Below are 72089 nucleotides of genomic sequence, written 5' to 3'. Positions count from 1 at the left end.
TGGCCCTGCCATTTAATCGTTGTGTAGCTCTAACCAAGTTATTTAATTTCTCGAAGACTCACCTATAAAATGGTAATAATTATTAGCACCTACCTAATAGAGCTACTGTTAGTAAAGTGAGATAATGTTTAGAATGATAAAGCACTTAGGATAATGGCTGGCGCGGAACCAGCGCTCACTACTGGAACAGCCTAGGCAAAGGAAGAGGGAGGAGACAGAAGAAGGACTGCCAGAAAATAACGATTAAATTGGTCAGATTTGTGCAAAACTTGGTGGAAAAGAACATTGAGAAAATACTGGAGAAAATTCAGACTAGATTGTGGGGCCCCCCCTGAGTGCCAAAATAACAAGTTTTCCTCAGTGGCTTTCTATTTTTACTTGCAATTCAGAATCCTGTCTTGAAACGTAACCTTATCTCAGGATATAAGAACGATAAGGTAGAGCTGCTCTGGTTGGAGCAGATGGGAACAATCCAGAGTGCCACCTGCTCGGCATCCCCACTGTCCCCATCCTCCCCACCATCCCTCCCACATCCCCCCATCCCCAACAGCCCTTGGAAGGGAACTCAGGTTGGACGGTGTCTTCTGACAACAGGAAGTGTGGAAGTGTGCTCAGGGAGATGTAAGATGAACACTTGCCTGGCAGCAGCAGGCAAAACGCAGTGGAGGACAGAGACACGAATGACCACTCAGCGTCCTGTTGTTGTCAGGCGACAAGAGTTTGCAATGGAATAGAGTGGTGGCAGTGAGAACAGAAAGGGACATGTGCCAAAGACATTACCAAGGACAACTTCACAGGTCTTTGTGAGACGTCTGGGCGGGGGAGGATGAGGGATCGAGGATGAAGCCTGCTTCTGGCGGTGGGCCTGGGCCGTCCTTGGTGGAATCCTTATCGCCGCCCTTCCACTTCCAATGAAATCTTGTTAAATTCTATTACATGGTAATAACGGCTAAGGCCCTTACTTAAGATTTCACAAAATTCTGGGTATTTAAATAAATTCGGAATAGCAGTACCTAAATCTATTCCCTGGGATGATAACGAAAGCTAGTTAGCGGGGGGTGGAGTGGGGAGTGAGGTTCTTGCTCAGATAAAACACTGAGTCGAATTAAGTTAAAAACAGTCTTTACCTAGACTTCTGATTCTTTAAGACACCGCTGTGCATTTGGAACTCTTAAGAGAGAGATGGAATAAGCAGTTTTCCCTAAACTTATTTAAATAAAAACCTCTTTTTAAGAAATATTTTTATGGAATTAATGTGTCTTGGAGCACACCGTGCTGCTGTGTGGAAGCCAACAAAGAGCCCCCACGGAGTCTCGTTGCAATCCTCGCTCACTCATCGGGTATCCGCCGTGTCCAGACTTCTGCCCTCAGCGAGCTCAGTCCAGTGAGAGAGGCTTGCACGTAGCCCACATGACACGCCCACAATATTTCCAAAATGCAAGATGTGTTTTGCAAAGAGCAAGTGACTCATGTGGCAACAAACAAGAATGCTGGTTTGGTAATTAGAGTGGCAGGTGACAAGGCTAGAAAGGCAGGCAATAGTCACTATTAGTATTGTCACTAGCTACCATCTATTGAATACGTGCTATTTGCTAAGCATCACGTGAAGTCTCTGACGTGCATTGCATCAGTTAATCCTCCCTACAGTCCCGGAAGACAGGTACATCCTCACAGTATCGTCTACATTTTACAGATGAGAAAATGGAGGCCTAGGGAGCTTGTATGACTCACCCAAGGTCTCGTGCTATCTAAGCGGCAAAGCCTGAACACAACGCCAACCATCAGAGCCCGGGGGCTGTGTGCTTGACCGTGTGACACATGGCGTCCTCACCCTGGTGAGCTGTTTTAAGGAGTTTGGACTCCACTGTGGAGGCCTGAGAGAGCCATAGAAGGTTCTACATGTCTTCTTCTCTTTTGACAAATCTCTGAAAACGCTTAGGGTCAGACCCAAAACACAAGAAAACGGCACTTGCTAGACTACCAGACCACCTCTCCCTGAGGGATGCTCAGGATCCACAGCCTCCCAGCAGCCTGGGGATTTTCCAGTGAAAGGCTCTCATGTGTCCTCAGGTTACATCCTGCTGGGTTATCTTCTTCCATAGCTGTTCCTTAGCACTGCATTGCTGCACCACGAAAATCTTGCTTTACGACGCCTTCTTCAGAGAATCCACAGGTCTACAGCCGGCCTGTCGAGCGGGTTTAGAGGGGTAACTTTCAAAGTCATGCATTCTATGGTAAGTGTATTTTAAACCATGCAGCATCACATTAAAAAGAAATGGCAGTCATTCTGCCCTGGAAACTGTTCCCTAGCATGACATTACTTTAATTCACTGGCTCCTTGTAATCAAGATCTAATAAACAGCACCTTTAAATAAGTCCTACACACAGCCTACATTGTCACAATCAATTGAACTACTTAAAAAAGAAAACCTCTGAGGCTATGCGGAGGCATTCCCGTGCTTCCCTGTTTTATGGCCCAACCTCAGACACGACGTGTAAAAAGGTCAAGACAGCGTGCAGGCCTTTGCGTTAAACAGCAGAACACTAATTAGCTTTCGTGACAATGGGGTTCTGTTAGTGTGTTCTAATATTTTGATGCTTAGTTTTGTTTGAAAACTCTAGCCATAGGACACAAAAGCGCTTCTATCTTCCGGTTTTTCTCAAGTCTTGATTTCTCAACTCCATCATCTGTTTGAAAGAAACACATGTGTTTTCTATTTCTGTATTTTCATTAAAAGTCTGTCCTAAAATCTAACTTCAAAACAGTTCCTTTAAAAGAAGTCAAAAGATAATTTAATGCAGAACCCAATATTTAATGTGGAACCTAATATTTCTCTGTTAGTTTCAACTGTTTTTTCAAATCTCAAATGTAAGTTGTGTTAGAACATACTGTCAATGAGTTTTAGTATTTATGCACATTAACTACCCAGAGCAAGTGCACTATGTTAGGAAATGTTAAACGTTACCTGCTGAGTATCAAAATTTAGAAAAATGGATTTCCACATTCCTGTGTTCTGTTTTAAATTAATAGCAGAAATAGTAAAGCTCAAAATTATTATTTTTATTATTTTTTCCATCATTAGGCTTGTCTCTACATTCTTGCTCTTTTTCTGGAATACAGGTAAATTCCTAATACATTGTCCAGGATAAAGAACTGCAATAAAGAAAATGACACTCTTTGAGACTTTACTAACAGATTGATGTCTCTTCAAAACGCCAGTTACTGTAAGTAATTATAGGGTCGTGCAGGATGACTTTCTGTGAAAGAAATAACAATCTGAATGAATTTTCCTCAGCCAACTTAGGAATTGCCAGTTCCTCGTACAGACTTATGCCACTTTTTGGGATCATTTACTGCTTTTTAAAAATACGTGTGAGGTCGTAAGCTTACACTGGTCCTCATCTTTTCAAGAGGCTCTGGGCTAACGCTTTAATAATACCTTCTGACGCTCTTCTCCTGTGGGATTAAAAGCAATCAAATCTATAGGTGGGGAAAAAAACCCCACATTCTTCTTTGTTCCCCCAGATGACTTGGCTGTGGTCTCAGAAGCTGAACTTTCATTAAAAGAAAATAAAGTTTCTAGCCCTTCATCTTGTAAAGGTAGTGTCTTTATACCGTAAATCAATACACTGCTGTTTGGTTTGCTCTCCGGCCAGACAGATCAAAACAATCCAGCATCAAAGGAAGTGGGAGCGTCCCCTCCAAGCCATTTGTCTTAATGGAGTGCCCACTTCAAAACAGACTTCTTACTGCTTCCACGAGGCCAATTTAATTCTTATCAAGCCAAACCCAAGAAACAAATCCAATTATAAAGCCAATTCTTCATAACCAAGATGCGATGGGTGCACTGTAGCCTGCTTACGGTGTCTGAGCACCGTACTCAACACGTGGATGCCTGCCTGCCTTTCACTCTGTGAGAGAGGTGTTGTTTCTAATCTGCATTTTACAGAGGAGAAGCTTGCGACTCAGAGAGGTTAAGTAAGTTGCTGAAGGTCACATAGCTCGCTGAGTGGAGCAGCCGGGACTTTAACCTAAATCTCTCCAAGCCCAGATCTTAGTCTCTTAACCACAATATTACGTCGTCTAGCAAAAGCAATCACCTGATTCTGCTGTCATTTATATTCTGTACTCTCTCTGAACGTTTCCAAGAATTTGCTTCACAATGATTCTTATTGGAACAGATGAAATGGTATTCTCCGGCCCACATCTTTCCTGCACCCAAAGAAATGACACTTGAATCTCGAAGCGTCTTTGCCTCAAGGAATAGGGGAAAAGCATGCAAACTGTGGAATCAAAGTAGCTGAGTAATTTGGGCAAGTTACTTAACCTCTCTGAGCCTTACTTTCTCATCTGTAAAATGGTGGTAATAACAGCTCCCCTCCGGGATTGCTGTTAGGATTAGAGCTAACAATTCATCGAACACCAGCTCCAGGCCAGGCAGGGTGCAAGAGCTTCACTTCTATTGTCTCTTTCCATCCTCAGTGGTCTTCTGTGCATTTACTTGTCGTGACACATATTCATCCTTTCATTCACAAAAAAATAAGCATCTGCTGGCTGCTAAGGGTACAACACTACTCTTGAGAAGCATGGTCGCTGCCATCTTGGTTGGCAATCACTAACAATGGTGACGACAGAACCTTGAGCCTTCTGCTTTTATTAGGTTTTTGATGGAGGTGGGGAGCGTCAGTTTACAAATAAAGTTGAGGACTCTCTACTTGGCCCGGCTGCCTTTAAAATTCGTGACACAGACTAGGGTTGTGTTGTGAGACTACTGCACTTGAGCTACGCTTGTCGCCTGAGGTCCTTTGCATACAACAGGCAACGCTTCTGGATAACCGTCTTCCCTGTTAGTCAGGTCAGAGCGGATTCTCTACCACCCTCCGCAGCCCCCACACCCCCGAGTCTGGGCACTGTGTACTCTCTGCCTGAAGTTCATTCTACTCCTCCGCCTCAATTTTCCAGACCTACCTGTTGTTATTCATTCATTCATTCCACAAATATTTATTCAGTGCCTACTGTGTGCCAGGACCTGTTCCGGATGCTTAGGAATCAGCCCCAAAAAATCAGACAAAAAAAATCCTAACACCATGGAGCTTACCGTCTGGGGTAGTAATGAATCAGTCGTTACCCCGTAGCACAGGTGGAGCGTCCTGAGTGCGGCCTGAGGGTGGACATGGTCAAAGGCTACAAGGTTTCAGAGAGCACGCTAACAATATGGTGGCCCATGTGAAATTCCACCTGTGCAGTGAGGCCATGCACAGACCCCTGGGTTCTGAATAACAACCTAGTGAAATGGGTAAACAGAGCTGAGTTTCCCAACTTTGGGCTAAGTTAAGGATAGGGGGAAAATAGAACCAGAGACTCTTCCCTGAGTGTGCTTTTCCTCCTCCGAGGAGCCTTCCTGTCTTGCCAGCTTAGGGATCTAGCCGGTTTACCTTTGATCCTGTTTCACCATCGCCTGCTGCTCAGTGGTCATCTGCACTCCCTCCACTGTGAAGGGGGTCAGGAGAGGCGCTTGCTTAAATAGACCTGACTCGGAAAATCTGGACTGGTTTCTGGAAAAATCCAGATGAGAACACAAATAAACTGTATTTTCATCGTGTGGCAGTAAATTATTTTTCAAGAAAGTAGCTACCAGAGCATCGCGACACCCAATATGTCTTGATTCCTAACTCAATATTTTTAATTACTTGCTTTTATTGGTCAGACACAATGTAGAGTCAAGTTTCAAGTAATACCTTTTATTGGCCTAATGGTGGGCTATTGACAGATGAGCTGTGGGGATGGAGAAAACTCCCTCCAGGTCAGTAAGGGATTGACGCCGAGGAAAGGATTTCTGTAGGCAGAGGAGCCTCTCTGTCAATATTGTACAGTGTGTCCGATAGAGGGTATTACTCAAAACAGGCCGGGTGTTTTGCTTTGACATAAAAAAATTGAGTCTTGAGAGCTAAAGATGTCATTATGGAGGATGAATCCTGTGTTGGCCAGTCATTCGACCTTTCCAAGCCTCATTTCCTCATCTGAGAAATAAAGATAATAATGTCTGTCCTGTCCACTTCGAGGGTTATTGTATCTCATTAGCTATTGTTTGTGAAAACATTTTTATAACTGGAAAGTATGATAAAATATGTGATATTGTTATTGATCATTAATATGCCCAAAATATTAAAGGCAGCAAGCCTCAATTAATAGATATCAAAGAGGTGCTAAAGCTGCAAATGACAATGTCGGGAGTCTTTTAATTCCCATTTCAACCTTCGTGATTTAAGTGTTGATTCAAGTCAACACCACACTTCTGCCTCCCTACTCTGAGCCAGGCTCTACCACTGCATCGTTGTCCATCGGCATTTTCATTCAGGGGTAGAAACTGTTTATAAATAATACAAATAAGAGAAGACATCATACGTGGGGAAAGACAGCCCCTGTCCCACAGCACCCACGTGGAACCGGTCAGTGTAGCACCATGAGACTCCTTTCTTTCCTCCTTTCCCTGGTTGTCAGGAGGAACAATTCCAGATTGTTAGTGAATCCCCAATAATCTGAACAAGAGCCAAGTTATGGTTGCCCAATGCCGTTCACAAAGTCCCAGCAAAAGCTCTGTCTTCTGTCTCAGAAAGAGCTGCTGGATTCTAAGCAGACTCTTCTTCCACCTTAGGATACTCAGGGTGACAGTCCCTTGACCTCCCTCATGATCAGACCCAAATAAACAAACCAGTGCTTTCAAAGACGCCCAGGCTTGTCTATGCAGGCTCCATACATACTTCCCACTGGGAGGACCACCCTCAGTTACACGGGAGATTTGCCCTTGTAATGGCTGCTGTTTAGACCAGTTTAGCGTATTGGCCCAAATCTTACTTTTCTCCAAAGTAACAGAGGTTACACCAGCTTACATTTTTGCTAAAAGCTGCTCTTTTTAACATAACTCATACATAGGTGCATTCAGGACCAGGTACGTACTTCCTAAGAGTCTTTTCTCCTGCATGAGGCAGTAAGTAGCAAGAGTAATATTTCCAGCAAACCTCACAGCATAAAATAGAGATTTTTGAGAGTTCAGTTTGAGATCTATGTCTACAGGGCACCGTTTGTACTGAATCACCTGAGGCAATTCAACAAAAGTGGATTCTTTCTGCTAAACGTATCAACAGATGCAAATACATTGGTGTCATGTTAAACTAACCCTAATTCAGATAACTTAGCTCATTTCTTCAACAACTCATTCAACAGCTGTTTGCTGAACACCTCCTCTGTCCTGGGCATGGGCCGTGGTCTGCAGGGGAGGCAGGCTCGGCAGCAAATGGGATAGGAAGGGAAGGGAGGGCAAGGGAGGAGGCTATGGGAGGGGATCCAGAAAGGCTTCTAAGTCGAAGCTTGAGCAGACTGTGAGCACCAGCAGGAGTCAGCCAGAAAAAGAGAGAGCTTGTGGGGAGGGGAATCCAGAAGGAACAGCATATACCAAGGCCCGGTGAAAACGGAAGCAAACCTCATGGTCATTTACGGCACGAGGCCCCTTCAGGTCCTCCGTGTGCTCGTTTCCGAGCTGCCCAGGCTGACGCGGAGGCCCAGCGAGGTCGGCTGCGGAGCTCGGGCACAGGTCTCTGCTGAGGGTCCCTGAGAGAGCCTCAGGGCTTCTGGAGCCTCAGCAAAGCCTTCCCTGTGGGGAGGAGGGGAGGCCCAGCCTCTTCTCACGAGGCGGAAGCAAAGGCATTCTCTGGAAAGATTTGGCCTCCAGGAAACAGCGTCCTGGAAGGACGGGGGAATCTTTCTAAAGTTGAATCAATATTCTTCAGCCTTACGATCATACTCCATCTGAAATGTATCCTCACGTGAGAAATCACGCCTTTCTCCTCACACAGAAGAGGCGGCTTCCTTCTTCCTTCCTGCCGTCACCTCAGGCTGTTGGTCAAGGGACTTCCATTCCCAAACAGCAATGTGTCCAAATGACGGAGGACACGACGGAAGGTGAAGGCGAGACCCGGCACAGACGCTTGAACTTGGCTGTGACAGAGGGAAGAGCCTCCGAACCGGGACACCAGGACTTCGATAATTCCACACCCAAAACTCAAGCGTGCTGTTTTACATTCAGCCCGTTCATACCCTCTGGCTACTGTTTTGTTTAAGACACCTAAAAAAGGGAAGGAATGACTAGAAGCAACAGTTTTCCTTTCCTGTTCTCAGTTTACCCAGTGGTTGGACCGAGATAGGATTTTGCTATAAAAATTCCAAATGCAACCTTGATTATAGAGACATGAGCACAGCATTAAGGACGATATCTTCGGTCAGCTAGATGAGCTGAAACATGCAGATGCGGTGTCAACACTTTGTTCTCAGTCTGAGGTCTCACCGTGAATCCAGGCTACATGTAAGCGGCCAGACATGAGTACGTCAATGTCAGCTGCATGACTGCTAAAGTGCCCCCCGTTTTCTAGTAACCCAGGAAATCAATATTTCCAAGATTGTGTCCGAGAGAGGTGTAACTTCATACACCGTTATTCTTATTTCGTAAAACTAATAGGTTTACTCATTTGGTTTTGTTAAACAATTCCGCTTTCATAAGAAAAATTATAAGAACATGACCTACGAAAAGCCACAGACCCTGAAGACCAGTCATCAACAATCAAAAGAAAAAGAAAAGAAGCAGTTCAGTGCTGAATATACTCTTTCTCCTTTAGAAGAAATGTCACAGAGCTGTTTTTTGTGTTTGAGAGGAATGGCGCTGTGATGACTCGTCCCCTCGCATAATCGCGGGCTCTGTTCCGCCCTGGCACCCTGCACAGTGCACCCCCCAGACACACAAGACCAAACCAGGCTCCTCAAGGCTCCCTTTGGGATTTCTTCTGCTTAGCTACAGAGAAGCTCGCCACCCTGTTCTCACGAACTCTTCCTTCATTCCCTGAATCGTTACTGAACTCCTGCGGGGTGCCAGGCGAGGCGCTGGACCCCGGGTCAGGAAGGTGTGAGGATGGGCTGGCCCCTGCCCTGACACAGCCCAGTAGTCGGAGATGCAGGCAAGGGAAAGGACAATTATGGAGACACATGGGGACGGGTGGGGACATACTGAGGTGCACGGGCGCTCTAAGCAGGGACACCTATTCTGATCTGAAGAAGCTTTCCTGGAGGACCGGCCGTCTCAGCCGAGTGCGAGCCAAGGGACAGAGTGGAGATGTGGGTGCAAAGCCAAGAAAAATCATGGCAAGGGGTGGGTTTGGACGGGTTTCAACAAGGACCTAAAAGAAAAGAAGACAAGATTGAAAAGAATCAAGCTGACCTTTGAAGTCAAATATTTACAACTTGTCTCTAGGAGCCTTTCCAGATATATACAGTAAGAAACAGTAGGAAACAAACGGGATTTGGAATCAGAAAACTGTGCAAGTCGGAGGCTCCAATTCTTCCAAGCTGCGTTGCCCAAGATCAATTACTTAAACTCTCCGGGGTGGGGCTGTTTTTCCTCATCTGAAAAATGGGAATAATAATGGACCAGCTCTGCATTCTCATAGAGTTGTTAGGCTCAAATGAAAGAGTGGATGTGAAATACTTTTTAAATTGTAAAGCATTGCGCAAATGTTAGTTATTATTATTAAAACAAAAGTGGAAGTGGGCTAGTAGAATTAATAGGATTGAGCTACAAGTAAAAAAACAGAGATTATGAATAGAAAGTGAAAGATGGTTCCCTCTCTTGCTAGGGTAATGGCCAAAATTAATTTCCCAAAGCCTGGGAAATTTGCCAGAAATCTATGAAGGAGGTGCAAATTCCTATTTTAAAAAGAGGAAGAAATTTAATGCGTGATAAAAAGCAGTGCTCAGACGGAGGGAAGCTCTGCTCCCTATTTAAGGTGCCAGGAAGGGAAGCAACAGGGTAAAATACAAGATCAAAGAAGTTCTTAAGAGCCCTAACGAGCATCTAGGTGTTTCCAGCAGCTACAGCACTTATCTGAGTGCGTAGGTTAAAGAAGGAAAGCATAAGCATACTGGAGGAGAGACAAGGGGAAAAAACTCAGGTGAAGTGAAATATCTGTGCAAAAATCATACAACAGAAATCTGTGCAGGGGGGCCCACCCAGTGGCATAGTCGTTAGATTCTCATTCTCTGCTTCAGCGACCTGGAGTTCACAGGTTCAGATCCCAGGCACGGACCTACACCCTGTTCATCAGGCCATGCTGTGGTGGCATCCCAAATACAAAATAGAGGAAGACTGGCACAGATGGTAGGTCAGCAACAATATTCCTCATAAAAAAATTAATTAATTAATTAATTAAGAAATCTGTGCAGGGAGAGTGGGTGAGGGAAGAGGAAAGAAAAGCTCCAGCCCATTACAAGCAGTACACGCCCTGAGCATGTTCTCCCTGCAGGCGCCGTGCGTGCGTGGGGCCCCTTCTCTCAGAGCTCACTGTGCACCTGTGGACCTCTGAGAGCGTTTTAGAAGCATGCAGAACAGAGAGCGACATTGGGCTTAAGGCCTGAGAACAGGTGGTCCAGGTGGTGCTGAAAGAGCAAAGATATTAGCGTTGTTTATAGAGCTGCTCGAAGTAAAAAAGAAAATACTCCCAGCTCCCAGCACGAGCTGCAGGATCACAGGTGAAGAGGGTGGTGCCCTCCTGGGTGCGAGGCTTACACCGGGAGCCCTCTTGGCCACAAACATTGCCTGCTGGCACTTCCTGTGCAGCTTCAACTGGAATAAACGAGAGGAAGGAGACATGGAAAGGTGCTAATTAGGACAGAATTCAGAGGACACAGGGAGAACACCGGGAGCCATGGCTTCCCAACTTAGGACCATGTCGTGTCATCATCAGTCTTTTCATCGCAACAACAAACAATAATAATTTCAAGATGCCGGACACTCTGTGGGATGTTTTATATACATTATGCCATTTATGGCTCTTCTGTAAGAGATACATTATTATTCCCATGTTATAGATGGGGAACCTGTGGTTCAGAGAGGTGAAGCAACTCATTCAAGGTCACCCAGCTTGTAAATGACTGTGTGACTCTAAAGATCATGACCTTTCCATAGGGACGAGAAGCAGAGTGCGTGGACTCTGGTGGACTTCAGAGAAGTCATCAAACAGACCAGTAGAGAAAGGTGGAATGGATATTTCTCTGGGTTAAACAAAAGTTTTGAGAGGAATAAGCCATAAGCTTTCTTGAAGACCACACATAGACGCAATTTGCCAAAAGGCTGATAAATGCCTGTGGAGATGCTAAAGCAGGTGTTCAGCATTCCCCCCTGTCCACGTCAGAGGTCAGGGCACAGACGCTTGCTCTGCCCACAGGGAAGAGGCACCCAGGCCTGGGATGACACCGCATTTGTCCAAGGCTCCAGAGGCCGCAGAGCTGGTGGAAAACATGGTCCAAGCAGAGCTGGGACATTGACTGTGCTGGACATTGAGCCTAAGGGTGAGGGGAAAAAAATGACCATGTAATAATGCTAATAATAATGGTCATTTATTGAGACTGAGGGCCAGGTGCTGGGCCAAGTGCCTCACATGGAACAAGAAGCTGATCTGAATGTGCAGCCAAGGACCGTGTCTGTGAACTGTGAGGGCACACCGCGTCCCCCTCACGCCAAGTTTCATCCCGGAGTCACAGGCTTAAAGGCTGGGAGCCATTGCCCATTGAGTGGATGGGCAGGGAAAAGACTACGAAGCTAGCAAGTTGGCCAGCTCTCCTTATGGTATTGTGTGCTTCACCATCCCCGGAATAAAACGATTTATTCCTAAGTGGAATAAAAATATTAAAAAGGATGATGATACGAAAGCTACAAGTAGGCAACATCATTTCAGCAAAGGCAGGATACTATAAATGTTAAGTTCTACTTATCTTTCAAGGCTCAGTTCAAATGTCACATCTTCTCTGCCATCTGTTGGATTCAGAAGGACCACAGGTTCTAATCTTGGCTCTGCCACTGTGCTGTATGTCTTTGGGCAAATTACTTAACCAGTCTGAGGTTCCGTTTCTTCATTCATCTAGTCATTTGACAAATATAATCAGTGTCTGATATGTGCCAGGCAGTGTTCTAAGCACTGAGGATAAATGAGTGGGTTGGGGGGGAAGAAGTAGACCAAGGGCCTGTTCTCAAGGAGTTTACCTCCTAACAGGGGGTGAGGGACAATGACGAATATGTAAGGTTTGTGGTGACTGTGCTATGAAGAACAAGGAAGCAGGGCAAGGGGACAGAGCCACATGGGTGCTATTTTATTTGTGATTGTCAGGGTAAGTTTACAGATGAGTCGAAGTTTGAGCAGAGACCTGAAGGAAGTGAGAGAGCAGAGGGAACAGCCGGCACGAAGGCCCTGACGTGGGAGAGTAGGTCGCGTGTGAGGACCAAGGAGGTCAGCATGGCGGGGACGGAGGGCAGCGCGAGATGAGGGCAGAGGGGGAACGGGGCCAAAATTACCTGGGGCCTTCTTAGCCATGCTCAGCTTTCGGCTAACTGGTGGAGTTGTTGCCATGATTAAATGAGATACTGAAAAAAGAGTGCCCTGTACATGTGATGTGCTCAATAATTGGTAGCTATTATTGTCATTCCCTTCCCAACAATGTCAAGGGTGAGTACGAAAGGGCACTGCGACTCTACCCTCTCTCAGAAACAATTCCCAGAGTGACAAATGGAAGAAAACCCTAGACCTAAGCGATATTTCCTGCTCTCGTTTTCCAGCTCCCCGTCCCCCTGGGGCTCTCCTCCCAGTCCTGCCGAGTTAGGACACTGCTCTCATACCCAGGACGAGAGATATGACAAAGGACGTGTAACAGTCCAGCCTGGGACCCAAGTGGAAGCACCCAGGATTTTAATGATAACTTCTCAATTGTGGCCACAGTAAACGATTATTTGGAATCCTTTTTTGGTCACTGAAAATTCTACTGGTGTTTTTGCTTTTCCTTCCGTATAAGGACGTGTTCTTTCAGAAGACCACTTCTCAGAGGCTCCAGAACAGAGACTGTTTGAGCACTGAAAATGATGAGCTAACTGCTAACTTTTCAGCTAATTCTTTTTCATATGTTCATTATTCAAAAATAATACACGAAACGCACAGAATACAGCGGGCAGAGTTAGAGAAAAGATTTTTTTATATATCGTTTCTGGGAGATTTGCAGTTACACTTCATGACTCAGAGCATGGTAGGCACAGAATTTAGAATAACTCCGTTTATCTGTGCAAACTTTCCGCAGCCTGTTGCAACGCCCTGGTCCAACTCTCATACACGGGTGTTGGGTAGAATATACTGAATAAAAAGTGAACAAAGGCTTAATTTTTCTCCTGCCTACAAAGATCTCCAAATCTTTACTATGCTGCACAGCTGCCCAGAATAGACAACAGTGGGGCCATTGTCCATGATTCCAACTGAGGAGGAGTGAAAATACCATTAACCCTTAAAAACAGAATTATCTTATTCTTTTGATTTCACTGCACACTATAATGTGTTTGTGGCCATATTTGGATCATATCCGGTTGGAACACAGGAATAATAGATATCATTCAGATAATAATTAGCCATGTACTTGCAATAGCGGGATGTGAAGTCAAAGGAAAACACTAAAAATGTTGTTTTTTTGGACCATGACAAAGAGCTTTTTAAATGAGTTTGAGCATTTTTTGTGGCTGACTCACGTCTGGAGGCCTCGCAACGGTCACCAATGCTTCAACTTTTGTACTTTTAATTTCTATCTTTGACAATTTTAAATGCTAAATAACACAAGGCTTCTCATTGCCTGCGAGTACATATAGTTTCCCTTTGTTCCTCTGTTTTCTGTTTGTAAGCAGACGCTACCATTTTAGATCATATGTTTGAGCCATTGTTGCTGATTAAAGGGAATTATGACATGTCTTGGGACAATGAACCTTACAATTTCACCACTGATATTTTTAAATTATAAAATCACTCCTATAAATTCTATCCGACATTTTAATTTTTTCACTTGACCTAGATTATGCGCTATTTATTTCACATTTGGTAAATTAAAGTTCCAGTGACAGGAAAATGAATAACTAAATTATGATACTATGATTATTTATTTACAGAAAAAAGACAGGAAGGAAATGTACCAAGATGCTATCAGTGGTTATTTTGGGGGAGGCAGAAGTATAGATGATTAATTTCTTCTTTGTGCTTTCATTTATTTTCCAAATTTTCCTCAGGTATTGTTTCTATAACCTTACAAAGTTTTTAAAAATTTTAAATTGTGAAAAACAAAAACAAATTCAAAACATTTAGTAGATCATTAATACATTAAAATCACCTGAAATGTGTGCTTCTATCAAGAGAGCGTACTTAGTTTCAAACCTTCTTTTCTCAAAGGAATACACAAACTTTGATTTTATAACGTAACACAAAGTTCCCCTGAAACAGGTACTTTGGGCAGTTTTGTACCGGAATTTTATTTCCCGTGTATTGAGAAAGGAGAACTGGGAAATTCATATGTAGCTTCGGCTTCCCCACCTCAGTTAAGATGTCTTGAAACATCCACCCATTCTTCACTGTTCATGCTCCATCCGGACACCTAAGTCAGAGGAGGGAAAAGAAGTACGTTGGGCCATTTTGTGGCAAAATCCCTCCGCATGATTGATACCGGCTGCACAAAATCAATCTGCAGGGTTGCGTTTTGGCATTTTAAGCACGGACCCTTCCCTCCTCCTCTCTGACTCTGCAGAGATAAATTCCTAGGTCTAGAGCTTTGCTGATTTTTAAGAGGAATTACTCAAGCTCCTCTCTCTTGGTCTAACTGCTCCTTCTGTCCTCGTGGCCGAGATGCCACCCCTGGCTGTTTGGGAGAGCCAAGAGGCCACTGAACGACATTCCTGCACAGCTGCCCCTCTGGCATCTGGCAGGCCCGCTCCGCTCCGTCCACTCCCTGAAGGTCTCTTCCGCGGGTTGGGCTCCGTCGAACTTCAAAGACAAATACTGGGCACAGAAATGACACGGGGAGGGCACAGGGGCATGGGAATCGGGCCTTGAGCACCTAAGTGCCGACATAGATTTCCTTTGTTCTTAACTGGTGCCTGGCTAATTGTTGGTGCTTAGCAAATGTGAAATAATAAAAATGTTACTATTAACAAAAATGCTGGGATTTTAAACAGAAAGAGGTTTGGGAACCATTGTTCATAAAAAGCTAACACATAGATTCTGGCATCTTTTCTTTGATCTTTCTAATGTCCTAGCTTGAAGAGATTTGTTAAACTGTGCCTCCCCGGCGGGGTGGAGGGGTGCAGTAGATCAAATGGGGTCCAATGAGAATTGCACTAAAATCAAGCCATTGAACATCGAATACAAAGACGGCAAGCTGGACCTCCTGGACTGGCTATTATTCCTGCTCCAAGTACCTCTTCCCTCTGCCTCAGTTGGCTTTGGAGGGGAATTAGCACTGGTTGTGGAATATTAGTAGCTACACGAATGTCCTCATCCTGGTACCATGTTTAAAGCTGAAACTAAGACAGGAAGAACTCTTGAGTATTTGCAGTCACGTTCAAAGTCCCCATCTCTCTGACGAGCTGAAAGAGAACCATCACAGGAAGAAAAGTCAACAAAAACAGGAAATGTGGGTGATCGCAAAACTGAATGATGGGGGTTCATTATGGTGTTCTTACCTTTTGTGTACGGTTGAAATTTTTCATAATAAAAAGCTTTTGAAAAGCTACCAGCAAATGATAGCCGTTCAAGTGCTCGTCTGGCCACAGAGCAGGCTCTGTGCTCTCTGGAAAGTTTCGTCCCTGCCACTCAGCTTCCGCAACCACACAGAGGAAGTTTGGTTAGTCTGGATAATCTACAAGGTGTTCCTCCTGCTCCTGATTTCTGTGACACTTTCTTCCTTTAGTCACATTTTTCGTGCTACCCTCTAGGTCTTATGAATTTCACACTCAGAGATCTAAGGGAGACCCAAGAAATTAGAGTCAGTAAGACCTGGGCTTAAGGCCCAAATCTCATACACACTTGCTTTGGACAAGTCACTCTAACAGTCGAAGGCTCAGTTTTCTCCTCTGTAAAACAGGAATAATAGCACGGTCTTCAACGGTTGTTGTGCAGACAAGATATGGAAAGTGCTTAATCACAGGACCTGGCACCTTACATGCTCGCAGTAAATGTAAGCTATTGCTGCTTTGGTGATGGTTATTAATATCTAGGCCATTCTCCTGCATCCTGGAACATCTGCCCTTGATCTATCCTTTCTGGCTAACGAGGCAGGGAAAAAAAAACGCACACAAAAACGAAAAACAATGGAGTAAAGTTAGGGGTGACTGCAGGTGGAACACTTTTTTTTTAAAGCACGTACTTGCTTTATATAAATTGCCAAGAAGTCAAAGTAGGGTATGATGTCCATAAATGCTTTAGGCCCCAGAGCGACATGAGGTTTTCCTCCTCAAGCTGTGGAATTGTCTTTCTCCACCAGGTGTTTATCTCACAAGCATTATTTTATTAAGTACTGCCAGCGCAAGTCTGAGGGCCACGTCCCTCAGTTAATTTGTGCCTTCTCTTTGGAGGTGTGTATGAGCGGTGGCCCTAGGGACATGAAAGGTCTAGATATTTAGTCTCGTCTAGTTCATGGCCCTTCCAATTTCAAAGCCAAGATCAACTAACATCTAGTCTGGACAAAAATGGCTTCAGAAAAAATTTAATCCTAAGAATTCCTTTATAAAAGCAACAGAAATCCAATCACGCAACAAACCATGACCTAAGTGCCCACCTTAAGGATTCGCACAGCAGCTCGATTTTTCAGAAAGCCCTAAGTGCCGGGTAAGATTATTCCCCTTTTACAGATGAGAAAGTAAAGATTTAGCAAGGTTTCATAGCTTGTCCAAGGCCATAACAGCTAGCATGTGGAAGAACATAAAGTCTGGCTATAGGACCCATACTTTGTTCTGTAAATTATAATCATAATAAATTACCATCATCTTCTTGAAAAAAAAAAAAAAAAGCTTTGTGAAAAACCTGAAAAGAAACTCGTGGAGATACTCTGCCACAGACTCTGTTCTGTTCCAAAGCAGCGAATGCTCATTACATCCCAGGCTGAGCACACACCTAGAATACCCACAATCATTCTTTGTTATGGATTACACCTGGGGTTTTAAAAATCTCCCCAATTTAGCTGGACTTTGTCAATAAAGGCCGGAGTTGTCCACATGATAACAGAGGCATCATCCTTAACATCAAGACTCTTGCAGTGAGGGTCAGTTGCATCTGGCTGTTATCTGGTAGCTTAAGACAAAGCTGGCGGTAACAATTAGGCCAATGCAAGCTGGTGACAATGTAGAAAAGGCTATCCCTTCTTTGAGGCAGCGTGAAAAGGCACTCTGCATGTCACAGGATTTTTAACCTTTGTTTTTTGCTCTTTACACGATGAGTTTGACCTGGGGACAGTGCAGTAAAACCCACACTCTCATGCCAACAGAAGTGTAAATTTATACAGACAATTGTAGCAACAGGCAGCAAAAGCCTGAAAAGTGTTTTTGCCTTTAGACTCTAATTCTCCTCCCTGAATCTGTGATAAAGGAATTATCAGAACTATGGGTGAACTTAATATCCAAATAGTTCATCACAATAGTATTTACAACAGAGAAAAACCCAAAGCAATCCAAATGTCTGATAAGCCAATAGTTAAGTAAATTAAGGCATAGTCACATGATCAAACAGTATGTCACTATTGAAACATGTATTTACAAAGCCATGCAAATTATATCAACATGAAAAATGCTTGTGCTATGTAGTGGTAAACGGAAAAACATATAGACTTATAAATACTACCCTTATGATTACCTATACTAACCTCTCTGTGCCTCAGTTTCTTCATTTGTAAATTGTGACTAATACTAAGAATACCTTCTTCATAAGGCTGTTAGGAAGATGAAATGTTAGCATGAAAGTCCTGAGGTAAGTAAGCACCGCGTATTAGCCATCCAATACAGGTGTCACCATCCTCATTTTACAGCTGAGGCAGCACAAGGAGCAAGACGGTCCAGGAGCAACCAGCAGAGATTGGATTTGAAACTGTGTCTGTCTGACACCACGTCCCACGTCATTAGCCACTACAGAGGACGGCCTGACAGAAAGAGGAAAGTCAGGAGGGCAAGTCAGATTGGAAAAGAAGTTATTGACGTTTTACAAATAGAGTTTCCTATGATGAGTTGTTCAAAAACTATGTCCAAGAGTCAGGTCATTATTTTGAACTTGATGTTATTTTATATTTCTATTTAATACTTTTAAAAGAAAGCAATGCTTAAAATTAGACATGAAGAATAAGCATATTGCAACATCGTTCTCCAGAATTAAATGACAACCAAGATCTTGAATGGAATAGAGGCGAGGAATCTCAGGAGAGGAACTCAAAACATTTGTGGAAAATCAAACTTACATCTAGAGAAGAAGGATGAAGAAGACAAGAGAAGAGAGGAGCTGGAAAGTCATTATGCAAAGAAAGAAGTGGGGAAAGTTGGTGTGATCTTGCTCTGTGAATTCCTGAGCAGCCTTCGTACACGGAGTGGACTGGAGGAGGAAGGGGAGCTGGTGGGGGCTGGGCGAGGAAGCGAAGGAAGATAAACACCCTCAGGACAGGAAGATATCAGCAAAATAACTGAATTAGTGGCATCTTCATGGTAATAGTTGAGGTTTCAAGGGCAACTGTGCCTTTGAAAAGAATGAAACTGATCAATGAGAAATGGCCAGTCAACTCCCAGGCTTAAAGCAGGCGTGTGACTCGGGATCTCAGAACTGCCATCTGTTATCTTTTAGATTTCATATGTATGAGTACAAATACACACACAGACATACACACGTTAGAAATAGGGATAAAGGACGTGGGCTAAGAAACAGTTCTTCAGAGAATTTAGCAAGGAGACAGATCACACTTCCTTTTATTATTTTTAAAATATTAATATCTAGCTAGTTATTCATTTTAAGGATGACACTTTATCTAATGTTGCATAACGTGCAGTAGGTCATCCCAGGGCCTCTCAAGATTCGGGAGGTCTTTCAGCACAGTGGTTTAGAACGTCGTCTCCGACCTGGGTTTGAATCCCAACGCCAACACTTACCAGCTATGGGATTTTTGAGCCATTTAACTTCTTTAAGCCTCCATTTCCTCACCTGTAAAATGAGAATAAAATAATAGCCAACATACAATACTACACTGAAGATTTTAAAAGATAAATGCGTAATAAAGTACTTTACCCGGAGCCTAGCACAGAGAAAGTGCTGGGTAAATGTCAGCTGTTGTTTACAGGAACACGTGGAAATGGCTGTGAGCTCCTCGAGGGCAGGGACTGTCTCGTCGATCTTTGCCCAACGCTTTGCTCCATTCCCAGGACACAAGAGGCAGGTCTTAGCTAAACAGTTTTGAAATGACAGAAAAGAAGGAAAGAGGGAGGCAGGGAGCCGAGGCAGGGAGAAGTTTATCACACGGGAGAACACGAGCTGTCAAACGAGGTGCAATCCTAATGGGAGATTTCAGTGGGAAGCCTTTACCCTTCACACACTTCATCAGTTCATTTATTCATCACCAAAACACCGAGGATGGTGCTGAAGAGACAGAGAGGGACAGAGTCTCTAGCCTCACGTCAGCTACAGCACAGTGGGAACACAGACATTCAAGTAATAATTACGGGAGGCAGTGGGGCAGAGTGGCTAAAAGTAGGTTCTTTCTTTTGTTTTGTTTTTTAGGGTAGGTTCTTTAGAATCAAGGAGCTGTGGGTGATGATTCAAATCTGAGTCTAGAAGGGAGAGGTTAGCTGACCTGCCCACAAGGACACAATTAGTTAATTGCAAAGCCAGTGGGGAAAACAACAGAGAAACCTTGAATCTCTTTGCCCCCCACCGCCTCACCCCCGCCATCATTTGGGTATGTGCAGTCTGGACTTGCCTTTCTCTAGCTTGGCGTCTTTGTTTCTTTGTTTTTATTGTATGTATTGTGGTAACAGTCACCTGTGTAACGGCTGCTTTCCCTGTTGGAGAATAAACTGTGTGCAACTGAGGATGACATCTGCCTTGCTCTTCACAGAATGTCCAGCAAAAGTGTCTGGAACGGTGCTGTCCAACACGGTACGCACAGCCACATGTGGTTATTGAACACTTGAAATGGGGCTGGTCCAAACTGAGATGTGCTGTAACCATAAAATAAACACTGGATTTTGAAGACAGGTAGGGAAAAAAAATCAATAATTTTTATATTGATTACATATATAATATTTTGAATATATTGGGTTAAATAGAATATATTATTGCCATTAATTTTACTGGATTCTTTTTCCTTTTTTAATGCGGCTACTAGAAAAAATTTAAACTACACGTGTGGCTCACATTTTGGCTTACACTATATTTCTATTGGAAGAGATATCCCAGAAATTTTTGCTAAATGAATGAACGAATGAGTAATCAAGAAGGCCTATAGGGTTTTAGAAAGGCTAAAACCAGCCTCTTCCTTGTAGAATGATGCCTGACAACCTGGTGACATACACAGTCTCTTTACTAATTAAGAAGTCTGGAGGGGTAATCTGGTTATTATACCCCATGTTTCTTGGCGGCTAAACCACCAGTAATAGAATTTGTAAGGCACAAGGGCTCAAAACACCCTATATTTCCTCCTGTCAAAAAAAAAAAGAAAAAGTGCCAGTCATGTGTGGAAAAGCAAAGAAGATTACAATCTTATTACAAGATTAAAACTTCATAACAGAGTACATCCAAGCAGGCCAAACTGAAAAGGGTATGGGGAACATGCATTATATCAAACCATGAGTTATTTTATGCAGGCCTGAAACTGTGGGAAGGAAATGAGAAGGAAAATTACAGAGGCAATAGAAGAAAACGGAATTTTATAGCATTTGGAGATAATCTTTGAAGAAAAATGCTCTAAGTAATGCTTTTGATGAGAAGAAAAAAAATGCCCAAGGAGCCAATAATTTTCTAAGCTATGCAAAACCACCCAAAAATATATGAGAAAGAAAAAAATAAGGAAGGAAGGAGAACAGAAAAAAAACAAAACACCTGGAAATTCATATTCCAAAATAGCAACCGTGACGCTGTCTGCATGGCGGGATTGTAGATGTTTCGGTTTTTCACTGTGCTTTTCTTCATTTTCCAGAATTTCTGTAACAAAGTGTGACTTTGTAACCAGAAAAAAAATGCAATAAATTGTTTCTTAATTAAGAGAATAAAGAAAGTGAGGTAGCTTAGCTCAGTGACGGAGTGACAAGCGAGAAAGAGGATGGAGAATCTGGGGCAAGCCTGGAACCAGAAATCCTCAGGTGGCTGGGCAGAGTGTGACACACAGAAAACCAAGAAGATCAAATAGCTCCAAGAATGATGGAGTGGGGACCAGCAGGGAGTGGGCCAATGAAAGACCACATGCGAGAAATCGGGACTCAACCTTCGAAGCTCGAGGTGACAGAGCTGAAGGAACAAGACAAATGAACCAACTTTCAAAGCTAAAATGATGATGGATAGACCTGGAAGCAGGCAAAGCCTAAAAAGGGAAGAGAGGTCCTGGAAAAAGTCCTGGACTTGATCGGGTTCCTTTCCCGAGGTTGAAAGAGAAGGTAGAGGATGATCAATAATTATGTAGTGTTTTCTATCACATAATGTAGTTAAGAATTCAGCCGGAAAATGTTAAGCTGTTCACACACCGAAACCTGCTAAGTGCGAGGTAACATATCAAGATGTTGGCCTTTTTCTGGTAGGACTGCCTGTACGTTAGCTTGGGGGATCACTCATTCCACACACAGTTATTGAGAACTTACTCTCTTCTAGGGGCTAGAGAGAAAGAGCTAAAACAGAAACCCAAAGTCCAGTGACAGCCCCTGGCTGCTCTGGTTTCCTGTACCTTTGAGCTGAATAAATGAAACGTTATGTTCTCTGGTGGGAACCACATTCTCAAAGCATAATGCACTGTTTTGGTCTGACTGTCTAAAGACTTTTTAAAATTCCTAGTGTCTAGAATATATCAGATGTTCAACAAAAGCTTGATCCAAAAGGGTTTGGGACCACTGAGGAAGCTATGGATAGCGGTATGGTCTCCATAGCGACTGCATTATCATCTGATGGTCTTCCTTTTCAGCTTTAAAGAAGAAAAATCAGAGCTTCAGACAATCAGTAGAACATCCAGTTTTCAGTTCTGTTTGTGTAAACTAGTCAGATAAAAGGTAAACGTAGACCTCAAAACCATCCACTTTCTAAGTTGTACCATCAAATTTAATCGTGTACATTGGCCTACATCCCTTTAATCCAGTTACATAATGTAGCTTTTTAATAAGTATCCTTCAAATACACCCTGAATCTCCTTCCTGTAAATTGTTCACCTAACATCGCTGGCAAATCGTTTTGTTTACACGATAGAAAGTGTATTAGATAAAAGTTCAACAGTAGTGTAAAGATCACTATCTTACAATCGTCCTTAGATTTAATAACAAAGCGTCCTGAGGATGAAAATTCAGGAAAACCTAGGATGCTCTGGGTGGATACATTTCAAGAAAGAATGGGAGTCCCCTGCTGGACAGCATGACTATCCAAGCTTTTGGGGATGATCCCAAGATAGAATTTTAAATACCACGTCTTCTTCTTTATAGCCATGTCTTCCTCTTTATTTTAATTAATTTATTTTTGGTTAAAGAAGTGTTTTGTCCATTAAGCGGTTAAAACTTAAGGTTACCCATCCAAGGAGTAGGAAATGAAGGTTCTCAGTTTGATGGACAACAGCTCAGAGATCCCTGATGTCCCAAAATATTAGGTTTCTCTTCTAATAATGTTGGAGATATTGCCTACTGTCATGATTAATCTGAGCCACAGCGCAAGCTGATTGCAGGTGACACAGTCACAGAGCAGCGCCCGTGTTGGTTTCCACACACCGTCAAATCTGCTACAAATGCGGGGGTGAGTGAGAAAGAACTGTGATACCAGGCTTCCCGGCAGCTAATAGATTGTGACACGGAAGAAGGAAACCTTTATTTTAATTCAAAAAACAAAAGCCAAATAGCAAAACTTATGTACGTGCTGAACTTTTTTTCTTCCTCAAGTGGAAAACATTGACTTGCTAACAACTCTTGGCTGGCATCAAGGGAAAGCGGAGGTATTTGCAGATGTGGAGGAAGACATACAAAACATTTTTCAAATCAAAGGCTTGAATTATTGCGCTGGGTTCATGAAGTTTCACAGGCATCTAGACACACCATTGTCTTCGCCGGGGAACAAGCTGCCCTTTTATTCCAGAAAGAAAACAACCCAATGTTTCTCACAATCAGATCTGTATGGATCAGGGAGCTATCTATATTTTGAAATTCTTTGCATTGTCTCTGGAAGGGTGTGCTGTTTGGACCCAACAATGGTAACATTGATTTTAAGATTTTTGAATTTTGGTTGTGCAGAGCAAACAGTGAGAGAAAACTGCTGGCTTTCAGAACTACAACAACAGTGCTCTTACACAAACTCGCTCTCTCCTGGCTGTTTTACATTGCCAGAGATCAATACCGCTCATTCAGCCAATGTTATTAACCCCATTTATCAGCTTTTCTCTTTAAAAAAAAAAAAATTTGAAAGGATCTTGCCGACAAAGTTATGTCATCTTCCGCCCGTTCCGTCGTAGAGGGCATAATTCACTTTCTTGTGGACCCCCAACAATTGAGCCTTGTTTATGAACTTACATTTATTAAGTGAAAGTATTTGGAAACTGATGGTACATTCAAGCTTGGTTGCCATGGGCAGTAATCATGGCAGAAAGTCATGACCTCCCCGTTATGCAGCGAGTAACTAATTGAAACGATACAAATTACTCCGATTCTCTGTCTGCCAATTTAGAGCCTGGTTCTGGTCAAGGGTCAAATGAGCTCCTATTCATGAAGCTATGTTTGAAGTCCCTGCTACCATAGCGAGGGGCTTTGGGGTGGGCATCGCAGCTCCTCTGGACTCCACCACATACTGTGGCCAGACAGGAAGCGCTAAGTTCCAAGCCTACCTTAGCCAGCACATCAAAAGCTCACTGTTGTCATTCGGTTTGTGCTACTTGTCAACAGCACTGGACATGGTTTGCTAAACTTTACTGGCTAGAAATAAATGTTGTATTCAGAAGCCACTTAGGGAATCCGTCCTCGTTAGCCTGCGTATCTCATCTGCTCTCTGATGTGCCCATGGCAGAGGAAACCAGACACCATAAACTCAGTATTGAATGATGCTCAACTTATCAATTCCCACCAAGTGTCATCCCTTTCAGCTTCTCTCTGCCCCGGCACATACACGCATTCCTGCCAAATAAATAAGATAAATTAAAAGCCTAAAAGGTGTAGAGCATGCAAGTTCTTTCTTCAAAGCATCATCAGGATGATTATCTCTGTTTGAGAAATGACGCTAAATGTTAATCTAATTGAATCTGGGAAATGTGGCAATAAAAAGTTAATAATTTACAGAGAAATTGTTCTTCAGAAAATTCTAAGTGAATGCCCAGTAAATGAATTTCAGGAATCGTGCTCAGAGGCATATGAGATGTGTGACAAATGCAGCGGCTTACTCTGAGTATGTTTTTACACTACCAAAACTATTTGCTTTAAAGAGGCATGTCAGGACATATGTGTGCAAGGAGACACACACACTTTGTCTGAAAAATAGCTAGGAAAAAAGTGGAGAAATACTTCCTCAAGCCAGCTGAAAATATGAAGAGGAAGCTACCTGAGTATTTAAACTTATCCTACAGATTGGTCCCAGGGGGTTTACCCAATGCTATTTCCAAAATCAGCTTTAAGTACAATTAATGCATAAATAAGGAGCCTCATAATTTGCCATTGAATTCTTTCTTCTATTTGCTTTAATAGCAGAGACTTCACACAGAATTTTTAAGGTGATAGAAAATTTACAAAGCAAGGAGGTACAAGGTTAGGTTGGACATCCACGGTCGCCAGTCTATGCTAGCTCCCAGCAGATGCTACCTCATTTAGAATTCTCCCATCTTAAATCTCAGCAATTTCAGAGAAGGGCAAAGCCTTGGTGAATCCATTTCAAACAACATCACTAGGCTGGCTCCAAGTTTGCACTAGAACAGCAAGTTAATAAAACCATCATGCAAAGCAGCTACAACATTAAAGTTGGAACTTCCCCTCCAAACGTGCCTAGAAAAGGACAGTAGCTTCAGGTGAGTGGTCTGCCCTGTCTGCAGGCCCCCTACCGCACCGCACCTGTCTAGCCAGCGGACACTAGTCTGGGACCTGGGGGCTCAAATTCACACTTTTGGTCAAATCAAGAGCATCGCACCCATAAGCATCTGTGGGAATAATGGTGTCCAGTTGAAGACTCTGTTTAAGAAGCAGTGGTGTTGGACAATCTGATATCCCAGTAGAATGGGGTGGTTAAAAAACACTAACTTTACCCTCAGCCCGATCTACGTTCAAACCCCAACTCTGCCACTTATTATGAACCCCTAGCAAGTAATTCAGTTTCTCTTGACATCAGCTTTCTCCTCCTGTATAAAAGAACATTTTAACACAATGTCTGGCATAGAGCAAGTCCTTTGTCTATCCAATGATAGCTATCCAATGACAGGTCTTATTATTACAGAAAGAAAAGACTCCTGCGGAAAAAGACAGTACTGGAATAAAATCTGGAACTTAAAAAGAAAGCAAAACTTTCAGTTAAACACTCCAGCCAGTTGGATAGCTTACTATTATCATAACGACTGTAGAAATACACAAATATTTATTTCGTTGCAAACATAAATCTCAGAAATAAATTTCAATGTTCATTCATTTGCTCATCAAACAAACAGGCCCTGGAAATACGATAGTGAGCAAGACCAACACGTTTCCTGCCCTCCTCCAACTTGCAACCTAGTCAATCAGAAGCACGGTAAATGTTGAAATGGAGATCTACAGGGTGTTACTGGTGTTCAGAGCATGGACCTAACCCGTCTAGTTATATCCTGAATAGGGTCTCACCATTTAGTGTTGACTAGAAAAAGCAAGAAAGAATTTGTGTCATGGGTTTTCCTCCAAAAAGCCTTTTTCCATTCCAGGGCAACTCTCCCCAGGCGCTAAGGGAGGCAGGTCCATTGAGGGTCTTCCCACAGTGCCCCACCCTACTCTCCAGTCTTATTTCAAGCTGGGCTACAGGCCATTCCCTGAGCCTTGCAACCTCTGTGCTTTTCCTTGTGCCATCCCATTCCCTCTTCTGACCTGTGTGCCTTTCCCCACCCTTTCATCCTCAAACATCCCAATCCTTTCGATCCTCCCGACCCATCTCCTATGTCACCTCCTCCAGGAAGACTTCCCCAATTCTCCCAAGCAAGCTGTTATCTTTCCTTCCTCTGGATTTCCCAGACTCATGAGTTGGGAGCAACTGTCTATGTCACTCCTTCATTTGCCTCCTAAGTATGGACCTTGAGTAGATCCTCATGTCTTACAGCTCCAAGTATACCCCCCCTCCTGAAGTCAGGAGTGAAGTCTTATGTCCAAACACCTAGCACAGTACCTCAAACTTGGGGGAATTCCATAAACATCAGATAATCACGATGATACTCTCTCCTGTTTCAAACTTAGATTTTTTTCAAATGACAAACCCCGAAGAACTAAGTACTAAATCACCAGAAATAGTTATGAGTGAGTGTCTCCTGATTCTGAAAGAAGTGAACAGGCCACCAGCATTAATAGAACCTTTCCACTTCTTCTAATAAAACCATACATCAGTCAAGTCAGTGAGTCAACAAGTAATTATTGAGCCTCTATTCTTTACCTGGAGTTGTGGCAGGGCCCGGGATGCACTAACACATGGAGTCAACAGTCTCGGATGTAAGACAGATACTAAAAAAAGGATTAAGGCTACCAGGGCCTAAATTTTTAAAGGGACAAAAGACTTGAACAGATATTTTACAAAAGAAAATATATAAATAGCCAATAAGCTCAACATCATTAGTCATCAGGAAAATGTAAATTAAAACCATAACGAGATATCACTGCATATCCATTACAGTGGGTGAAATTAAAAGGAATGGAGACAGTCACTTTCGATGACAACTTGGAGAACTAGAACTCTCATGCACAGCTGGAGGGAATACAAAATGGGACAACCGCTTTGGGAAAGGTTGGCAGTTTCTTATAACATTAAACATACTCTATGACACAGCAATACCACTCCTAGGTATTTACCCGAAAGAAATGACACCATACGTCTACCCAAGGCTGTGCTGGAATGTTCACAGCAGTTTTATTCATATTATCTAAAAACTGGAAACAACCCAAATTTCCACCAGCAGGTAAATGGATAAATAAATTGTGATCTATCCATACAGTGGAATACCACTTAGCAATAAAATGGAGTGGACTACTGAAATTCAACACCATGGACAAATCTCAAAAACATGCTGAGTGAAAGAAGCCAGGCACAGAAGATTACATGGTATGGTATGGTATGGTATGATTCCATCCGTACGAAATTCTAGAAAGAGCAAACTAACCAATAGCCACAGAAAACATGTCAGCGTTGCCGTGGCCGCGTACAAAGAGGAAAAGTCACTGCAAAAGGGCCGAGGGAACTTCCAAGGATGATGGAGAGGTTCCGTATCTTGATTGCGTGATAGTTACATGGTGTACATATTTGTTAAAACTCATTGAACTGTACACTTTAAATGGGTGCAGTATGTTATATGTAAATTATATTATAATAAAGTTTACTTTTTTTAAATGCCGTAAGTATTGCTAAGGAGAAATACAGGATGCATTAATTCATAAACTAGATTTTAAGATGAGTAAAAATGTCTGACTGATGTATAATTAATTTGGTTTTAATCTGATATTGTCTTTTTAAAAAAATCATTCCCACCATGTGCTTCCTCCATAACTAAATTATCACCTCTCTGAGGGCACAAGAGGAAAGGAAATTCACGTTTATTAAATACCTTCTATAAGCCTGGCATTGTGCTGAGAGATTTATGTAGGATATCTCCCTTAATACTAACATCAATCCTGAAAGATAGGTATTATCATCACCACTTTATAGTTAATGAAATTGGGGCTCCGAAATTAAGTTACTTGCTCAAGGTCACCCAGAGCCAGAGTTTGAACCCAAATCTGTCTACCTTCAAAGCCCAAACTCTTCCCCCGGAGCAGCCTGCGTGGTCACGGTCGACATTGCTCTGTGGCTGCACATATCGTACTCTTCCGTCCTAGAACATCCTTCTGCCTCTTCTCTTCTATGTGGTTTCTTCCCCATTCTTCAAGATCCAGCTTAGGCCCCTTTCCTGACCTACAGACCTTACCTTCTTCTGATGTCCCAGACCAGCAACTATGTGTGTGACCCATTTGGGCATTTAATCTCAAAATGGTTTATTTCAGCATCTAATTATTTTAGGTAGAGGTCTTGTCTCCCGAGCCAGCCTGCAGTTTCCTTGAAGGTGGGGATATATTAGCTGTAATCACATATAGATATGGAGATCATAATGGCTTTAATTACTTTCTCACTCATGCAAAGTCCAACAAGTTATGGTAGAGGAGAAAGTTCTCTGAAAGGTTGGCAAACATAGCCTATAATTGTGATGTTCTTCATTGCACACATACCATGTACCATCATGGGGCTGGGTGCTTCATAGATGTTGGCTATTTTTTTTCCTTTTCTTTCTAAATTATTTTTTAAACAACTTTATTGAGGTGTAATTTACATACCAAAAAATTCACCCATTTTAAGTGTATAACTCAATGATTTTTAGTAACATATGGAGTTGTGCAGCCATCACTGTGAACGTGTTTTAGAATATTTCCATTACCCCAAAGAAATCCTTCATATCTATTTACAGTCAATCTCTGTTCTCACTCCAGCCCCAGGCAATCACGAATCTACTTTCTGTCTCTGTGGATTTGTGTTTTCTGAACATTTCATTTAAGTGGAATGATACAACATGTGGTCTGTGTGCTTAGCTTCTCTCGTTTAGCGTGACGTTTTTGAGGTTCGTCCATGGCGTGGTGTGTATCAACGTGCACTCCTTTTTACAGCTGAGTAGTATTCCCTCACATGGACACACCACTGTTCGCTTATCCGATCATCAGCTGATGGACATCTGTGTCCGTCCAATTGGGCTTTTCCAACTTTACTTTTATGGATGTTGTTAGCTTACATTATCTCTATGGGATGTATGCTTTGACACTCATTTTACAAATGAGAGAATCAAGGCTCAAAGGAAAAATTATCTTGTTCACGGTCCAACAGCTGGGATGTCACAGAGTCCAATCTCTCTAACTCTAAGGCCCTTGCTCTAAGACAGTGGTTTTCGGGTTTTGGGATTTGGCTGACCTGAAAATTAAAAAACATAAGTTCTTTTTAAATGTGTGAATAAAACTAAACATGTCATCTTCCGTATTTTGCAAAGGGCACTTAAAAAAACCAACCACCATCTACCATCAGCGTCATTTCATAGAAGAAAGGATACCTTTAACAGCAAAAGTAGAGTAAATTAGCCTTTATAGAAAAGCCTGCTATGTTGTCCTTATTTTTCTCATTTCTCTGCAGAGTTAGTGAAGACAAGCCCTCGTTTAAGAACCACTGTTCCTAGCCACTGAGCTACCTAATTAGTAGGGCCACAAACTATGCAGAACTGAATTAGATGAAATGCTTTGAGTTCCTTTTTTAAATGAGTCAGATAAGAAGTCAAGGCCTTATTAACTTTATTTCAATTGTGTACAACAGATCCCTCCCAAAGGGCTTGTTCTTTTTACAACAATGTGGCACAGTGAGGTGGTCTCTCCTCTCCAGGAATAGAAGTTTTTAATCCCATCACAGACCTAGCAACAGTTCCAGTGTCCTGGAGGAAACAACCGTGTTCCCAAGACCCAAAGAGCCATCCCTCTGTAGCTGTACACCAGCCAGATTAGCTTATGTTTCTTTCCCCAAGAAGCAAAAAGTATATAAAGGCCTCGGATGCTAATTCCATGGCAACAAATTTAAATCTAGAAGATTTCATTCAAATCCAGTCTTCATGGAGGCTGAAAGAAACGTTGAAGTCTTGCTGACATTCGTTTCGTGGTTTCCATCCAGGTCCCAGTGGAACAAATGCCATAATTAGCCCTCAGAAGAGAGGCCAGAGATTGACTCCGAGGTCCCTCCAGCCATGCCTCGAGGCCTTGCGACACTGGGACGCTCACCCTGTCGCTCTCTGCTTTGTAGCTGTTTGTGCAAGAACAAAAGGACTTCAGTCTCCCTTGCTATTAATCCAACTTCACAAGCATGAAATTTACAGACACACACAAGAATTCATCATTGAAACCTTTTCCCCTTGTCATGTTCAGCTGCTGAAAAGTGGGCACACTCTTGGATATGAATGTTAATAAAAAGAGAAGGAAAAAAAAGAATGGACAAGCTTTCTGAATCAGCTCCAGGCTCCCTCCACCTCCGCCCCAGCTACTGGTCGACATCTTGGGAGTCTGACCTTTTGGGGGAGAATTTGAGTCTCTCCAAAGCATCTAATTTGGGAAGATTTTGTTAAATTTTATCATCATCCTGAAAGCCAACTACTTTCGCTTAATAAATAAAATACACCCATAATGTAAGACCAATAATTCAATCGGTAAAGTCAATGAAAAAAATCATAGCGCTACAGAGTCGTAACGTGAATACTATTTGATTAGAACCAAACCAGTGGTACGAACTGGTTGCGCTCATTGAACCTGTCTGTTCATCATCATACGCCCATCATTTAGCTGCAGGGTGGATGTGTTCACACTGAACTATTAATCTGTTTCAAAATGCCATAACATTTCCATGAAGAACTTCCTAATTTTTTTTTTCAGAAATTAAATGTCTGTTTAAAGTTCATTCTCTCCTGCTGTAACTAATTGAAATGAGATTTGGTTTATCTTTATGACATGGAAATGGGATGGAGTTTCATAATAATAACAATCATGATAACTCGATAGATTTTAGGAGTAGTAGTTAATAATTACCATAACATGGGTGGATTAGCCTGGTGTATTGCCACCTAAACAGACCCCCATTATTTGTAGGGAAGTGTGAATGAATGTCACATGATCTCACCACGAGTGCCTGATTTTGTGTTTGTTTTCAGCTTGGACTGAATTTTAGAGCCGCACCATAGCGAACTGGGGTCTCACAACAGCGTTCCCTCGACAACCAAGGAAGGCATCGGCACATGGCTGGGAGCTACGCAAGGCAGTTGCAGTGGAAAGAACCTGGTCTCGGGAAAATACAAAGAGGAAGCTTTTTCTTAGGATCTTTTCCCATCAATGTATCCAAAAGTACATCAAATCAAACTGTAGCACTTTAGAAATTATAATAAAATTTCTCAAATATCGTTCCATTTTATCCTATCAGCCCTTTGAGAGTGAATAGTATTATTATCTCCATTTTACAGATAAAGTCACTGAGATCCAGAGAGATAACAGACTGCTTGTCCAAGGTCACAGCTAGTTAGTGGCAGACTCAACACTGAAAGCCAGATCTATCTGTCTCCAGTTTCAAATTTTTTTCCTTTATCACTCTACCAAGAAAATGAAGGATCGTGTGTGGGGGGTTCAGAAGTCAACAGAGAACTTAGCTTGCCCTTAAACGCCAACCCAAGTCAGCCTCCTGCCACCAGCACGCGGGTTACCTTACCCAGAAGATACACCACGGACACCAGCTCTCAACTGGTTTAGGGTTATGCACTGCTCTAATTCATTATTACTATTGTCGTCCTTTGCATGGTTAACAGCCATCATTCATTGAGCACCTACTCAGTGCAAGATGCTGTGCATCCTTCTTTATCTTCGTTCTGCAGATAATGTACACGGCTCCAGGCCCTGTGTGATTTGGCTTCTGCTTACCTCTCCGGACAACTACCACCTCATCCTCTTTTCTGCAGCTACAGTGAACTTCTGTCAAGTCAACAAAGACCCCAGACCCTCCTTCACATAGGCTGCTTCCTGTGCCTGGAACACCCTTTCCCATCCTAGCCCACCCCACTTTACCAATTATTCTTCAGGCCTCAGCTAAGATGACGCTTCTCAGAGGCTTTCCCTGCCCCACAGACTGGGTTAGACATCCCTTGGAGTATGCTTTCGCAGCGCGCGAAGATTTCCCTTCCAGAGCAGGCATTGTCCTTTCTGAGAATCACCTGTGAAAGTGTGCCTTCCTGCTAGCTTGGATGCTCCGTGAAAGCAATGACTGTCGATTGCCTACCGATATTTCCAAAGCATAGATGGGAACACCACCATTAATACTACAAATGTGCGTCATTTGAACGCATGAATGAATGGAGAAACTGAGACTCAGAGAGATTAAGCCATTTAAGTGGCTTGAGAGTAAAGATTCCTTCATTCAAATGTAACCAGGTGGAGATGAGGATAACAAAAGATCTTTTAATAAGCACACCATGATCCCCCTAATTCAGTTTGCAAACCACGCCCTGCAGACTTCCCAACCCTCTTATTCAGCTTTGGTTTTTTCCATAAAACATGCCACCTTCTAGCATACTACTAATTTTCATTACTACTTCTAACACACATATAACCTTAGTTATAATTTCCTTATTATCATTATTGTTTACTGTTTCCCCTCAGTGGAACGTGAGCTTCAGAAGGACAGGATTCCTGTTGTTACTGATCTCTCATTGTGAACAGTACTGCCATAGAGCAGGTGACTAATAAATACTTGTTGAACTGAATTAAAGGAATTCATAGTGTCTAGATTCTCCTTAACACTTATTAAGCAAAATGTATTTGTTTATGTGTCAAAGACAACACGTTCATTAGCTATAGGAGATGGATGTGTGACCTGAATTTCCCCCCGTTTCCCCACTGACCAGCTTTTAGGACCTCATCCCCCTCTCAACCTGGTTTCCTAGTCTGTAATACAAGGGGCACAGTCCTTGTCCCTGCATAAGCAGGAAGGAGACAAGAATTTGTCCTCGTCCCAAAGGAGAACAGCCCCTTGATAGTTCCCTAGCAAGTAGAAGAAACAGAAGAAGGGTACTCACCTCAGAAACTGCAAAAAGGCCCGGAAACCTGGGAATTCAGCTGGCTCTATTTGCAAAAATGTGCAGAGGTGATATTTATTAAGTACCTGACACTCCAGAGAGAACACTGCTGTACAAACATGTCATGCTGCTTTGAACACAAGCAAAGCAGGAATCGGGTTCTATCTCCTTGCCGTATCCCAAGCCAAGGTGACTGTCGTGACTTCATCTCAAGGTGTTTATAATCTCATCACCAACAGCCATCACCAAGGGAGCGGGTTCAGAGCAGAGCTGTAAAGACTGCATAGGGAGGAGCGCTCGGATGCACTGAGCACCATGCCTGACTTATGCCAATGAGTTTCAACACTCATGCGTTCCAGATGAGCATCAAACTCTGTGATGAGTAGTAAGCACAGGAATTCAGACTGCAACGAACGCAAAAACAAATAAGTAAGTAAGGCAGTGCTAATTATTGAATAAGACACTGATATGGAAAACCGTCCTGTCTTCTCCATCTCCTGTGCAAAGGCCACAGTTCACTCTCATCATCTCTGGCTTGAATTACTATAACAGCCTTCTCACTACTCTCCATACCTTCAATATAGCCTCTATCCTGCAGACATAAGAGGCTTTCTAATATGCCAACTTGAACTCGTGGCACTCTTCAATGTCTTCCCAGCTCCATAGCATGACCCACAAGTCCCTCTACGACCTGGCCCCTGACACACACTCACCACGTCCCACTGCTCCTTACACATAGTAGTTGAGTTCCTGCACTCTGCTGCGGCAGCCTGGGGTTCACAGGTTCAGATCCCCAACACAGACCTAGCACTGCTTGTCAAGCCATGCTGTGGTGGCATCCCACATAAAATAGAGGAAGATTGGCACAGATGTTAGCTCAGCAACAATCTTCCTCATACACACACAAATAATAATAACAGCTACAGATTTTTTGCCATTCCTTCTATGTCCCCAGAATCTGTACAGATTTGTGACACAGAAGTGATGCTATGTGACTTCCATGGTGAGGTCATATGAAGCCATGCAGCTTCCACCTGATCTCATCAAACACTCACTGTGGATGATCCCTTCAGGTACTTCCTCTCAGAACCAGCCCCTCTGCTGTGAGAAGACAGGCCACACGTAAGTGTCTCTGGTCTCTAGTCCCAGCTGAGCCTATCCTTTAGTTCTCTCTGACCAGGGGCCAAAGAGTTGAGTGAAGGTGCCCACAAATAGTTCCAGCCCCCCGCCATTCAACTCCTCCCAGCTGAGACCTTCCCCTCCTCAGCCCAGACATCAAGAAGCAGACCAGACACCTCTGCTGTGGCAGGCAGAATTCTCAGGTGGGCCCCAAGATCCCCACACACTCCCCCTTTGTACGCATCCCGTATAATTCCCTTCCTTGAGTGTGTGGGGAGGAGGGGCTGTGAATACGGTGGGATATCTCTCCCGTGACTGTGTTATGTGACAAAGCGAAGGGAATTTGCAAAGTTAATTAGGATCCCAGATCAGATGATTTTGAGTTAACAAAATGGGAGATTATCCAGGGTGGGCCTGGCTTAATCAGGAAAAAAGCTTTAAAAGAGGGATTGGGCCCTTCCTGAGGAGAAAGATTCCTTTGCCAGCCTTGAAGAAGGAAGCTGTCACGTTGTGAGAGGGCCACGTGGCAAGGGACTGCCACTGGCCTTCAGGAGCTGAGAGTGGCCCCCACTCACGCAGCAACAGATAACTGACACAAGCAGTCGCCAGTTTCATTGCATTCCTCCCCCTGGTGTGGGAGGAACACAGACAAGGTAGTAAATAAGCAAAATGTGGAGTGTGTCGGATGGGGACAAGTGCTGGGAGATGATGACATCTGGGGTTCCAGTTTTAGACTGAAAGTTTCAATCTAGATGCTCAAAATATTTAACAACTACAGATGCTTGAGGAACACTGACCAGGCAGAACAGATGCCAGCCACAGTGCTGGAGCAGGATCCCGGAGGGCCCTTGCCATGCCGGGCATTAATTGTTTCGTTCTGGGCTCATGTATTTATTTGTATGTTCTTTAACCCAGTAGGAATAAAAAGTCCTGGTATCCGTGTCCCACCTCCTTCATTAATTCATTTAACCCTCTGCTCAACAAGTGTTTGCTGGACACCTGTCGCATTAAGCCTGAGCACCACGCACTGATCTCCTGGGCCTGTGGTCCAGCGGAGGAAACGAGACACATCCGTGACGATCGCTGAGCTGCAGCAGCGCTAGGTCCAAGAGGACGGCTGCCTTTCCCTGTCTCACCTGCCAGACTGTGGCTGCAGGATGAGAAAGGCGAGGGAAGCTGGGATGACCAGGAAAGCTTCCGGAGACGGAGACGTGCGAATGGCGCTGCATCTTGAGGGATGGGCATTTCCATAGGGAACCTGACTCGTCTTTGATTGCCCCCTAGTGCCCCAAACAGGGAATGTAAATGTGTGGAATGTGTGCCAACCCCTAGACCCTACAGCAGACAGCTAACTGATGACGGCTCTGTTCCCAGACTCAGCCTGAGAATCCCTCTCGACACGTTTATAGCCATTGCTAAATGATCAGAGATGACACGTGAAATAAAACCTATAAGCCACCTCTGGTAACTTAACATTTTGGACACGGTAGGTGATAGTGCTAGTTAATTAATCAATAGCCCACCTAGGGAGAAAGAGGACACCAGTCTCAGAAGGAGAACGACTCTAGTGAGAGAAGGGAGGGTCCAGGAACGGAGTTTTATACAGTGTGAAAGCTCCGGCTTATCCCTTCACCCATAAGCTTCTTTCATTCAAAGAAAGACAGTCTTGGTTGGGGGTTTTGAAGTCGTACCGAGCTAGGTTCAAATCCTGGGCTTTTCATTTATAATCTACATGATCTGAAGCAGTTAATTCATCCCTCTGGATCTCAGTGTTCTCATCTATTAAATGGGAATAATAATGCCTATCTTGTATAGTTGCCTAAGAAGTTTAAAATCAAATAATGTATAAATCCTGTTCCACGAATTTAGATACATGAGAAATGGCATATTATGTTGTTAAATTAAATCCAACCTCAATCCTCCAGCCCAACAAGCTGGAAATCCAGTCTTTGCCGTCCTGAGGACTCCACTTCACACTGCCCTCTCCACAAGGCCGCAGAGAGCCCCTCTAGAGTGCACCGCACAGTCCCTGTGCCTTACCTTCACAAGGCCGAGCAGAGAACTTTCTTCTGCCACTTCTCAGCCCTGTCACGTGCTCTGAGGACAGAAAATGCCCAACAGCTACCTGTTTGGGATGGGGGCCAGGAAAAACACGGTGGGAACCACAACCAAACCATTGGGTCTGTGAGTGGCCTTGCTGCGTCTACAAAGCCTCTGGCATACTCCCTGACAGCTGGTGCATGTCAATCATTTCTTCATTTATTCAACAAATACAAGTCCCTACTACTTGCCAGATACTGTTTTTGAACTGAGGGTTTCTCAGCTTCGGCACTGTGGAGCTGTTGGGCCGCATTCTTTACTGGTGGGGTGGGGGACTGTCCTGTGCATTATAGGATGTTTGGCAGCATCCTTAGCTTCTACCCACCAGAGGCCAGTAGTAGCCTCCATCCCAGTCGTGTCAACCCAAAACGTCTCAGACATCGCCAGTGTGTCCTGGGGGGAGACTGCCCCTGGCTCAGAACCCTGCTGGAAGTAAGAGAAAATCCTACCCACAGGGAGTTTACCTTCCAGTAGGAGGAGAGACAGTAAACAAACAAATGTATTTATAACATAAGTTCAGGTCTGGGGGGTGGAGGACTGATAGTTCCATTCCTCTGTGCTTCTCTGAATAAATAAGAGCCAAGAACCACTCTGAAGACAGTAGCATAGGCATCAGACCCCGATGAAAAGATATTTCATTGATAAGCAAAAATCACAGGAATGGAAATTGAAATGGTCTGGAATAACATCAGAAAGAAATGGGGTTATCATTTAAATAACTATATTGAAGGATCAGCGTTCATCTCTTTTGGGCATATCCTTGTGCATGAAAAAATAACCTCATCCACAGAAGCACAGGACACCCACTCAGTAATGGGAACAATTTCTCCTGCCTTCTCTCCAGCTCTGGGCTATTCTTTTGAACACTTTGGGGAGAAGTGAGAGAGTGTCCACACTCACTGAACCTTTAAATTATGAAATAAGGCAAGAGCACATAATAATAAAGAATAATTTGGAACATCACTGAAATCATTTTGATCATAATGTCACTAAATGAGGTCAAACTTGGTTTTAAACAACTAGATTTAAAATTTTCCTATGTGCATAGCTTTTATACAATCTATAAAACTAAAGCATATTTATAAATATAAGCAAAACTGCAAAACTAATGAAATTCAAGTTACATAGTGGCTGTGGTTTTGCTAAAACTAGCTTGCCATTCGAAACATGCCCAAGTTCCATGTGGCTGCCAGTACCCCGGTGAGCTGTGCCATGATTCCCTTCTCCCACCTCTTTTCTCTCTTAGAATTGCCATGAAACCTCTGTCCTTAGAGTGAGCAGTAATATAATTTGACCTTCCTATGGTGTCAACACATCATTTTCTTGTTAGGTCTGCTGCTTTTCTTCTTTCCTCAGTAGCCCACTAAAATTACCCAATCTAAACCCAAATGCAAACTTAGAGAAACACACACAGGACAACACCAGGTTATAAGGTGGTCATCTGAGAGTCCAGAATATGCTTATCCTGCCTTTTTCTCTTCTTTTCCAAGATTATCGTAAAACCCTAAATTAGAGCCTTTTATAGAGAACCCTAGGGCCCCTGACAGTACATCCTTGGAACCCAAAACCCCAATTTGAGAGGCACTGGTATAATGGCTAATGACATCAGAATCAGAATGTCCAGGATTGAAAATTCTGGCTCCATCACTTACTAGAAACATTTTGACGAGTGGCCATTAAAGGACCACGTGCCACGCAAGACAGGGTCTCACGAAATTTACATCTGAACAAAGCAGGCCTGGAGCAAAACTGTGAGGTCATTTGTTTCTGCTCCCCTCCCGCTGCCTTTCCGAGGCCTCTCATCCTCTCCAGGCTCCTTGACACCAGCACTGCCGGAGACACAGTCTAGCTCCCAGTGAGCCGTCTGCTCATCGTTCTGCCTCTGCTTACCCCACTCCTGAATCTCCTCCAAAATACTGGGGCAGAATGGTTATTTGTTGACTTTTAAAATCCACTTATTGAGCAACTACTGTATGCTAGGCACTTTGAATACTTAATTTTATTTAATCCTCTCAACAAGCCAGCAAACCAGGTACTGGTAATCCGCAGCTGCAGAAACCACTGCATCTCTGATGCCAAGCACAGTCTGTGAAACAGCAAGAGCTCCACCCACGTTTATTGAATGAATAAATGCCACCTTGACTGAGGTTACAGAGCTAGGAAGTGGAAGAGACGGGATTCAACCCCAAGATTGACTCCATGGCTTTTAATGTTCTTTCCTCTGTACTTGGGGCCAGCACACGGTATCCAAAAAGGGCCAGATAGTAAATATTTAGGCTTTAAGGGCCATACAGCAACTGCTCAACTCTGCCATTGTAGCACAAAAGCAACCACAGACAAGATACAAACTCATGAATGTGATTGCATTCCGATAAAACTTTACGTATGGATACCGAAATTTGAATTTTATATAATTCTCACGTCATGAAATGTTATCCTTCTTTTGATCTTTTTCCAACCTTTTACAAGTGTAAAAGCTGTCCTTACCTTATGGGCTGTGCAAAAATGGACAGTGGACAGCATTTGGTCCCCAGGCCATAGTGTGCCAACCTCTACTCTACCCTAGGCTGCCACCCAAGCTGCCGACGCTCTTAAGCCCTCCTCCCAACCAAATGGCATGAATGGAATTCTGGATGGTAGAATTTCAGACCCCGACCAGTTAAACGGGATCAAATCTTTCAACTGCCTCTGAAGTGGTGCCATGCAGGCAATGGCCTCTCTCCCAAAAAGCAGGTGGAAGCCCATGACTTCTTCTCGGTGTCCGCTATACACAACATCTTTCCCCTAACCATAGCTCTGCACAGTGACTTTCAAAAAACTTCTAGATTATTTCAGGATGAAGCCAGGTGCTAAATCACAAAGTTGGTCCACTCCAAGAGGGCAATTATCTGATCTGTTAATGAAAGAGCAGTCACATATCATAGGAAAATCTCATCTGGTATATTCATTACAGACGAAATTAAGATAAGTGAAACTTGCTTCATCTCCTTATTAAGTCCGAAAAATGACTGCATATATTTTCCAGAGAAGAGGCTGTTTAGAAGACGAACCTCTATGATATTTTACAAATGTAGTTTTCATTTTCTTTTTACCAAGGAAATTCAAAATAACTTGTCTCACTGTAAGTCACAGTAACTCTAGTTGTTTTTTCTCTCTCCAAATGAGACATTGCCTGACATCTAACATGTGGCAAGATCTGAGAAAAGTTTCCGCAAATTGGTAAAATTCTTTCTACATGAATATGTAATGTAATCTTCTTGTTAAACAAGAACAGATAATTTCTCCCAAAATGAATGAAATAAAGGGGCATAGAAAGAATAAATAATTCTAATACTGTTCTTTAATTCTGCTTGTAATTTTCCAAATTCCAGACTGATGGCAACATAGTGGGCCTATTCTACTACACGATATTTCAAAATGTTCATGCTTGTTGGGGAAACCCACAGGGTCAGTAGTTACTAAAAAGCCCAAAAATGTGGTAAATTTGCATCATTTTATAGCAAAAGTCATTATTTTGTCCTATTTGTCTATATTTTTTACGCCTATATTCAACAAACATTTATTGAGCACCAACTATGGGGCCAGGCATTGTGCTAAGTGCAATTGACGATCCTATAAAAACGTAATCTTTGTCCTCAAGGAACTCATAGTTTAAGTAAGGAGAAGATGACAATAATGATGATAATGTGGATGACGTTAAGCACATAGTCACTGATTAAGTATGTGGCATTGTGCTAAATGGTCTACCTATATAACCTCATGTAGCGAGACTCCCCCACACCCAGATAACTTACAAGATGGGAGTTATCATTATTCCCACTTTACAAACTAAAAAACTGAGGCTTTATCTGGCTCACTAACTAGCCCATGGTTATTTAGCTGGTAAGTAGGTAGAGCTGGGATACGAACCCAGGCAGACTGACTCCAGAGCCTGTTAAACTAGCAGTTGTCCATAAATAGCCATAACACAATGTTGAAAGTGGTGCACATTCTGAGAGACGGCCGATAAAATGCCACAGCAGTTGAAGGCAGAGGTAACTTTTGACTAGACAGACAACCAAGGGAGACCCCATGGAGCCGGGATGGAGGAAATTTTGAAACAGGGAGAAGAGAGGAAGGAAATTCTATGCAGAAGGAACAGCATGAGCAAAGGCACAGAGATGTGAAGCACAGGGCAGCTTTTAGGAAATGGCAGGTGCATCCAGTATGGTGCCAACTACACATTAACGGGTGAAGCAGGAGAAAAGGTGAAAAGGCAAGAGAGGGTCCACTCTCAGAACGCCACTGGAAGAGGACATTTGTATGATGCTTTAGAGCACACAAGATTCCATGAGGCAGCCAGTATCTTCATTTAATAAAAGAGAAAACTGAGGATCAGAGTGACAAGTTACCGGCCCACGGTCATGCAGCCAGCAAGTTCTAGATCTCGTGAATTTATTAAAAATATATTCCGTAGCCCAGGTACTGTGCCAGGTACTAAAGACAACCGTGAACCAGACACAGCCATTGCCTTCACAGCACCGCCATCCAGGTAGGAAAGACCACCAACTTAATCAGGTCATCACAGTCAGCCACGGTGTGTGCTCCAGCGTCAGAAGTGCAAGGTGCGCTGAGCCTCACAGCCCAAGGACCCAGCTGGACGCGGGGCAGGCCTCAAGAACAAAGTGTCATGTAAGCCTAGACCTGAGAGATGCACAGGAGTTGACTTGACCCTGGGGGTGCCTGGGGGAGAGCATTTGGTGGTGAGGAATATTCCAAGCAGAGTGTAAAGGCCCAGAGTGGGGAGAAAATGTGGCATCTTCCAGACAGCAAGGAGTTTAAAGGAGAGAGTCAAGAAAGCAGAGGCTGGGGTGGTTGGTAGACACCAGATTCTGAGGACAGGGGTGCAGCCACGGAGGGGTTTTAAGCAAGAGGTGAGAAGGTAGGAGGGGTGACATGGTTAGACTTAGGCATCAAAAGGACGGTAAAGCTGTAAAAGACAGCGAGGATTAGATAGAAAAGGATGTGGGCCTGTCTGAAGGCATTTGGAACTCCAACCCAACACTATTTGACTCGAAGACCACTGCCTCCTGTTTCTTGGGAGGCAACAGGGCATCCATGAAGCTTTGAAGGAGGTGAGTGACATCGACAGATCTATCAGCCTGGAGCTGTGTGGAGGAGGCAGCAATGACTCATTCATTCTTTTGGGGGTTTTTTCTTTTTTTTTGCAGGGAAAGTTTCTCCCTGAGCTAACATCTGTTGCCAATCTACCTCCCTTTTTTTTTCCTTCTCCCCAAAGCCCCAGTGCATGGAGGTATATCATAGTGTAAGTCCTTCTAGTTCTTCTATGTGACCCACAGCCACAGCCACAGCACGGCAGCTGACAGACAGTGATGTGGTTCCGCCACCGGGAACTGAACCCAGGCCACTGAAGCACAGCATGCCAAACTTTAACCACTAGGCCATCAGGGCTGGCTCTATTTTTTGTTTTTTTCATTTTATAAATATTTGTCACTGCCTGTCACATGCTAGGCACTGTGCAGTAGTTTTAGGTATGGAAATAGCAAGGAGGTATGTCATTAGCAGAGCTGCAAACACTTTTCTAAAGTCCGTTGTCTAATATTCCTTTCAGACCCATTTGAAAGCCCTCATTCAAAAAGCTTTCCCATCTCTGCCCTTCTAATGCTACTTAAAACCTTCATTAGCAGGGGCCGGGGCGGCCCCGTGACCAATTGGTTAAGTTCACGTGCTCCACTTCATTGGCCCAGGGTTTCACCGGTTTGGATCCTGGGTGTGGACAAGGCACCGCTCATCAGGCCATGCTGAGGCGGCATCCCACATGCCACAACTAGAAGGACCCACAATTAAAATATACAACTATGTACTGGGGAGCTTTGGGGAGAAGAAGAAGAAGAAAATTAAAAAGATTGGCAATGGATGTTAGCTCAGGCACCAATCTTTAAAACAAAAACAAAAACCTTCTTAGCATAGCCACTTAGTCCGTCCCCACTGTCGCCAGCCCCACCGCTGCTACTTCAATCTTCCACTGAGCACCGCATGCCCGTCTCATCTCCAGCGTCCTCGAGACTCGCACCCGCATTGTTTTTACGTTCTGGGTGGCCTAAAGCAGGGCTGGACCCAGAGCAGCGCTCGGCTAAGAGGGCTGAGTGGCTGGACGGATGAAGGCATGGACAGGATTGCACGAGCACCACCTTCAGAAGGCTCACTGCTCCATTACTTTTCATCCCAGGTTCCATTCTCCTCGTCATTCCCCGGAGACCGTATTACAGACACGTTTTAACTTACAAAATTTTTAAAAATCAGCCCTGTATCCACCATAATGCCATCCCCAGTCATTACAAATCTTGATTCTTATAAGGTGCATGGAAGGCCGGAGGGCTTGGATTATAAACACCATGGTGTCAGTGTTGTAAGAGTGCAAGGTAATTCAAGAGACAAACAGATTTGTATCCCCAACATTTAAAAGCACCTACTGTGTGTGGAACATGCTCTGCATCTGCTGATGACCACCTATTTCCTACAGGGAAAAGGGAACACGCATTAAACCCTTCTTATGTGCCAGTAAATGTATGAGGAGTAGTATTCGCACTATTTCACTTTTAAGCTTCATGGTAAAACAGTAGGATACAAGCAGGATTTCTTCCACTGCTCAGATCTTTAGTTGACCACTGGATACAACCTGATTGAGTGAGTGAGGACCATGTTTCGCATCCTGTGGACTTCAGTTGGTCATCACGCAACTGTAACAGTGAGTGAGCTCCTGCCCTTTAAAGAGCTGGTGTCCCCGGAGGAGAGCAACATGCAGCAGCCTCGAGCAGCTGGCTTAACGTCCTTGGCCTTGTGTTCTCTTGTTAACCGTCTGTAGCGATGAGCTTTGCTGCTGTTTATTTTACAGGTCCAGAAACATGCTTCTTTTGATCTGGTTTTATACTGTGTTCATAATTTGGTGACTTTGAGGTTCCATTTCAATCCCTCAGTTTATGATTTTTAGCTTGCAATAACAAAATATCCTTGTATTAGTTTCCTAGGGTTGCCATAATAAATTATCACAAATTTGGTGGCTTAAAACAACCAAAATCAATTTTCTCATAATTCTGGAGACCAGAAGTCCAAAATTAAGGCATTGGCAGGATTGATTCTTCCTGGAGGCCCCGAGGGAGAACCCACTGCCTGCCTCTCTCCCAGCTTCTGCAGGCTGTCGGGAATCCTTGGCGTTCCTTGGCTTGTAGACGTGTCACTCCAGTCTCTGTCTCTCTCTTCCTGCGCCCTTCTCGTCTGTGTCTGTGTGTATTTCCTCTTCTGTCTCCTATGGAAACACGTATCATTGGATTTAGGGCCCACCCGGTTCATCCAGGATGGTCTTATCTCCGGATCCTTACCTCAATTACGTCTGCAAAAAGCCTTTTTCCAAATAAGGTTCTCAGGGGGGCATATCTTTTGGGGCAGGTGGAGAGTAGACACTATTCCATTTGCTACAATGCTTAAAGCTATTCTGTTTTAACACAAACTTTAATATTGAAAATTCCACAAGAAAAAATAATTATTATTACAAGTCTGAAATTCTGGAGCTCCTCACTCCTTTTTTTCCTCCACTGAAATAATTGTTTTGTAATGAAACTTTTGTTATAAATGAACAAAGAATGCATATAAATGAATAAGTAACCCAAGCTTTCACAGGATTGTAACTAGTGGTATAAATGAGTCAAGATCTGTAAAGCACTCAGAAGTACACCTGACTCATAGAATGCATTATAAGATTTAGATAAATAACAAAATTAGCGGTGTGCTATAGAAGAGCAGGCTGTATTGGTGTCCCAGTTTACAGAGAGGGTAACAGGCAGCTTAGGGGACTCAGGTACCAGCCCAAATACTGAGAGGCCAGGACTCAAACTCGTGTCTGACTCCAAACCCACGTTCTTCCTCTGCACCGGGGCGTCCTCGGGGGCTGGGGGGAAGCAGCTGAAGGGCAGCATGGCTCTGCTCACAATGGCCCTGGACCTTCGTCAGGTTGGTCCACCAGAGAAGGAAAGTTCACCAGAGGAAGTCCTGAGGCGAAGTCAGATGTCAGTTACCGTGAGACCGGTCTGAAATTCGCTGAGATGTAGGAGACATGAAAGTCTGAGAGAAGACAGCAAGCAGTTCGGGGGCTGGTGGAATGAAAAAGGGAGGAGATGAAAACAGAGAGTCTGGCGAGGCACCGGGCAGGGGACCGCTCACGCCACCCCGGAGCCGAGGCCGTTGCGGGCCGGGCCTCCCTGCAGGGAGTCCTTGATACCACGTTCTTCATAAAGGCCGAGTGAAGGGACACTGACGGCGTCTGAGGTGCAGAAGAGGGGCTGTGTCTCATACCCCACAGCACAGCACCAGGAATGAAAGGAGGAGCAAAGGATCCCACCGCCTGGGTTTCAGAGAGAAATGCAAGCCCAGCACCTGAGACACGCAGCATCGAGGCAAAGCAAGGGCACCGCTACTCGTTTACAGAGACGTGCCCTCTCCTACTTGTCTAAGTTTTCCAGATTTTCTAGGCACTACATACTCTCATTTTATCGTAGAAACACAAACAATAACTATTTTAATGGGACTCTATCAAAAAATGAACATTCTTTGTAGACCACACACTCTGATGGGAACCCACACTGTATCAGCTGAGAACTAAAAGAGGTCAAAGAGATAAGGGGGAAAACATACAGAAACATCAAGATAAATAATAATAGGAATAAGGAGTCCATGGCATTTGAGTAAGGTGACTATATCTGTTACGTTCAGAACTTTCATTAGGAGACGGAGAGTACTAAATGGAATGACGAGGCAGAGGAGCGGCTAAATGAACACTTTGAATCAGTATTTATTGGAGAAGACAATGGGGAAATTCCTGTTCCAAGGACACATTTTATGGCAAAGCCGAGAACGGCCTTGACAGAGATTCTTCGGTCTCTGAGGAGAGAGGTATGGAGCAACTTGAGGGACTCTGTGCAGTAAATCATTGGGACCAGATGGTATTCATCCATGGGTTCTGAATGAGATAAAGTGGGAAATCATGAGTTCAGTGACAAGGATATATAATAGAGGCTTAAAAACAGCCAATATCCCTGAAGATCGTGAAGTCATTAATATGGTGTCACGTATGTGTGGGGTGTGTGCGTGTGTGTGTGTGTGTGCTCCTTGCATGTTCTGGGACCTTTGGGTGGGATGAAGGAGATTTTCTTTTTTTAAGTACCAAGAAAGATTCCTTGATAAAACAAAGAATAGAAGAGTTTTAGGTGGTGAAAAGAGCATCAAAAGATAAGAGACAGAATTTCAGAGATGTTTAATAACATTGAAGCAGTGATTTTCCGGGTTCTCTGGGAGATGCTGGGGCTATGCGCCTTCTGTCTAACTGGAAGGCTCACAGCCTCGTGACTTTGCTTATTCTCGTGGTCCTGCTGCTGGCTTCGGATGGGACTGGTGATGTGTAGGGTCTTCAAACACTGCCAGGGGTGACAAGAAACATCTGGTAACTTTTTCTCCCTTGAAAAATCATAACATTTCAAGTTGTTTGGCAAAATTTGGGGGGCTGAAAAGCAGGGATAGACTTTCACCTCCATCTCACAGGAGCAAATTTCTAGACCCTAAGAATTCTCTGGTAATGATAATGGCTAAAATTTGTTGAGTGCTTACTATGCATCAGGATCTTGCCCAGGTTTTACCTCTATCATCCATTTAATTCTCATAACAGTTAATAAGTGGTAGACCAGAATTTTAATCTTTGTAGTCCAATTCCAAGTTCATGCTTTTAGCCATTCCTCTATACTGTTCTCTATATGCATGTTTTATTTATAAAAGGGAATCAAAAGTTTTACAAAACAACCCTTGCCCTTGTTACGTGTAATCCTCTTCTGTTTCATTAAAAGAAGGATGGTCTCAAATCCTCAGATTGATTTCACAGCCACCAATGGGGCACAGCCTACAGTTTGTTTAGAGAAATAGGAGTAAATAAGTCAACGGCCATGTTCTCTTTGACTTAGAAGAATTCTAATGCTAACTGAAAGCTCTGGTATAAAATCTCAGTACACTGATAAAGGTGATCAGACCGCCTGTAAACTGGCTTGGACCATTTCACGATGCTTTTAACACGGGGACAGGCACACATCTCCCATCACTCTTGTGTTTCTCCCTAAGTACGATGCTGAGTCACGTCCTCTAGCTGCTTTCCCGGGAGAGCCCCAACAGTTAAAAAGTTATTACTTATGTTGATCAGAAATCTGACCACGGAAACAGTAGCCACTGATTCTAGTTCTACCTCTCGGAGACACACCGGATAGCCGAGCAATTCCCCTACCCAGCATCCTTCAAACATTTGGAATGCATTCATGTTCCTCCTGGATGTTTTCCTCTTTGGAATAAACGTTTCTAGATCTTTCAACCATGTACGAATACAGACAGGAAACTCAACCCAAGAGGCCAAGCAGGAGGCGGCTTCCTCAGCTTACACAGTAGAAGAGGCCAAGGATTGTTCTAGCTCTGGCATGGCTTGATCTGGGGCTGAGGTAATGTCGCCAGGTAGACCTATTCCTCTTAGCATCGCCTTTCTCCATGTTGGCTCCAGGCCCCCTTGTAACACAGCTGAAGCAGCCACAGACCTCATACCTTCTCATGAATAAAGTCCAGCAAATAAAGTGAGTTTCTTTCCCAGAAGTTTCAGCAAAACTTCTCTTCTATCTTATTGGCTCTGATTGGGCCATGTGCTCAATCTTCCGGCTATTACCATGGCCAGTGGCCCTGAACGCTTTGATTAGCCACGCTTAAGCCACATGCCTGCCATGGAGACATATGGACTGAGAGAGTAGAGGGGTGGTCTTCAATGGGGAGATTTTGGGGGTGGGGTATGGGTTAAATAGAGGCTGGCTGATAAAAAGACAATAGCTGTCCATTAGAAACGGTTGCTCACGTTTCACAGTTTCGACCCACTTCAACCAAGCAGCCTACCAAGGACCAAAATAAAACCGATCCCTCAGCCTTGGGACTTCTCCCGTGCTGCAGGGAGACGGGGTGGACTGGGCTAGATGCCACAGTTCTGTCTACCCACACACCAAGGGGATGCCCCAGTAGGAATCCCACGTATTGCTCAACTGTCACCGCCTCTGTGTCGCTGTGTCCTTCGGGCAGAGCCACTCACTCCCTTCACAGAGCTCCTACTGGCACTTCTGCTCCACTGCAATGACTCATGTTGCCATCTTATGTTCCTCCCGACTATGAGTTCCTTGAAGACATGGATGTTTCAATACACTTCTGCATCCCTCGCACCCAGAACAACGCCTGACGAAGGAGGCAAATGAGGCCTGCTGCTGGAAGGAACCATCCTGAGATCACAGAAGAGGACGCCCCACAGCAACCATGTGAGATCAACCTGGGCCTTCCCCAGTCTGTGTGGGTGTCAGGGTCCACACCCATAAAAATCACTGAAAACAACGTACCAGATTCCCTGACACCCGGGGCCCGGGTGGTGACAAAGAAAAGCTGAGCATGAGGCATAGGTGGTCCAGGAAGGTGGGGAACTATCAGACAGACAGACTAGGTACTGTGGACGGTGATTACGGACTGAGACAGCTACATCACAAACAGGTCAGAAACGTTAGAGACTGCAGTCCCAGAGCTCAGTGGCTTACCGAGTTGGTAGGAATGGAGTTAAGGACTCATCCTGTTGGCTCTGCTGCTTTCTAAACTGCCAGGGGTGCCGGGAAAGAGGAGAAGGGAGGGATGAGACTGGAGAAAACTGGCCTTGACCATGGCCAGTACCAGACCTGATTTCCCACCCTCGGTTGAGGTGGGAAGAAGAGACTCATCGATAGGTATCTACCTAGCACCCCACACGAGGTACTAGGACCATGATGACGAGCGACACCAACACAGCCCCCGTCGCTGGCCTCACATGCTGTGGCCAGGGCTTCGAGGATTACTTTACCCTGCCTCGCATGTGTGAGACTGGGGCAACACTTACAAAATGCCTCACGCTCCTCAGATAAAAGAAGTTACATAAATGAAGACACTCAACTGAGAAAGTTGCTGTGTTTATTAATCTTTTAAAGCACCGATGTTAATAGCAGGATGCTGTGATGTCAATGTTAATCCCTTGCCTCAAATAGGGAGTCAAGCCAGAGAAGTACGAGGGAAAACAGAAGCTAACCCTCAACCAAGACCCGGCCCACAGCAACGTTACTACTGGTTACAATGTTACAACAACGTTACAACAACAGCTACTGTACAAGTTACTACATGCCCACTGGCCCCAGCCTCCTACAGGAGGCAAATCAGAACCGTGCCCCTTGCTGTGCGTCCTCTGACCCCTCACAGGCAGTGAGCAGGTTGCAGGCACCAGAGGTAGCAAAGAATGGTGATGATGTTTCTTTCTGCCTCTTAAAGACAATCGTTATTCCTGGAATGACAATTTGTAAGCTCACCCTAATTACGACCAAATTGATTAAGAGATGCATAATCTAAGGATTAACATTCAGGCAAATACTGCTTAACTTAGCCACCAAGGACTCAGGAGGAAACAGCTGTGTTGTTCAGGAAGCTGTCTGGAATAAAAGAGCGATTTTTGCCGGTAAAGTCCAGGCTTAGCAAATTATTTAGTGTCATCTTTCTTATTTGAACTCCCAAACTGGAAACTTCCTGGGATCAAATATTCTGAAGACACAGCTCCGGTGTCTAGGGAAGGGCACCCGCATTGCAGACTTCAGAGGCAGTCTTGGGCCCCAGCCCTGCCTGGATCTCAGCCTCGGAGATCCCATCAGCAAAATAGGGATCATAATCCAGACCTCACAGGGCTGTCATGAGGAAGCAACAGCAACATACATAATGTTCGCAGCTCAGTGCCTCGAATTAAGGGCTTTTCCATCAATGTTTGCTCCTTTCCCGCCTCCCCTTCTTTACTAGTACTTTCTACAAACTTTTTAAAGCTGTGTTTTTCTAGCTACTAAACTGTTCAAGGTAAGTAAATGAATGAAGTATTCATTCTTTTTAGGAAAGGAAATTTTTTTCTTTTGTTACGTTCCATGACATAAGTACCTTTACCAAAAGCCTAAGAATGATGCTGAGAAAAACCAAAAGCAAGGCGAATACTTGTGGGGGTTCCCCATGTAAGTTAAAAAGTCATTCTTCCACAGAAAGTCAATGAGGGAGCAAGGAGGAAGATGGGGAAACAAAAATTTGGGGTATCTACTACATAATAGACACTTTGTCAGCCTGTTAGATACATTGTCTCATTTAATAAACACAGAAAAGTCTTGGTACTTCTACAGACATCAAATCTCAGCTCTGCTCCTTACTAGCTGTGTGACCTTGGCAAGTTACTTGAGCTTTCTGTGCCTCAGTTTCGACATTTGTAAAAGGAGGAAAATAATAGCACTTACCTCATAGAGTTGTTAGAATTAGATAAGTTAATACATGTAAAACTCTTGGCACAGTGCCTGGAACATGTTAAGTATCCAATAAATGTTAGTTCTTGGCAACAATCATAGTGAGAATGAGAGTTGCAATAACAATACTTAAAAGTCCTTAACATCAAGGGTGACACATAGTAGATGCCAAATAAATGCTATTACTTAGATAATGAAAGTAAAACATCGCTTTAAAAAGTATTCTCCTTCACCAAGTTTATTGTGTATGGAAGCTGCCTCTCTGTCGGCAGAAACAGGTGAACATCCGCTCTGGCTTTATTTTATAGATGACCGAATCAGAAGACAACGGATTTCCTGCTCCGTTTACATCAATCTCTTCTGGAGCCCATGGCGAGTTGGACAAATGCTCTGACATCAGGCCACAGGCAGAACCCCCAGGTAGCAATTCCCCGGTGCCCTACAACACCAGGTGCACGCCTCCCTGCCCCCCGCGGGCTGGGATGGGGGTCTCCTCTGTGTTCCTCAGAGCTCCATCCTCTCTGGGCCTCTCCTGTCTTTACCTCCCGCTCCTCTGTGTGCACGCTGAGATTCCCAGAACACACCGCCGCTCACGTGCCCTCCCCAGGCCTCGTCTCAGCTTCACTAACTGCTTCGGCTTCTCTGTAGCCGAGCTGATCGGTCTGAGCCCACAGGAGATGTTCAAAATGTGTTTGCTGACTGCAGGAAGGACTTCGAACCGCAGAAGAGTCTGTGCGCCGCAGAAATCACGTGCTGCCCAGACTTGGGCTCGCTGCAGAGCTTCCCTCTTGGGTCGTGTCCGCGCGTAGCTTCAATCAGAGAAGAAGGTGCGTCTCCCACTTTTCACTGTGTGACAGCGGAACAGTTCAGGTTACCACGTAAACACTCGCAAAAGCAGCCCAGCTCAGGCACGGACAAAGAGGAAGGAATAGAACATCTAGATGCTTCGAACAACATGGAACACGGAGGCTTGATCCAAAATGGACTTTTCCAAACTATTTTACAAGCAACCCATGCAGCAATCGAAGTGCTCACACAGCCAGTGCTGTGGGGAACGCAAGAAATGTTAGATCTGTTCTTCGCCCTCAGAGGGCTTATGTGCAGTTGTGGAAGGAGGCACAGAGGCGTTCAGAGTATTTCAGCGAGAAACTGGTGACACCGAGAAAGCGCCACTGTAATCCTGAGAAACGAATTCGTCTGAGCCAGAATGCAAAAAGCTTGTAATAAAAAGTGTGAGTTCTCAAAGTACAAAAATACCATAAAATTCACTTTAGCCAGGTTACTAACTTTTCCCCAAATTTATAATTTTATACATATTTCATGCAGGGTGTAGAATAACCTAGCTATGTTATACTATATCCTATATTCTTATGAATACTGTTAGAAAATATGTACTCACACGAACTACAAAGCTGTAACTCAACATTTCAACACCTAAGGCTTTAAAAAAATTATAGAATTTTAGAGCTGATGCTAATCGTTTCTGACCTCAAATAGAGCCAAACTCTTCTATTTCCTTTTCCAGAAAGTTAAGGAACACCTAAAACTCAAAAATATGATTAACCCAGTCTGTGGATTATCCAGCGTGCTTGCTTCCTAACGGAGAGCTGCCTGGCTTCTCGCCTTTGCACGGGAGGCACTTGGAAGTGATCTCGGCAGAGTTCTTGGCATGAGGTAAGCGCTCAGTAGCTATTACTGCTGCTGCTAGTACTGTTACTCTCGTTACTATTACTACTGTGACTGCTGCTGCTGTTAGTACTGTGACTATTATTACTGCTGCCACCATTTGCTCATTGTTCCCTAGCACCCCTACCTCGCAGGGGACTGGCAACATGAATACATGGACGTGAAACCAAACACACCTGAATATGTGAACTTGGATGGAAAAACCTTACATCTTTACTTTCACTAACCTCTACCCCAAATTTACCATTTCCTCCCATTATAAATGTAGACAACAAGCCATAGTACCTGTGACTGTCATGAGTAGAAATCACAGATACTTTCCTGTCACTTTACAGTTGTTGCAGAAACATCATTTCTGCTCATCAGCACTTCTCACCACTGCAGCTCACTGTTTAATGCATTAATAAGGAAGCATATTACTACTACATCACAAATCTGGAATTTTTACTACTTTGATAGTTGCATATATAACATATAATTGACTTTCTTTGCAATCTTATGTATTTTGTTTGATTCATCTAAAAACATGATGCTGAGAAAGATTCAGTAGGCTTCAGCAGACTGCCAAAGGGTCCATGGCACAAAAAAGGCTCGGAACTCCTCCCACGGTTCACTCACAAACCTTCGCCCCAGCCACCCTCTCTGCCCAGAACTCCCTCCCTCCTTTTCCTATTGACTCAGATCTGCCCTCTTTGTGAAACCTTCCTCTCCCTCCCGCCACTCAAAACAAAGTGTTTACTGCACACACTTCCTGAGTTTGTCCCTCTCTTTCACTAGCTATATGATCTTGGGCAAGCTATTGAACTTCTCAAACTCACCTTCCTTACTTGTGAAATGGAAATGCTAGTAGCATATGGAATACTAAGAAGGGTGGCGAAGACTAAGCAAGATTATGCAGATTAGATGCTTTGCGGAATGTCTAGAATGACATGCCATTCCTAAACTTTTTGGTTTCAGGACTTTTTTATTTTCTTAAAAATTTCTGAGAACCCCAAAGAGCTTCTGTTTACGTGAGTTGTAGCTACAGATATTTATGATACTCAAAGTTAAAGCTGAGAACTTTTTAATGGTTCTTCATTAATTCATTTAAAAATAACAGTAATAAACTTTGTTACATGTTACATAAATTACATGTTAACATAAATAATACATTTTTATTGGAAAAAAGTATATTTTCCCAAAAGCCTGGTGAGAAGAGTGACACTGTTTTCCATCTACGTACACCTCTTCAAGTTCTGGCTTTAATGTCTGTTGCCGAATGTTGTTTAGACTTAAGTTTACTAAGAAAATCTGGCCTCACATAGACATGTAGTTGGAAAAGAGAGGAATATTTTAATAGTCTTTCAGATAACTGTGGATATTTTTCTCTGATACTCCACCAATTTGACAAGTAGTAGTTGGGTTAGTTGAGATGTGGAATCTGAAATGATATCGATCAACTTTTCATACTCTGCTGCATTAAAATACACTGGTCCATCTTGCACTTTGAACAGATCTTTCACTCACAGATGGGTTTATAACACCATGCATTGGTCATTTGCAAAGCATGGGTTCACTGAGTTATGCAGGTCTCCAAAACACTGACATATTTCATTACATGGTATGAAAAAAACTCATTCGTTAGTAGCACCACAATCTCACTGGAAAAGTCTTTAGGTTTTGGGAAGCTGACAAGTTCACAGAGCCAGACACAAATCTTCCAAAATTCTAATTTTCACAGGAAAGTTCAAATTTTATCATTGGCAACAAATACTGTCAGTTGTTTTTCCTTGAAGTGACAGGCTCACTTCATTCATTTTTGAGAAAATGTCTGCCAAACACCCATGTTTGTATAAATATAGCTTGCCTGCCAGTTGTTCTTTCAAGTAAAAATGGTGTTCCATGAAAAAATGTGGCTACTCACTCAGACAACGACAAGACAACCATGACGCTTTGATGTGCGTCAGAATTGCTTTATATGTCCTTCCCACCCGGTCACAGGTGTGTACTCAAGGGTCTAGATTTAATGAAGCTAATAATTTTTATTGCCTCATCAAGGCATTCTTAAGTAAATCGTCGTCGTTTTTCCGCAGCAGTGATGGCTACAATGATATACTGGTGGTAGATTTTGGTGCCACTGCTTTGACTCCTGTTAAGGCACCAACAGTTTTACCCACCATTGCTTTCACACCGTAGGTACAAATGCCAGCATGGTAAAAAAAAAAAAAAAAAAAGCAAATAATGTCTTAGTATTCTTACAAAAACCGTTTTGACCTTGTAGACCTCCTGAAAAAGCCTGGGGGATCCCAAGGAACCATCAATGGCACTTTGAGAACTGCTTATGACAGCACAGCAAGTGCTCTATAAATTCTAACTATTGTTGTCATTAGCTCCAGAGACTATATTTTTCTAACTAAAACTCTGGATTATAATACCTCACCCGATCTGCACATGAATAGGTGCAGAAATGGAGACTGTCCCCTCATATCATTTTGTTCTTTTTCCATTTTGCCTCATACTATAGTTAGATGTACACCTGGCATCCAGACATGAAGGTGCCAAGGACAGCGCTAAGATCTTACCTGAGCCGGCAGCCAACTGTGTGCAGTGTTCCACACAGAGCAGGTGCTTCACAAACACCTGTTAAACAAATGATGAATGGGCCAAGAACCAGCTCAAATCAGTCCACTCCAGGCTCGTCAGCAACTCTGGTGGAAGGACAGAGGTTGAAGCGGTGGATGGTTAATTTTGCTTTTAAGGGAGGCATTTCGACCATAGTATTCTTGTTTAGAAAATTAAATTTGTATAATGATCAACCAAGGTTACCTTTTATGGGGAAACAACATTGCCTTTTTTCTTATTTAAAAAAATCACACATGTTAATTGTAGAAAATACAGACGAAAAAGGAAAGAAAAGAAACCACTGGGAATCCCACCATCTAGAAATAACCTTTATTGAAATTTTGGTGTCTGTCTCTCTTTTTCTTTTCTATGCAGATACATAATTTTTTTACCTCCTGTTTTGTTACCTCCTTTTTTCATCTAACACTATATAATGAACGTCTTTCTATATCATTACATATCCTTCTGTAATGTAATTTTCAATATGTGCATATCATATATTATTTGGATGTGCTTCAGAAATAATTAGTTAAGCGGGGTTTTGTTTGGATTTGGTTTTTTCCCCCACATTATTCCTGTCCCATCTCATCATCAGCTGGAAAGACCATGTGTCAGAGGTAACACAGAATGAACTGTAAGTAAAACCAAAGGATCCACTGAGCGTGTTTACCTGTCATTGTCACAAGCGCCATGGCAATGAAGCACGCCCACAGTAGAAACAGTCCTGAAAACAAGAAAGAAATAAAAATTTACAACACTCACAAATAAGATATTTTAAGATGTATCTGGGAGAGAAACAAGCCTGGATCATGTAACCAAGATGAAAGAATTCCCCTCTTGGGCAGCTGCACAGGAACAGCGCTCCTGATGGGCTGTGTGGTAAACAGTCCAGATGGCCCATGGAAAAGTCAACTCAGGAGCTGCATGAAATGAATGGGCAGAAACATAAAGGCGAAAATAAGTAGGAGTTGAAGTATAAAGAACTCTATTACTGCATTGCTAAAGGGACATTAAGGTGGAGGTTAAGGGCATGCCATTCTAAATTCTGTTCCAGTTCTTTGAAAGATACGTCTCAATCCTGAACTTTCTCCTTAACTTCAAAGATAGCCAGTACAGTCAGTTGAACATAAAAAAAAACCAAACTAAGAAGGACACTACCAAAGAGAAAGTCAATAGGCAAGAGGGAGAGAGACTGTAAGTAAGAGGGAGAGAAAACGGAAATGGATGTCCCCAAAGAAAACTATACCCTCTGTACATCCATAGCCACATATAGTATGTCTCTCTCTCTAAATATATATATATATATATTCTAATTTACATAATAAATCACGAGTCTGAGAACAGTAAGTACTTTCTGATCATTAGTAAGGTTAAAGAGGTCATTTCTTTACTCAACATGGTTCAGCGGCTTTAAGATTCAGAGAGTTCTATTTTCTCAGCTCTTTCAATAGAGTACTGAGAAAATTCCACCTCCCTCGGACCAGCCTTCTACATCTTTAATTTACATTCCCTCCGCCGTTTTTCCTCCAAGATCATTCATCCAACTAAATCTGTCCACTCCACCCGAGCCGAGCTCTCTACAAATCCATGAGCACATCTTGCTGAACTCTGCTTCTGAGCACTTGCCCGTTTTTATGCCCTTCTTTCTACCATTAGTTCCTTCAACCCAGATCAAAATGAACCTGCTTTCTTCCCCTAAATGTTACCTAAATAATCCCACTCATTTTGATCATTCACCTATCTGTCATTTTTAAGAACACAGCTTATTCATACTATCATTGACATATTGCTCCCAAATTGTTTTACTAGGCCCTTCTTTATTCCTCAACGGGATTGGAAGTTTCTTGAGGGCAAGCACCATGGCTTCGAGTTTTTTTGTTTCAAGAAAATGGAAGATAGAAGAAACAAAGAAGGAGGGAGGAAGAAAGAAAAAGGGGAAATGGAGAAGGGACGAGAACAGAAAGCAGAGAAATGGAAGACGAATCTATGAGATTCTATTTTCTAACACATACAATGAAAACAATGACATAGAGTCACTTTGTGAAAGTCATATTGACATGAATAAGTCTAATTCTAACAAGCACTCAATTTAAGATTGCAGTCCAATGCCTTCCCACGCCTGCTCTGTGCTGTATTTTTTCTAATTGTACCTTTTCTAATTGCTTTTCTAATAAGCAATTTTAAATCTAATGACCACTCTATTTAAAGTTGCAACCCACCCCATCTTCCTTACCCTGCCTCACTTTTTTTTATACACTTACCGCCTTTTAACATATGAAATAATTTGCTTACTTATTACGTATATTTATCATTGTCTCCCCATCCCTCCTTGACTCCAGGGAAGCTCCCCGATGGCAGGGGTCTCGTCTGTGTTATTCCCTGATGTAAGGCTAGCCCCTGAAGCAGCATCTGACACCAGTAGGTGCTCAGTAAACTGCACAAACAGAGCTCTCTCAAGTGTCATATACAGACTCTGGAATTTTCACAAATACCCACAATAGAGTCATGGTGATCAAGGGAAAAATTGCCTCCTCATTAATGCTGCCCACCAACATTATCAATCACCTAAAAGATGGCTGATTTAGACCCCAACTGGATTAAACACCGTGATAATTGATGTATGGAGAGTCAAGCAGAGCTGTTGGAGGACATGGCAAGTGTGGACTTCACCACAGGCCGCTGGAGGGTTGGGGGGGGGGAGGAGGCCGGCTAGGTGTTAACCAAACGAAATGGTGATAAGGGGTGACAGGTCTCCAATCTGGCTCAGAGACCTTGACTCCACCCTCCCCAATAGCAGTGGAAGCCACAGAGCGCCTATAAAAGGGGACTGCTGTCCCAGGAAAGATTTCCAGGCGAGTCTCGGATTCCCCTTCAGCCGCTGACTCGGCGCAGGCTCCGCCTCCAGCCCCTTGTAGTCCCTGCCCACACCCTTGTGCCTCTTTGATTCGTGAGCAAACTGTCCCTGCTCCCTTTGGCTCCACCGCACTCTCTTGCTTGTCCAGGGGAGAGATTTATGCCCCTTTCAGAAGACATGGCTTCAGACAGCTGCCTTCAGAAAAAGTCTGGAAAACACAGTCTTGCCGCAACCTCAGTGACTCCTCTCAGTACCCAGAGCAGAGGAGGCAGCAAATATGGGTTCAAATACTGGGTCTACCACCACCTAGCCGATTGACCTGAGAAAAACGTGACTCTCTGAACCTAAGGTTCCAATTCTTCACAATAGGCAGAGGCCCTTCTCAAGGTCACTGTGCACACAGGCCCCACTTCCCCTTCTCTAGAGCAAGACGAATTTAACCTGAGCTTTAAAATGTTGGCTCTGCGCCCTACACACTAGCTCGGTCTCAAAAAGTTAGCAATATTCACACAACGTGTTGACCAGTCCCAAAGCAAGTATCTCCATTACACTGGAAACCCCGGGCTTTGGAGTCAGACAGGCCTGAATCAGTCATGCAGCCGCTTCCCAAGCTCTCCCCGTGACCTTGGTTGAGTTCCTTTCTCTCATCTATAAAACAAGTACGTAATAAATATTCACACACCTGTTGTAAGGATTAAAACAGATAATGTATGTAAAGAGCTTGGCACAGCTTGATATACTCTGGGTGCTTCAGGGCTCCCAGCTCTTATTGTTAATATTAGCTCTAGATAGGGTCTACTCCATTTTCCACCGGGATGGGAGCACCAGGATGGGGGATACCTGGGCCGTTTTCCTTGAAGGCTACGTCTGGGTCTTTATTTCCCCGGTAACACACTATATAGTAGGGGCTCGATTTCTGTTGTGTGAGTAAATGAATGAAGGTATGAATGAATGAACAACATAAGGATAGAGGAACACTAAAAAGGGAGCCTGGAGTCCTAGGTGCTTGACCTCTAACACTGATTAAATAACTGAGGACCCGTGGATATTAGATTGCTTCTGGGTCCTTTTGCACTTCTAAGTTCGAAAGGTCCCTTTAGGCTCTGACACTGTTTGATTTTGACACAATTTGAAAAGCCCCAAAATAGACATGTGAAAAGAAAAAGAAACTCTTAATCTGTCTCCGAGACCTGTTGCTATGGACTGAATTGAGTGCCCCCAGATCTGTATGTTGAAGCTTTAATGCCCTATGTGACTGTATTGGAGATGGAGCTTTTAGGAGCTAATCAAGGTTACCTTAGGTCAAAGGGTGGTGCCCTAATCTGATAAGGTTAGTGTCCTTTTAAGAAGAGACACCAGAGAGCTTACCGTTTCTGCCATGTGAGCACACAGGGAGAAGGCTGCCGTCTGCAAGCCAAGAAGAGAGCTTTACCAAAAATGGAATCCATCAGCACCTTGATCTGGGACTTCCAGCCTCCAGAACTGAGAGAAAATAAATTTCTGTTGTTTAAACCACCTAGTCTGTGGTATTTTGTTATTGCAGCCTAAGCTAAGACACCTGCTATATGCCATAGCCATGAGAACTATCCAACACTACATTCAGAGTTCTCCAAGAATATCATTTTTAATCTCCACGCTGCCCTCTATCCCAAACCTCTGTAAATTTTATATCCAGCTGCTCCTTAAATGAAATTACTGTATCCCAACAGCAAATTGATAACACTGGGTTGAATTTATAAACACTTTAGTACTATGCTTCAGAATGTTAATTATCAGTTTGAAAAGTTGGTATCCTTTATTCTCTTGTTTGCTTGACATTTATTGAGCAAATTTCACGTTTGTTAATAAATTAGTCAATGCAAAATCCCTAGGATATTAAAGTAAATTTTCTCACTAATTTATCCTCACAAGTTGAGTCTGTCATAGCTGAAAGAAAGGGAAATTCTCCTTCATTTGATGAAGGAAAAACAACAGCTTTTGACAAACTCTAAAAACAGCTAAGGTAGGGCATGGTTTTCCGGGGGAAAAGAAATTCCTGAATAAACAGGTCTCAGCTGGAAGGTATTTGTGCCTTCTACTTGTACACTGCTCAGTATGGTAGCTACCAGCCACATGTGGCCATAGAGCCCTGGAAATGTGGCTAGTTCAAATTGAGCCGTGCGTAAGTAAAATGTCTTGTTAATAATTATTATATTCATTATATGTTAAAATAATATTTTGGATATATAAGGATAAATAGTATATTATTATGATTAATTTTGCCTTTTTTTTTACTTTTTAAATGTGGCTACAAGAAAATTTAAATTTACATATGTGGGTGGCATTATATTTCTAATGGACAGCACTGTTCTAATTAATCCCTTGTCGCATCTGAAAATCCAGTTATTTAAAGCAAAGAATAAGGGAGGGACTGAATATGAGTGACAGATAAGTTTGATTTGGTTCACACAATTAAAACAAGTTTTAATTAATTGGCAATATTTAAACCTTGACAGATTTCAAATCAAAAGGCAGACTTCTGGCTTCTTTTGAAAAGTTGCAAGACTTAGAAACACTGGACCTACGTTCTCACAGGGCAAAAAGTGGCCAACATTGTTTAGCAGCTTCTCTCTTTGAACGAAGCGCCAGCTCCGCATTTCATCCTGCTGCCTAACTGGCTGTTCCACCTTCTCTGCCTGGTCCCTGTAAGCATCAGAATTTTGATGTTTGGCTATGGAGAAATGTCCAAACATGGAATGGAGCGGAGGTGAAAGCATATACAGGTCTCAGTTTGAATTCCAACTCATCCATTTAAATGGCCATTTGACTTTGGATGAGTTACTCGAATTCTCTGAAACTCTATTTCCTCATCAGTAAAATGGGAATAATAATAACTATATTGTGGAAATTAGTAACAATGAAACAAAGTAAAATATACTCAGGTGCTACATCACAGTAGTTACTTAACGAGTTATGTTATTACTTCTCTCCTTTGGCTGACAGTATTAATTTGGGAACTGGGGCTATGGATAGTAGAGGCGTAGCTAGATCCTACATGGTCGTCACAGTGCCTGTGATGCACAGAGGTACGGGCGCTCGCTCCCGGAGGGCAAAGATCTTGGGAAAGAGATCTTCCAGGGTTTTTCTTAGGCACCACACTATGGTTAAAGCACTGTTATTAACTGGAGTGGCATTTTTTAATGTTAATTGGAAATGAAGACTTCAGATGTTTGACATCTATGCAAGCTTTTCAAGTCCCACTGAACCCCAATAATGGCAGATTTTGATCTCAAACGGAGCCGTGTTGCAGCTCTGTTTTACATCCCCTGCGGCACAAGCAAATTGCAGAAGCCAAACTTCTCACACCTATAGATATTACGATTCAGTGCAGCCAAGAGTTAAGGATAAAAACACAAAATGAAAAGGATTCAAAAAATGAGAGAACAAAGATCGATGAAAAAAATTTCCTATATTACAGGAGCTGGGCACAAACCAGAATGGTTTGTTCTGTAGACTTGGCCCTCTGGGAGTAAAATTTGTATCTCGTTCGAGGACCAGTTTATTCAAGAGTAGCCACTGACTGGACTCGAGTGCTTCCCTTCACATCCTCTCCCAGTCCCTCCTGACTGCCTGCAATTACCTGTGACAAATGACCGTCAGTGTGTTGCCTACTGCACCTCTCTGGATGTTTCCGTGGCTCACAGATAAGCGATCTGGCGTCTCCTGTACAGCCTCCCCAGCGCTCAATCGGGGCATGGAGGGGCTCCTCCCAGTGTTCCACTGTCCCCTGCAAGCTGGCCACCCAAAGTAAGAAGCCTCCTAGAACACACAAATAAAGTCCCTTTGGACGCCACATTTAGCTATTAACAACAAACTGACAGATAAATTAAAACTAGAAGAAAATGTAAGTGAATAGCTGTCTCAGACTGAGGAGGATTATCCGAAGTAACGGAAGAAATCCCAAAGACACAGGGCAAAAGATTCAATGATGCAAATAAACTTAAAAAAACAAAAGCTTAAATAATAATCTGGAAAAAATAAATCAATAAACTGGAAAAACTATCTGTTACAAATATGAAAAAGAACAATTATCTTTAATATGTAATAAGCCCATAGATATTGCTTTAAAAAAAAACCTCTAAAGATCTAATAGAAAAATGGATAGAGGAGATGAACAATTCATAGAACCAAGGTTAAGGAACGGCTAATAAAGTATTGTAAATTTGAATCTCACCAATAACTCAATAATTTGAGTTAAAATAAGAAGAAAAAATTTTTTTCACCCTTCAAATGAATCAAGATTTGTTTAAATGTTAACACTCGCTTTGGGACAGGATATGGTAAAATGAACAAACTCACACACCGCTACATTAGCACCTTTCTGGAAAGCAAAAGCCTTCACAAATTTCCAACACTTTTCAACTTTTTTGTAAGACCAGAATTAAAAACTAAAGGATAAAAAGAAGAAACAGTCCTAATAACAAAACCAATACATATTTCCTTAAGTAAGTGCTTTGAATATATACATATTTTTAAAGTTGTAAATCTAACTATTCTTTCAAAGAGATGTAACCTTCCCTTTAAAGCAGAGATTCTCAAAGTGTGGTCTCTGGACCATCAGCATCATCTGGAAACATGTTAGAATTGCAAATTCTCGTGCTCACCCACATTTGCTGACCCAGAAACTCTGGGGGTGGGACCAGCGATTTGTGTGTTAACAAGCCCCCAGGTGACTGTGATGCATGCTACAGTCTGGGACCCACTGCTCGGAAGTTACAGGAAATACAATGGATGGAAGAATGTACGAACTCCACGAGAGAGTCAGCAGACAAATACCGAGTGTGGGAAATTCTGTGTGACCAGTTTCCATGTTCTTCAACAAATAAATGGCATGAAGAAAACAAAAAAGGAGGGGAAAGTATTAAAAGTTAAAAGAGACGTAAGAGACATAACCAAATCAATGTGTGGACCTTATCTGAATCCTATTTCAATCAAACCAACTGTAAACAGAGGTTTTGAGACAATTAGGAAAAGTCGAACACAATATTAGGAATTACTATTTGCTTTTTTGTGTGTGAACGTTGTAATATGGTTATGATTTTTAAACAGCCCTTAAAAAGTCCCTGTCAGAGATTTTTTTAAACTGTTTTAAAAAGTAAATAAAATATGGCAAAATGTTAACAATTATAAAACCTAGGTGACTAAAAATAGGAGTTTGTTATACTATTCTTTCTACTTTTTTGTTCTTTGAAATTTTTCATAGTAAAAACAAAAACTTCACAACTTTATCCAGCAATTTTCATTTTAAAAATTTAAAGGAAATATTCAGTCTCAGAAAAAAATTATATACATAGATTCATTCCAGCATTATTCACACAACAAACTGTTAGAACCAACCTTGATGTCCAAAAATAGGAAAAAGGTATAATAAATTTCAAGACTCTTATTTAATAGAATATGATGCGGCTGTTAGAAATGTTATGTTTAAAAAAAACAAGGTACAAAAGGCATACAGTATAATCCTTATTTTGTAAAATGTAAATAGATGCCTAGAAAAGTCTAGAAGGAACTGTATCAAAATGTCAAAGGTAGTTGTCTCTGAATATTGAAGTTATGGATCGTATGTATTTTCTTCTTTGTAACTTTCCATGTTTTCTAAATTATCTATAACGCAAATGCACTATTTCATAATATGAAAAGATTTTTAATAAAAACAGAAGTATTTTTGTCATAACACTTACAAAAAATAAAGTACTCTAGGGGCTGGCCTGGTGGTGTAGTGGTGAAGTTCACGCGCTCTGCTTGGGCGAGGTTCGCGGTTCAGATCCTGGGCTCAAACCTACACCACTCAACAAGCCATGCTGTGGTGCCAACCATACACGAAATAGAGGAAGATTGGCACAGGTGTTAGCTCAAGGCCACTCTTCCTCACAAAAAAATAAAAATAAAAAGTAAAAAAATTTCTCTACAAAAAAATTAAGATTTCCTTTTTATTAAAAGCCTAAGAATCATCTTAGGAATGAACTATCACTTGATGAGAGAGAAAGTGGAGTTACACCCACCTGGTGGAGCACGTATCATTTGTACTATTCATTTGATGGTAATTATATCCATCTTAGAGTGTTATGTTTGTCTATGTACGTCCTCATTCTATAATATTCATTGAGTGACTATTCACAAACACTTACCAAAACAGGCAAAAATCCCTATCTTCATGAAGCTTACATTCTAATGAAGGGAAACAGATAATAAAGAAATAAACTTTACAATATTTACGGCATGTCAAATAGGAAGTGCTATGGAGAAATAAGGCAGGGAAGTTGAGGGTAAGGGACAGGATTAGACGGGGTCATGAGCAAAGGCCTAGCTGAGAAGTGACATGTAAGGAAGCCCTGAAGAGGGGAGGGGCAGCCGGGCCGTGTCTGGGGGAAGAGGATGCCAGGCTGAGGACACAGCAAGTGCGAACATCCTAAGCAGAAACATGCCCGGGGTACTCAGTTTGTCCCCCTGACTTGACTCGATTTCTCTGAATCACATCCTGCACCTGCTTCTTTTGCTACAACCCCCATCACACGGCCTATAGGAGCACTCAGAAAACAGTTATTAGTGATGATGATGCAAGGACTGAGGATGATTAGAATCCACGATCTCTTCCTTAAAAATAATCTATCATTTTGTCTCTCGTTGCATTTCAAAGAAGAACTTTTTCTCATAAGATCTGTTCAGAGTCGGGAATGCTTCAGCAGGTGGAAAGGTTTGCTCTCCAGAGATACCCAGACAGACTGAACCAGAGCGGGCAGCAACGCTCCATGGGAGGGACAAGTGTCAGCCGGGCTACCGGACAAGGTGACCCATTATACTCCCTTCCATAGCCAACGTTCACAAAATTACTGAGTAGTGAACGAGACCCAAACCCTTGCTTTTCTGAATTAATAACCTTGTCAGCATCCTAGTACTTGCTATAAACCTAGTGGATTGGCAAATAGCCAATGCTGGTTAAAAAACAAGATAAACCTCCTCTTCAAAAGTGAACCATTGATAAAGTCATGATGGGCATGTACCAGAGCACGTGCCGCTCAACTCCTTAAGAGAATATCTTACCATATTTGAATCTCCAGAACCCGCCACATGCATCCTCTCTAAGTATTGACTGAAATACACATCTTCTCTAGGATTTCCTCAGCTCTGAGCCTGGCATTTAGTAGTTACTCAATTATTTTGTTCATAGAAAGGTGAGTAAAGCATAATCACCAATGACAATCACCAATTGAAAACATATTTACAATTAATTTGTTTCTTTTTTTCACATTAAACATCAGCCTGAGGCAATGGCACTGATCTCAAGTTGAATATTGCCTGTAGTGAAATTGTGAAAAGGAAGACCAAGTCTTATTTGCCAAGAAAATTTCATTCATGTTTTTTATTTTCAAAGGTATTTGTTCCCAGTAAGCATCCCCATTGGTTGAACTACAGATCTTTTAAGTAAGGAAGAAAAATCACAAGATTTTCATGAAACAGTTTCTGCAAACAAAACATAGGACTGACCACATGTGAAAGATTACTGTTCTCCACGGACGCATTTGTTAGATGAAACGAAGTTGCAGGAACAAACGGATCCCCAAAATTCAGGGGATTTTTAAGGAAAGTTTATCCTTTCACATAACAGCCCAGGGAAGGCATTCAGTCAGAGGAAGCTGGCTCCACACAGGCTTTCAAGGATCCAGGCTGGTGACCGTTCTACTATCGCAACACACAACTTTCAAGGCCGCTGTCAGCATCGCCCCTCCAGTCAGCGGGAGGGGAGGGCGTGAGGGGCATGAGGGAAGGTGTGTGGGCCAGATGTGAAAGTGGTACACATCGCCCCCCTCAGAGTCCGCATCACATGACCACACCCAACTGCAAGAGAAGCCAGAAAATACGGTCGGGCTCTGGACCCAGGAAGTGGAGGAGACTGGATTTAGGTCAACTGCGGGTGATCTCTGCCATGATGAAATTGTAAATGAAATTGTAATTCTCTAAATATGCCCCCCACCACCGAATATCTGCCAGTGTCCATAGTCTCTGGTTAAGTTTGCATCCTGGACGGACCCTTACAGGATGCGCCCTGTCATAGTCCACAATTTATGAGTAGATTATATTCCAAAGTTCACTCGTGAGTTTACTAGAATATATTTTCTGATAGAAGTATAATAAGAGGCTAACCCACAACTTCTTACGGATCTTGTGTAGACAAACACTTTAAGAGGCGTTTGGGGCGCAGTGTAGAAGAATGAAGTTTCCTCCCCTACTCTTGGGGAAAAGGAACAGCTTGATGGTATGAAGCACGTTTTTATTGAACTCTCCTCACCTTGTTACTGTCCATTCCTCAGGTGCCTGTCACCTTCAGATGACACCAAAATCCCACTCAAGCCTGTCCTGGTGCCCATTTCCCAATCATTGCTGTCACCAATGCTGCTGTTCTTATCTGGAGGTTAAAGCAGTGGCTTTAAGTATCTCTTGTAGTATCAGATACGCTTGTAATAATAATCAACATTTTCTGAATATTTCCTGTAGACCAGAACTGCGTTCTCTGAACTTTATTTTCTTTGTTTATAAAATGGAGATAACAATACTTATCTCATGAAGTTATCGTAAGGATGAAATGAAATGATGCCCACAGAGCGCCTTGCACCCCGCCTGACACCAGTAAATTGATTCAATAACTGTCGGCTCTGATTTTCCTAATGGGTTTGTTATTTCTCAGTGAAAGGGCGAAGGTGTGAAGAGCTCATTATCTCTCGGCTCTGGCCTCCTCTCCCCCAGCCACTTCCCACCCCTCCATAAAGGAAACAAGAGTCGCTCTTTCAGAATGTTGACAGTGGTTCTCGATGCTAATGCGCCTGAAGTGCTTGTTAAAAATGTAAAACTCCCCATTCAGTCCTTCTGAGGTAAGCTGCTGCCACATTGAACAACACCAGGGGGCACCATTCACGTTGTGTTGCATATAAATGGTGCTTCCTGCAGTTTTGCAAATTTGTAGTTCTGAAGTTGAAGCCCAGGAAATTGTATTTTTAACAAATACCCAGGTGACACAGGCAATCCTTTTGAGACTGTTCTAGATGGCTGTTAAGGGTGTGGGGACCTGAGAAAGGACATGTCCCACAGGCTAGTTCAGGGTCTAAAGGTGGCTGCGATTGACCACCGACAAAATAACATCTCTTAAAGGCACCTACGGCGACCTGATCACGGCTTTGCTGTTCAGAACTCTTCTCAGGAGCCAAATTCAGTAGAACAAGACTTTTCCCTGTAATTTCCTCCCAAAGGCTTCACAAGGCTCTTCAGCCTTATCTCATTAATCCTCAGGACAGATCCGTGAGGCAGGTGGCAGACAGCGGACTTCTCATTACGGGTAGCTTGAGGCCTGAGCGGGGTTCCTGGCCCCAGAAGACGAGCGCAGTACCCAGATGGTCTTCTGCAATCTCCCCAGTCTTGTCTATAGGACTCTGAGCTCCCGCTTTCTGCTGGGGAAATCTTCACCAGCTCCCACTGAGAGAGTTCCATTCATTTGCCCATTCCATTCATTCACAGATACTTACGAGCTACTACTTCATAGGCCTCATGCTTTTTGGAAGTAGGTGGGTGTGGAATTATAAATGCACAAGTAAACAACTATGTTCTGAGTAAGTCACTGTGGGACCATAAGAAAGGAAAGACACATTAATTGAACACTAATTACTAAATGTGAGGTATTGGGCTGGTATCTTTACTTTAGATTACTTCTTTTATTCCTTGCAATAATGTAGAGCAGTAATAACAGATATCATTTTTACAATATTTTTTAATTTTAAATTTTTACAGTTTTACAATAACTGGTCACAAATCTGTAGTTAGTACATATTACAGCCAGACTTTGAACTGAGATTTGTCTGATTCCAAAATCCATGCTTTCTCCATAGCCCCTGGGCTTAAGGAGCATGCAACCCAACAATGCAGACAAGTGCACAAATGGCTCTTGTGTAACGATAACCGTGATCGTTGTTAACATTTATTGAGCACTTGGCTGACTTAGTATGTTCCAGGCATGAAACCAAGCTCTTCATACAGATTCTTTCATGTGATCTTCACACTAACTCTATGAGGGAGGTGCTATTAATTAGCCCCAATTACAGATGAAAAAAAATCTGAGACTTAGAGAGGTTAAATAACTTGCCTGCAGGAGAGGAAACTTGAAGGACACCGCTGCTGTCACAAGAAGGAGTTGGCTTGTTCTACAAGGTCCCCAGAAGTAAATACAAGACCAAAGGTCAGAAGCTTCAGAGAGACAGACTCTGGTCCAAAATGAAGGTCTTACTGACAGAGCCGTCCCGCGCTGCCTCTGGAGGGAGCGGATTCCCCTCCCCAGAGTGTACTCAGCTAACGGCCACTCTGAAGACAGGTTACAAAATGGATATTATGATGTCAAGAATGTTCTCCTGTTTGCTGCCCCGCCACACCCCACTCCCACTTCAACTTCCACACATTCTTCAGATTTCAACCTAAATATCACTTCTGCAGAGACGTCTTTCTAGACCCTCCCCGCCGAGAGCCTCCGCGGTCCATCATCTCAGCTCCCTGAGCGCCTCCTTCAGAGCACTTACACCTGTGAGTGAAGGACGAGCCGCGTGATTAACTACAGGACGGAGGGCTTCCAGCGCAGAGACTGTGCGAGTCCTGTTCCTGGATCTTCACCCACCTGGGACCTACCAGTGTCTGGCTCATGTTAGATGCTCAATAAATATTTGTTCACTGAATGAATGAATGACTGGCGATGGGCGGTTGGACCAGATGTGGATTCTCAGGACTGACCCAGCTGAAGAGGACATTAATTCCCCCGCTAAGCTACATTTCAGAGCTCCCCGTGTTCTTGGGGCCTCTCACACACCTGTTAAAACACCCCCCTCACACACCCTCACTCACACTCTACCTTTCCTTTGTTTGCAGCTCAGTGTCAACACCTCATCCACGCTGATCCATCCTTGTGTTGGAAACCGCGCGGCAAGGACTAGCATTCATTTCCATCACCGTTGGCTTCTCTGCACCAATTCATTTCCTGTTCATCCGCGGTCTTTGGCCTGCCTATCTCCCTTGTCCATCTGTTTGGACAGCAATGTGCCTGCTTGTGGGTGGTTGGATTCTTGGCGTGGGATAGGACCTCCGAACAATGCAAGACGCTCACACGGGCAGCTGCACCGCAGAGTCAGAGAAGTCTGCCCTGTGGGGAGCGTCTGCTCCCGCAAAGTCAGGGTGATGCACCCCCTTTATGCTGATTATACCTGCAGAAATGTGGATGCCCAAGCCAGAGGAGAGCAAACTCTTAAAAGGAAAATGTTTGTTCATTGGACAAACATAGCTGACAGCCCACTCTGGGCTGGGCGTGGTGGGTGAGCGCCAGGAATACACCACCTGCCAAACCGAGGGAGAGCAACGTGCTGAGTGTGGCCTCTGTGGGAAGTCACAGAAGCGCAGAGAAGGGATGGGCATGCTCGGCAGGCCAGGAGAGTCCCAGGAAAATTCAGAATCAACACCCAGCCCACAGTGCCAGGGGTTTTCTGTGCGTTGTGTTATATTAGGCTGCAGCGGAGGGAAAACAACTGCAGCAGAGAGGGAGCAGCTAAAGCCGGGACCCGAGGCGCAGCCAGGAGGATGCACGCGACGGCGCAGGTGCTGTGCCAAGGGCAGGCGGCCTCTTCCCTTAAGATAAAAATGAACACCTTCATCCCGTTATTGACGATAAAAGAAGCGAGGCAACGTGAGGCCAGAGGCAAGGGGAAGCATGCTCTGAGCAGATCAGACCCCTTCCGAGAAGTGTCGATGCCCATTTACATTCCCAGATGAACACACACACACACACACACACACAAGGCAAAGCAACGTTGTCTGCCATGGGGCAATGCTTCATGCAATTCTACGAAGTGAATGAGCCAATGATTATGGCATGTATGATTTTGGCAAAAATATTTATGATTTCAATGGCCTTTTTGAATGAGCCAGGGAACTTTGGAATGTGAATCCTCTGTGTGAAAACACACTGTCCTTTTAAAATGACTACGACAGCAGGGCCCTATGAATTCCAAAACCGATTTAACCTTCCGAAATGGGAGAAGCGAGTGTGATAAGGAGGGAAATGGAAATGGGAATGAAGAAAGTGATAAGTAAAAAATCATAAAGGAGAGGGGAAAGAAAGAATTTTATAGTGAAGACTAGAAAAACGGACGCTGGAGTAAAGAGAAAATCAAGTCCTCGCTTCCTGAAGCTTTGATTTTTCAAAGGGAGACAGGCAACAATGATAACAAACAAGTGAATTAATGAAAGAATCCTGTAATTTTCAGAGAATGATGAAAGAGGGGCGTGGGGAGGAAGCCCCAGGCAGACGGTGAGAGAATCCCAACCTGCAGAGGTGACATTGGAGCTGAGACCTGAGTGATGAGGACAGAGCCACGCAAATGTCTAGGGAAAGAGCAGAACAGGTGGAGAACAGTAAGTGTAAAGGCCCTGGGGCAGGAAAAAGCTTCTTCTGTTCAGAGAAGAGCAAGGCTGCATGGCTGGGACCTGGTGAGCCGGGGAGTGGGTGAGAGACCAGGTTGGAGAGAGGCCGCAGGGCCACGTCCCTCGGTGCTGGGCAGGCCAAGGCGAGAAGCCTGCGTTTTATCACTAGGAAAATGAAGTAAGGCAGTGATGTGATATGATATGCATTTTTCAAAGAGCTGCTGTCTATCCTGTGAAAAATAAACTCTAGCAAAGCAAGAGTGGAAACAAAGATCTCTGAGACCTGCCCTGCCCCAGTGCAGGTGGCAGAGGTGGTGAGAACTGGTCAGCTTAGATTACACTGTGAAGAATATGTTGTGTATCCTTAACCACCACCCCAAATTTTTCACTTATTACACGTATTTTGTGCTCTTCATTATGCTTTTACTTCTCTGCCTTATCTCCTCAGACGGCGGTAATCGTAACTTCTTTACGGAGTTCTATGGAAAACATTAATTCATTTAGTAAACGTTGGTGGTCACCTATTTCATTCCAGGTGCCACAGTCATCCTTTTTTTTTAAAGAATGTTTGTTTTACTTCATCTCTGTTTCTTTTCTTGCCACATATATTTTATTTACACACACACACAATTTGCTTTACTTTCTATGTCTAGAAGATTCGTTTGAACAGCTTTCTCTCCCTCCCATTTTGTATATGTTCTCTTGGCTCCTTTCAGCCTCTTTTCAGATGATCCTTATTTTACACAGTAGTTCTTAGGTAGACAAGAATTACAAAGCGCTTTTCCACAAAAGGTCCAATTTAACACAACAGTCCTGTAAAGTAGGCCATGTAGATATTACTAATGCCTCTTTACAGATGAGCAAAGTGATGCTCAGAGAGGTTAAACGATTCACCCAAGGTCCCAGAGCCGCTTAGAGGATAAACTGAAGTAGACCCAAGGCTCCTGGGTTCCTGAGTTGATCCTTTGGCCCACACAGCCGTGTAGCCTGTCTTCCCCTCGGATCCCACCCACGCTGTGCCCCAGGACAGCAGGGGCCAACGCACAGTTGATGATGGGTGACTGTGATGGCAAGGACAACAGTGCTCTGTATTCAATGCACGGATTCATCTGTTTGTGCCAGAATGTACCTCAGACTTCTCCTATGTCGATTTTACCGAAAAAGAGAAGTTAGTCAGAAAAGACTAGGTCTCAATTTTTTGCATCTGGACAGCTTAGTTATGATTCAATTCAAGAAATATTTTATTGAGTACCTACATGTGCCATAAATATTTATTGGAAGAATGAATAATTCTACACAGTGTTATGTAAATGTAAGCCACTGTTCTCACAAGCTAGCTGGAGAGATAAGAGAAAAAATAAGAGTAAAGGTCACAAGATACTGTGTAATAAGGGAAGCGTCTGGCACAGGGATTAAGCTGACACTATGCATTGACCGTTTTTTTTTTTGAGGAAGATTGGCTCTGAGCTAACATCCACTGTCAATCTTCCTCTCTTTGCTGAGGAAGACTGGCCCTGAGCTAACATCCACGCCCATCTTCCTCTATTTTATATGTGGGATGCCTGCCACAGCATGGCTTGATAAGGAGTGGTAAGTCTGCACCGGGGATTCAAACACGGGAACACTGGGCCGCCAATGCAGTGCGTGCAAACTTAACCGGCTACCAGGCCAGCCCCACATTGACCTTTATAAGGTTCTGGGGATAGAGAAGCAAACGAGAAAAGGGGCTCCTGGTCTCATGAAGCTTCTGCTCTCGTAACTGCTATTCTTGCCTTACCAGCCTTGGAAACTTCCTAAGTTTCTCCATAACAAATAATAATCACTATCACTTACTGAATGCTTACTAAAATCGGCGGACTTGGTCCTCTCAACAACCCTATGGAGTAGGCAGCATTGTTATCAACTCCATTTTCCGGATAGGAAAACCAGGAAGACCACACAGCTAGCAAGTGGCAGAGCTGGCTCTGAACGCAGGCAGTCGGCTTAGCCCCTTATATAATAAGGGGGAGATCCAAGTTTTGAGGGGCATGCAGCTTATACAATTCTAGGGACTTTGAGAAAAAGAGACTAGAACACTACAAATACAAAACTAAGTTCAGGGCCTGGGAAGGGGCCCACGCAAGACCTGTGCTCTATTAGCTTCACAATAAATCTGCCTGTAGCTTCAAGGCAAACCCATCTTTTCCTCCATGCAATACCTTAAACAGGAGGTCTGTTATTAGAAGGATGACTGTCCCATCCAAATACCCGGAAGGTGCGTAAGTGAGGAGAGCAAGAAAATAAGCATTACCATTCTCAACTACAGGAAGCTATAGATGAGACTTCCTGGTCTCCTGGTGGCCCATCAAATCAGTGAGCATCGTAAAGTACCTGCTGTGCGTGGGGCATCGTGCTACCCTGCAGGGCATATAAAAATGAGTTTAAAATTATAGATAGATGATAGATAGATAGATTAGATAGATAGACAGATAGATAGATAGACAGGTAGATGATAGATACATACATACATAATACATGATAGACAGATAGGTAGATAGATAGATTGATCTGCCTCAAGGACTCAGTTCATGTATCCAGCACTGTATAAATGTAAAAGGAGACCAATGTGACAGTGGAATCCACTCTTGAGGAATTTAAATGCTAACAGACACTTAACACCAGCTATGTAACTGGCATTGCTGTAAGCAGATTACGGTGGATGGGGGAGGGGCTAATATTACCATCATCCCTATTTTACAGATGGAGAAACTGACCAGGGAGTGGCAAAGCTTAGCTCTGAATTCAGACGTGCTCATTCTTAAGATGTAGTCTTAACTACTCTGCTACTCTTCTCCAACCTTTTGGAAATGCTAAGATTGGAAACATGAACAATTCGAGACCTAAAGCTTCGAAACCCCTCCCAATCAGCACCTTTTCCATGAAGCCTCCCATGGCCACCCCAGAC

General features: G+C 43.3%; 1 long non-coding RNA gene across 3 annotated transcripts; it reads right to left on the bottom strand.

The window, feature by feature from the left end:
- Positions 1–44941: 44941 nt before the first annotated feature.
- Positions 44942–67683, bottom strand: LOC139079077 (uncharacterized). Of its 3 annotated transcripts, none has more exons than XR_011532360.1 (4): positions 66831–67029; positions 54479–54532; positions 53769–53894; positions 44942–45137 (listed from the first exon to the last, which is right to left on the bottom strand). It is a non-coding gene; the product is annotated as an uncharacterized lncRNA (long non-coding RNA). The 3 variants fall into 3 exon arrangements; XR_011532361.1 differs by lacking the exon at positions 44942–45137 and adding an exon at positions 45416–45591 and having other exon boundaries at positions 66831–67035; XR_011532362.1 differs by lacking the exons at positions 44942–45137; positions 66831–67029 and adding an exon at positions 67584–67683.
- Positions 67684–72089: the final 4406 nt, after the last annotated feature.

This window comes from Equus przewalskii, chromosome 24, assembly GCF_037783145.1.
Source record: "Equus przewalskii isolate Varuska chromosome 24, EquPr2, whole genome shotgun sequence".
NCBI lineage: Eukaryota > Metazoa > Chordata > Mammalia > Perissodactyla > Equidae > Equus > Equus przewalskii.
The sequence above is the reverse complement of the archived record's forward strand: the minus strand, read 5'-3'. Positions and strand labels throughout refer to the sequence as shown.